Source organism: Tigriopus californicus, chromosome 5 (genome assembly GCF_007210705.1).
Source record: "Tigriopus californicus strain San Diego chromosome 5, Tcal_SD_v2.1, whole genome shotgun sequence".
NCBI classification, from domain to species: domain Eukaryota; kingdom Metazoa; phylum Arthropoda; class Copepoda; order Harpacticoida; family Harpacticidae; genus Tigriopus; species Tigriopus californicus.
The window spans coordinates 6,237,925-6,300,309 of record NC_081444.1 but is presented as its reverse complement, the minus strand read 5'-3'; the positions used below and the strand labels follow the sequence as shown (position 1 = coordinate 6,300,309).

Sequence of the window (62,385 nt, the reverse complement as noted above, 5' to 3'; positions counted from 1 at the left end):
ATAAGTATGTCCTTGCTTTAAATAGAAACCGTCAAAGGTAACGTCATTGGTGTTGGAACTTTGATAGACGCGTATAGACGACCAGATAAAATTCAAGGAACACACAGAGGGTGTTCTTTACAGTTTCGACAACTTTGCCAATTGTGTGTCCCGTGGTAAAATGGCCTCATCGCCCGAGCAAGAATTGGCCGTGCCATCAAGTACCCAACAAAGGACTAATCGAAGTGATAGGACGCGAGTGGCTCTTTTGGTAGCATCACCCGAAAAGTGAACGATATTGATCCCCTCCTCGAAGACCACGCCAATTTTGGATTGGTTCAGCAAGGTTTCAAGGAACTGACGCGATCGCATAAACGCTCTGAAATCGAATATAGAGGAGGAACTCTGTCGCCCCGAGTTGGATCGTGAAGAACGGGTTGGACTCAGTGATTGGTATGAGAGGAAGGCAAATGAGTTTCAGAAGTTTAAAAGAACGGTCTCAGATTGGATGGATCGGGTCAATTATGGAAAGCCCAAACCTTGGATAGTATCTCGGTAGTCTCTTCTAAACGATCTCAAGGCTCACAAAGATCTAAGACGTCGTCCGAAGTGAGATTGCGTTTGGCTGAGAGACAAGCCGAGCTTAGAGCTCAACTTGAGATGGATAAACGTATGACATTCATTGAAGAGCAACGTACGAATTTGGAAAAGATGGAACGAGTGGCCCGAATTGAGATTCAAGAGCAGAAAATCAACGATATCAGTCACTAATTAAGAGAAGAGGAGCAAGACAGGGACGAGAAGGAGATCTTATTTCTCCAGAAATGGGATTTCTCGAGGGGACCACTAATTTCAATGTCTTGACAAGTCTATATTCGCAGATGGGGCCTCTAACCTAAAAAAAAGGGTCGAGAAAAATTAATGAAACTTGCAGCATCAATGCTCGCATTCAGAACAAGAAGATCGAACTACGACAAATGAGGATTCGTTGGCCGGATTGCTGGAAGCCGAGCAGATCATCATCAAACAAGCCCAAGCAGCCGAATTTTCCGCCGTCTTCAAGAGAATTTCATTGAGTCAGGAATTGGAGAAAAAGTGTGTCTTGAGAAGGGTTTCTCCATTTATCGACAATTGAGGCCTTCTTCATGTTGGAGGACGTTTGAACAGAACCAAAGACTTGGAATACAACAGAAAGAATCCTATCATTGTACCAAGGGGGCACGTTGCCACCTTGCTTGTCCATGAAGCTCAAGAGCTTGTGGGACACCTAGGAAAGGAGTCAGTTCTGGCCAAGCTTCGAGATAATTGGTGGGTGATTGGCGCCGTGCCTTTAGTCAAAAAGATATTGCGTGAGTGTGTTCAGTGTAAGAAGTACCACGGGCGGGTGATTGACCAGTTGATGTCTGATCTCCCCGAGGATCGTCTGCGCGCTGATCAACCCCCTTTCACAAATACTGGAGTCGACCATTTTGGACCTTTCCCAGTGGTACGTGGCCGAGGCACAGTGGAACGCCATGGTGTGGTGTTCACCTGTCTGTCGTCGCGAGCAATACATCTAGAAGTGGTCTTCGACAAATCAACAGATTCCTTCATCCAAGCCCTGAAACGGTTTATGGCACGCAGAGGTCAAGTTAAGGTCATGAGGTCTGACAACGGTACCAATTTTGTTGGAGCCGAGCGTGAGCTTCGGGGTGTTTTTCATGACCTTAAACACGATGAAATTCGTGGCGAATTACAAACGAAGCATATCGAGTGGATTTTCAATCCCCCTTACGCACATCACTTCGGTAGCGTGTGGGAGAGAGAGATTCGAACAATGCGTCGAGTGTTGTTAGGATTGATGTGCGAACAACCGAGATCGTTCACGCACGAATCACTCTCCACATTGCTATGTGAAGTGGAGGCAATCATGAATAGCAGACCGTTAACCCCTGTGTCCGATGACCCCTTGGATTTGGAGGCTTTAACGCCGAATCATCTTTTGCTCCTGAAATCTGGGCCCACTTTTCCCCCTGGTCTCTTTGAAAGAAGTGATTGTTACGGAAGAAGACGCTGGAAACAAATCCAGGACTTAGCGGACTTGTTCTGGAACCGTTGGAGGCGTGAATACATGGTTATTCTTCTTCAACGCCAAAAAATGGACCAAGACTCAAAGAAATGTCCAAGTTGGCGATCTCGTCCTGGTGGTGCAAGAAAACGTATCCCGGTACCGATGGCCATTAGCGCGAGTCCTTGAGGTGTTTCCAAGTCCAGATCAAAGGGTTCGACGAGTGCGCCTCAAGACTACATAGGGGGAATACCTTCGACCAATTTCGCAACTCGTCATGGTTCAAGGCAGCACGGACAGGAAGGAAGAACTTGGAAGGAATTCATAATATGTAGCTGGATCCTTGACAATTGACTCTGAGAATCCAACTAAAGAGGTCGGTGTAAAGGCAGATAATTGCCGATTTATGCGATCTGTTTTAGCTACCCATTGGTACACTCCTGAGCAAAGAGCTTGGAGTTATGTGTAGCCAGTTGGATTGTGAATGGAGATTGGAGAGGGGCCATTTTAACTCTTGACTTGATTGTAGCTCTGGATCTGTCGGTATGTTTATTTTATGATGATTATTAATTCTGTCCTTGCTTATAAGTATGTCCTTGCTTTAAGTAGAAACCGTCAAAAGGTAACGTCATTGGTGTTGGAACTTTGATAGACGCGTATAGACGACCAGATAAAATTCAAGGAACACACAGAGGGTGTTCTTTACAAAAGGAATGGTTCATGTAGGTAGGTATTTTTATAAACTGTCTAACTTTCACTCATTAACATGCATAAAAACTAATTTGGGAAGAAAAAGGCCGTTTTGAGGCTGATTTCTTTGTTTTTAGAATTTTGTATTTTTGACCAAAACATTTAGAACTTCTTAGACAAGTTTTTCAAGCTCTTCAAGATGTTGGGGTGGTCATTCAGAAAGGCAAGATGCCTTACCTTGATGCTAGCGACACAGGTAATACAATGGTGAAACAATGAACCCAAAGAAACCTCAAGAAGCAGTGTTTCTTCTTCAACAAACCAAGTTTTCAATATGATTTATACCAAATCAGACAAACACTATATTCAAAATGACAAAAGATGTCTCAATTGAATTCTACGCCATTAGACACTCCACTATTAGATGATGAAGGTAAGGACATTGAGCAGGTCTCATCCATGAAGGATTTAGGTGTAATCCTCCAAGATAATGGAAAGTTCGAAAACAAGCCCTATGGCTTAAGGGCTTTATTGGGTCTCACTTTTCTCATCCATATATATATTAACCTCCACTCTCTTGTAATTTACAAACTATAACTGAGCCCAATACATACATACATACATACATACATATACAGTTGAAAGTTCGTAAGGCTTTTCAAACATGTAGTTGGATATATCGCACATCGCACATTTAAGTCCAGAGATAGTATCACGATACTAACTCTGTACATGTCGATTGTTCAGCCGCATCTTGAATATGCCTCTCCCATTTGGGCTCCAAATAGTTCAGCAGGTTTGCCAAAGCTCGAGCAGGTCCAAAGATGTTTTATTAGGAACATTGAAGATATGAGAGAGCTCTCGTATTGGAGAGAGGTTAGAACGGTTGGGATTGTAGAGTGTTCAGAGAAGGTGCGAAAGGTATCTGATATTGTACGTTTTCAAAAGCATTCATGAGCTTTGTACCAACCCAAGATTTAGGGTCAATTGTAGTGACCGCAGAGGCTTAACGTGCGTTTTGANTTTAGGGTCAATTGTAGTGACCGCAGAGGCTTAACGTGCGTTTTGAGAGCACCTTCAAGCCCTCGAGAATCCAGGCTAGTTAAAACAATGAAGTCTACCTCTCTTCTTTATCGGGCTCCATTGTTCAATTTGCTGCCCTCAAATATTCGTAGGGCTTATGTAGACATTGATCCAGTAGCAGAATTTAAGTCAGACTTGGACAAGTTTTTGACTAAAATTCCGGATCAACCAGATCAGCCAGATCAGCCAACTCCAATTCGTTGATTGATCTAATAATATATATAAATAAAAGTCAAGTAAAATGAATAATCTTCTCGTCTTGAACTGCTGGGATTCCAATCCCGGTAGCGGTAAGGAAGTCCGCAAAAAAACCTCAATTTTATTTGTGTTTTAACCAATCAAATGGTGGTCAAAAAGTATTTTAAAGCAATTGAAATCATATTGACAATCCCTCACTGCACCCACTTGTACTCAGTGGCTAACACTTGTCTACCCAAGACTTTATGCCCAAGAGCAATCAACTCTGCCACATCCAATAAGGATTTTGTTGGCTGAAAGACCACCCCATCATCTTAGACAGCTTGAAAAACTTGAAAAGGTTCTAAATGTTTTGGTGCAGGAGAGCTGGCTATCCGGGAGTAGCGTCCAAGAACACAAATAAGAAAGGCAATCTATGAAGCAAGCCATCCACTGCAAGTTCGAAAATTACAAAAGGGCATCCTTGTTCTTTTTGTGCTTTAATCTCGAGAGCCCATTGGCCTGCTCTTGGTCATAGCCACCCTGAGCCGCTTTTCAAATCAAAGTAAAAAAATAAGAAACATAGATCATTTCAATTTAAGGTAGGTCGTTTTCATATCATTTATTAGTAAAGTGAATTGTTTCAAATTTTTGTTGTCAAAAGCTCATGTAGCAGACCAAGAGCAGGCCAAAAATTCGAATTTTATGTAGGGTTTACAACATAACTTTGACCATGTCTTCTGAGTTCCCTAAGCATAAGGTTGGGCTCAAATTTGGCCCAGTTCATCTTTACTACAAGATCTTGTGGTCGTATTAAGTGCTTATTTGAAATAACATGTACGGTTTAGGAGATACAATTTTTTTGCTTCCGTTCACAGTCCACATCTCTAGAAGTCCGTATTGAGCGAAGAGAGTGAGAGCAGTGAGATAGTCAGACAAGATAACCACCACAGACCATATAATGTCTAGGCCTCGCCATATATTTCTAGACGCTGGATATCGGACGACCAACCACTCGGTTGGCTAAACAGTACAATAAACCGGTTTGTAATCAATTCCCAGGAGACCATCCATTGTACTGTTTTACCAGCCGAGTGGTCGGTCGTCCGACATCCAGTGTCTAGAAATCTATGGCCTCGCATAGCGCGGGGAAAATGCGATCACTTGCCTTCATCAGTTGGTAAATACATTTTGGTGTCTAGTGCCTCATGCTTTTTGATCGGCCAGCGTGGCCGGATTCTGAGTGAGTGTGTCACTGACTGCCTTCGTTGAAGACCTGGCAATTGTAGGTCGTTACTACTGATGATTGCAATCTCTAGTGAATGGGATCAAATAAATTTTGAAAATCAGAGTTGCTATAAAGCTGGGACAGTCGAAGCACCAGGCAATTCCAATGCAACATAAAATGTTAGTTTTGAGAAAAAAGGCGACCCTAGCTTGAGCGAAGAAAAATCGGGGTTACTTTTTGAGACTAATTAACAGGTTGCAGATATTCCACTAGTGGTGCAATATGGGACTGAAAATGTAAATTGGTAGCCCTGGTCGCAACCTCGCGTGATTATTTGTTTGGTCCCATTAGTAGCAGTCACCCTTCTCTTTTAAACGTGTACAGATCGTACAGATCTTCTGACCAAAATCCTATAGTCCTTAATGGTAACCGAATGACAACAAACAGAGATTCTGCTTCACCTGATATTTAGAAATGACGCCAGTGTTGCCGCTTGCCAATTGCGTGTTGCTTCATGACCGATGCCTGACCACCCCCAGGCCCTTACAACCAAGCAGCCACAAGCTTGCGCTGTTGCTTAGGCTCCCCAGGCTCTTACAACCGAGCTGCCGCTGGCTAGCGCCGCTGCCTAGGCACCCCCAGGTCCGTGGCACGGAAAGTTTATGTTAGGTCAGTTTAAAAGCATAATGGATTTTATTGGATATTGTTAATTTTAGGTGCTGTCCAAAATCTGGTGTCAAGATCTAGTTATCCCTCAAGCTACAGCAAGACATTAATAAATATCCAGTAGGGCAACACAAACGTCATCACTTGATGTCAGCTGACGCAGAATCTCTGTATATTGTCATTTGGTTACCATTGACTGTACCAAAATTCATTGTCTTCTGCACTGAGGTCGAGCCAATGCGAGATCTAGTCATCATATGATCTGTGATAACTGAACACTAGTCGGAGTAACGGGTGGGTTGGCATTGGCTTGCCGCCTCGATTCTTCCTTTTTGACGCAGCACATCCAATTCTCGACTTAACATTGCAGAGTTGAATTTATCTGTCTGGTACAGAAACTACTTGCATGTATACTTTCGTCGCAATGGCAGGTTCCAAATAGGTCTTGTCAGAGAAAAGTCACTCCAACCAAGCCACTTGAGACCTTGCTTTGAACACATGTTGGTAGTCGGTCAGCAGGGTGTTGGGCTGATCGGCTTTGCTTGAGTTACGCAGTTTCAACCAAAGGAGACAAACGAGCCATCAACTCACTGGCTCCCTGAATTCGGAACTTGATTTTGAGAATCACGTAACTAAATGTGTTCAAAGCCGATCCCCATCGCACATACCAGGCAGCCGCGAGGCAGGCGAAAAAATCTCGAAATCTCTTGAATGTCGCTTCTCTGACTTGCCCTCTAGTAACGCCCCTTATCAAAACACTTCTGGATACACAGACAATCCAAATCCAAGCCTTTTGGATGACGTGTTCCTTTGTTAATTGCGCATGGGAAAAAGTAAACATGGTGGATTGCGCACGCCAATGGGGACGTTTAGGCATGGAGTACTCCATGGTTTAGGCAAGCTTTGGCAGGTTCGTTTGTTTGCTGCTACCATAGTCAGTGAAGCAAGTTTGGGGCTTCAAACACGTTTTTGTGAAGCTGACCCTTTTTTCACATTGCTATTTGAGGGAAGGTCAGCTGCGTTAAAACTAGTTTGATACGCCAATTTTGCATCACTGACTTTGGCAGGCACGTTTGTTTGCTGGTACCAGAGCTTGCCTAAATGTCCGAATAGAAGTCTCTTAGAAGGGTCGGTGATGCATTTATGGTGTTTGAGTAGATCAGCAATGAGTTATTTAGCGAAAAACAGCTTGTTAAAGCGTTTTTCGACAAGAATAAGGTGAACAAGGTCTGCCTTACTCCTTTAGATAATTCTAAAACATGACCCTTCCAGGATATCTTAACATCAATAACGACCCCAAGAAATTTTATAAACTCTTCTTTGCGCCCAGTCCCGATCTGCTTGACTATATGACCGTTATGCCAAAGCTCAAAATCGTGATTGACACCTCTTCTGGAAGTGTTTAGCAACATCAGCTTTGTCTTTTTCAGATTCAATTCCAGTCCATTACATTCAAACCATTTCGCCAAGTTACCAAACCAATGATTACACTTCACCCCCATCTCCTTAAGGTCGTTACCGAAGTATTGACGGGTTGTATCGTTGGCAAACATAGTTGTTTTAAACAATGTGGCCACAGGAAGATCGTTAATATGGATGAGAAATAACAGTGGGCCTAGTATACTTCCCTGAGGAACGCCATTGGTGAGTGGAACAAACCCAGAAACATGACCGTCCACTTCGACACACTGTTTCTGCCCCGTCAAGTAATTTCGTAACCAAGACAAAATATCGTGGCTGAACCCATAGTGCTCTATTTTTGCAAGTAAAATTTCGTGGTCTACAGTGTCAAACGCTTTCTTCAGATCAATGAAAATCGCCAAAGAAAACTTAAAGCTATTGCTGTTTTCAAAGATTAGTCTCAAAAAATGGTGTAAGGCAAGCAAGGTTGAGTGATTGGGTCGGAAGCCAAATTGGTTTGTGGTCATGTGAACTTTGTTAAAAGGCGTGAAAATCTGCTGGTACACCACTTTCTCCAGAATTTTAGAGATCGTTGAAAGAATACAAATCGGTCTGTAGTTTGACATGTCTTGGCAATCCCCAGCTTTATGTAGTGGAATGACGTCGTGAAGATGCAACAGATGGGTTTGACTAGAGTCTAGGTTTGACAATCAACGTACATTTGAACATTGACCTTTGCCCCAGAAATTTGACCAGGAATAAAGGATAACCCAATGTGAGACCGCAACTGAGACCCAAACTGAACATTTGGTGGTGGAGCATTTGGTTGTGGAGCAGTTGGTTGGGAAGCAATTGGCGGTAGAGCATTTGGTGGTAGAGTATTTGACGATAGAACAGTTGGTAGTGAAGCACACATTTCATCTTGCATAGGACGAGAGAGTTTAGGTGGACACTGACATTCATTTGATATTGAAAGCAAGGTCTCTGAGGACTTCTGGTTCATCCCAATTCTAGGTACAATTGCTGAAAATGAAAAATTTCAATCAGTGCAAATAAGTGAATATTATCTAAAAATATTTACCTTTATGACCTGAAATCTCCACAATTATGAAATGAGCTACCCTCTTCCTTGAGGGCTTGGAATCGTCCAAGTACTTTTGCGCCATCTTTGGATTGCGCCATCCAAAATGGCAAGACATCTGACATCCACTGACATCTAAAACATGTCCGGCATAAGTTTCTGGAGATTTGGGCTAAAACCATCTACTTACGACCTTGCCAAAATCTGCCAATGTGTTCTTGCCAATTGGTATTCAAATAAAATTATTGAAATCTTAAAGTCCATTAAGAAAACGGCTTTAATTATTCTCATTGGTAAGCGTACAATTACCGCATAGTTGCTGTTGATTAGATGTTTATTGCTTGTTTGTGGAGGTATATGTATGCAGGGAGATCTGAACTATGGCGAGTGAAATGGTGGGAGCACAAGTAACCAGTGAATGTAAATGATGATGGATGACTAGAAATGAGCAGTAAGTATTCATTCGATATCTTTTACTATGCCCCCAAAACATGGCTTTCCTCCATCAGAACGAAAGGTGATGAAAAATCTGGAAATTCCAAATCACATTGGGTAGTTTGCCGCATTAAATGAATGAAAATAGCTTGTTAATTCTTATCCACCAGATGCTACATTTTTTCTTTCCAGTTCCGTATTTTTGCTTCATGTAGAACCATAATTATTTTCCGGTTCGAAAACCATCACTACTCATGATAAGTTTTCACCTGGTTCATGTCCAAATTTCTCAGCGCTTCCATCGGAAAACCGTCGAAAACAGCCACAAAGGGCCACAACAGTGATCGGTTTTTCTGCCCAGTCAGAATGTATCTGGATCATTTGCATTTTGAAAAAACCTAACGATGACCTTTTCCTCGAATGTTGCCGCCATCTTGATTTCTAGTTTCTTTTTGAGTTCACTAGTGCAAGAGCACGATCATCAGATGACCTTAACTTTATCATCAAAATTGATTTCAAATGTCATAGGATCCCAAATTAACCATGGGCCTCTTTGAAATCCGTCATATTCAGTCTCCTCCTGAGTGTCTGTCAACAATTGCTTGGACGTCTATTTTCCAGATGTGTTCATACAAACGGCGCAAATAACTAACAATGCATTCAATAATTAGGTAATTGTGTTTGGCAACCAAAGGATCTGTTGAAGAATCTTTAGCCCATGGCCTCCTCGTCTGTCAACCGTTACTCCTACAAGAAAGAAAGAACAAGTTTAAGAAATAATACATAATAAGAATCAAGGCCCAAGCCAAGTTACATCTAGGTCATTACATGGGCCACGGCGATGCCTTGATGATTCGATTCTGAGACCATTTGGAACAATTGGCGTCATTCACCCACCACTTTTGCATACTTTGATATGTTTTGGGTGGATCCCTGGGATCATTGAGTTTCTGGCAGAGTTGGCAAAAGTTGTTCACTTTATTGCCCTTTTCGATTCGATAGAAGCTCTTCCACCAATGATATTCTGCGTAAAGCGCATCGTTGGCATCAATCTCCTTCAGATAGGACGCCAAATCTTGGGGGCTGAATTTGGTGGCATCAATAATTGAATGCTTGGGCAAAGGCAAACGTTGGTTACTAGCCAGAGTCACGGGAATGACGTTCTTATCCATCACTTTGAACATCTTTTCGGTGACATAATCCAAACTTAGCGAGTTCTCGAAAGCTAGATAGAACTTGTAATCGTTGTCAACGATATTGAGGCAATTGTCAGGCTGCTTTTGTTGGCATTTAAGATGTCCACATCGACCATAAATGTCCACAGATATGTACTTTTTCAGCTCTTCCACGTATCCTTCACGGTTGACAGCTGTGTTACAATTGGAGACAAACCAAGCCGCCAGTTTTGTCTTGTTTTTCGCAAAAAATGTGTGATCACGTCCAAATTGGGCAATATAAGAATCGAGAGCAGCTTTTTGAGGGAGAGGGCGGATTTCCTTGAATGTTCCATACGGTTGAAGAATGTCCGAGTCCAATCGATAGGACATGGTCCAATTGAAAAAGTTGTCGAATTTAGCTGGAAGGGTTCAAAATTGAATAAGTCATATCCTATTACAAGTGATTCGCTTTTAGCTGTGAAGCCGTTAAGCCCCATTGTTTTTTGGCCTTTTACCTTCTTCCACATCTACTTCAAATTCTGGCTTTTTTATTAAAAAACAAAAAATCTTTGTTTAAATGAATTGCATCAAATTGATTCTGTAAGTAGCAGCTGAATGATAATATCAGCACAAATTTGGGGAGGTCACTGGTTTATTTTTCAAAACAGTAGAGGTACCAAAACCCCAAGATGCAAAGCTCAATACTGTGCAAAAAAAAGTGAGGTTTCGAAATTGCTTTTGTAAAAATAGGAAGTTCTAGAGGAGAAAAAATAGGTTCAGAAATAGCTTTTTCAGCTAAAAAGTTATTTTTAGGCATGTTAATAAGTAATGCTGTGACAGTTTATCAAAATACAATCCTAAATTGACCATTTTTTTATGGAAATATGATTTGGAACTCCGATTTAAGGTAAACGTTATTCTCCACCGATTAGTTGGCGGTGCTACTTTTTTAAATCTTAACTTGACCTAATCAAACCTAATCTAACCTTACCTAACCTAACCCAACCTAACTTAACACGATATTAATAACCCTTAAAGTCTCTATCTAAACCTTTTAACATTTTTCCACAAATTTAAAAATGAGCATCGCCAACTAATCGGTGGAGAATAACGTTTATCCCAATTTAATCTCTGAACAAAAAAAAATTGAAGCCTCAAAAGAGCAAGTAACTTTCCAAAATTTGACGATGACGTCATCTTCCTTTGAACTTCATGTGAATCATGTTCAAATTGAGAATGATAGAAAATGGCATCACGATTGATGGCAAGAATTACTCATAACTAACATTTTTACGTTTGGCCTTACCGCTAATGGTTGAACCCTGAGGAAATTCCTTGTCCGTACCTAGGTCAATAATTCCATATCTTGCTCGTTCCCTCAAATTTTGGCGGTTTTTACCTTGAACACTCTGAAGGCATGACCCAGGTGATGCCATTTTTGAGCAAAATGGCAGATACTTAACGCCAATGCCGTCTCCAACTTGGCGTGGCAGCTTTTCCCGTTAACTTCATTTTTCATAGATTCCTCCTTTATTTTTACCGATTTTCTTTTTAACCAATGCTTGGGAATGAGTTCCAAAGAAGTCAAATTGTTTGAGGAAATTACGAAAATTTCTTTTTCCATTTCTGCCCTTGGCTTCAGATCTTTATTTTGAAACACATTTTTAATACCTTTTGTGAATATGGAAAAAAAAGCATAGCTACTTCAAGAACAAGTGGCTTTAGCAATCTAAGACGAAGTGTTTGACATGCATAAGTATTTGAAAAAGTTTATTTGCCACTTGAGTTACCTCAAGTGAATGATAGTGCGAGCTCTAAATGTCTAAAGTTTTTTTCGACACAAATCGATGTTCCTCTAGCGGTGGTGTCCGACAACAGGACTCTGCGATTATATGTTTCGGTAATGGCGCCATCTATTAATATCTTAAGTAAGCTATAACAAGGAGCTCAAATAATGGCTCGAGTTCTGAAGGAGCCGTACGCGTCACTCCTGTCCTTTGGTGCTGCTTCCCCACGATGTCATTCCAAAGCTCATCTCATTCAAAATCCACCATTCTGTCGACCCCCGAGACAATTCCATCGGTCCCTGAGACCACTATGTCGACCTCCGAGACCACTCCATCGGTCCCTGAGACCACTCTGACCACTCTGTGTACCTCCGAGACCACTCCGTTGACCCCCCAGACCCTTCTTCCAGTCGCCAAGGCCACTCCGTCGACCCTGGGGACCACTCTATTGCCCACCCAAGATCATATTTCGCGCACATTGGTGGACCTATCCATCAAATTTCATTGTCATGACTGTAGAAGAACTTTTGCCCAAATTCAAATATTTAACAATATCTTGTGGCCGCATGAAGAGCTTATTTGGAATAAAAGTAAAGGAGATAAATAGAGCATTGTTTAAAGATCTTCAAAGTTAAAAGCCCTGGAAGCTGTCTCCTAACTTGGACCCCCAAATTAATACCCCAAATCATGCAGGTTTCTTGATCAAATTGGGTTCCTCTGGCTGCTTTATTTCAGCTGTCTTGTCAGTGTGAAGGCTACAATGTAAATATTTCTATATTTGCTCTTTTGTGTGTAAAGTTTTGAGATTCTAGTTGCAGTTTTAGGAAAAAACTTGAACTTTTGCCAGAAAGACAAGCAGAAATAATGTGAGGATTAGACAACAACTACCTTATTGCAACAAACCTAGAAGATTGGGACAATACAGTATTTAAAGGAGGTGCAAAAGGTATCTTTTACAATAAATCCTCAAAAGTATCCATGAGCTTTTTCCTCAACCAGGTTTTAGAGTCAATTGCAAGGTTAACAATTTTGAGCCCTCCAAAATCCAAAATATCCAGGCTAATCAAAACCATAAAGTATTTGCTTCTCTTACGGGTTCCTTCAATGTTCTATTCGCAGTCCACATCTCTAGAAGTCCGTGCTGAGGCTCATTGGTTGTCGGATGGCAACTGATTGGTTTAATGAACAAAGTTATAATGAACGCAAACTGTGTTAAGATATCGTTCCAATGAAAGGCGTTGGTTCAGTGATCGCTCTAACTTCAATCTGAATAGCGGTGTTGTAATACTTTCAACGGCTTAATTTTGGTGTATATTCCATTTCTGAGATGACCGCGGAGACGGAACTCCAGTATACCAGTGCCTCGTCGAGACGGAAAATCAGGCAGTGTTTTCGTGGCTTTGCGCGTCTTAAATGACATTGCCCCTGAACCTTGTGCATCAGTTAAAACCTTGCTGAGCGATACCAGCCATGTATTTGTCAATTCGTGGCGGGAAGTAGTCAATCCACACGTCGTTTGGAACGTGTGCCACTGGCATCTCAAAAAAAGCTTGACGAAGAACATCAAGACGCCTGAGATGTTACAAGATATCAAAAAGTTGAGACTCCTTACAAAGAAGCAAGATTTTTTTTTGGATTTGACAAGCATTCATAAAAAATAGGTATGATCAAGTTGAAATTTAATTTGAAAGTGAAAAAGAATGTCAGGGAATAGGACCCTCTAAAGTGGGGTTCTTGTAAATCGGAATATGCAAAATATTTGCCGCCTGATTAATTCAATTATTTATCAACATTTAAACCAGTTTGGTTGGCCTTTGCTCATTGTCCATTGTTCAGACGTTTCCGCATGGCAATCCGACCCAGAAAGCACTATCTACATCTCACCTCTTGAAGCACATTTCGTTTAAACATTGATTCTCTTTGTTTTAGGGAAATTAAGACCATTCTGAAGCCACACTTTTCCATTACCAGATTTTTTTTCGGGCTCCAAGAAATTGCAAGGTTTTTTGAACGCAAGCACTTGTTGGTGAAGGACAATATTCGAGGCATTGGAAACTCGAAGAGTCAGACTACAATAACTGTCATTCAGAGCCATTGAATGATTATGTGGTGGAGAAGTCAGAGCAATCGTTCAAGGTGGCTAAGAGACTAGATGGAGGAGAAATAAAAGACATACGTCTTGGAGAAAAATCGATACCCTTGCAACTCTGCCCGGTGTCTGGTGCGATGTGATAAATGCCCTGGGAAGGCATTATGTGCTCACATATTCACTTGCGAATGCAAAAAGTATGCTTACTGGTAAGTCCAGTCTTTATTGCGACTCTTTTTTTTCAATGAGAAATGAAAATATAAATCTATCGTGCTTTTTTAATCAATTGATTTCTAGTCGATTAGGAGCACCGTCATTGGAAATGATTGCATGCTTCACTTTGAAGATTCCAAAGGTCATATGCACCTCTAAAAGTTCAAGCTAGCCTTGTTATTCTCGGCTTATGTTTAAATTTGCTGATTAACCAATCAAAAAAATCTTTATTGGGAGAATGTGTCATTGGATCCGTTGTTACAATATTCTTGTTAGCATGAATTATGTCTTGTCCCATTCTGGGTTCAAGGCGATGATCCATTAGAAAGGGAGGGAGGGTTGACCTGGGATCGAATCCATGAACCAGAGCTTAACTCGGTTACGCGTTGACCAACTGTGTTACAACCATCTCCCCTTTAAAATTCCTAATCTCCCTTAACCTAAGTTGATTAAAGCATTGCTAACAAAGATTAAGTTCAAAGAAACATTCATTGTATTACCAATCTGGCGCTGAAATAACTTTGATTTCCTTTTCAGCAATATGTGCAAACATTCGCATATCTTGGCCATATCCGAAAACACATGGATTTCATCCACTGGTCAACACGACAATTAGACGATAACACCTACTCTTATGTTTGCCAGCCCACAACAGCGGATGCTCATGGGGCTCTTGATGCCCTCTCTCAAGATGATCCTAAGGTACTGCGAGTCCTCATATCCAACTAAGATATTTGCACCAATACTATGGCGAGAGGACTTTTTTAAATTTGTAATCTGTTTATTTAGGGTGTTTAAAGATGAAAGGCTTAGCTTCAACAGATTGAAAAAGCCAACAAATCCAGGATCATATAATCCGTTAGAAGTCGGCCTTATTCATAGACACGAAATCAATCTAATATCTAACAAAAGGATTTCGGTTTTAAATGTTATGAGGAGCAGGATCGGAGAATTTACTCCTTTGTACAAAAAAGTGGGCTCAGAGGTCTCGAACTATTCCCACTCTTAAGACCTTTCTTTGTCTGACAGATTGTCCATCCTTTGTTAACGCCAAACTTGCAATTTTCATACAAATTTCCAATTTCAGCAATGCCATGTGCCAAAACTGATGCCCAACCCTGTGCCCAACCCTCCGCCCAATCCTCCGCCCAATCCTCCACCAGAATTTGAACCTTATGTGAAGAAATTTGAGATGATCGCCAAATTTATGAGCTCCACACAAATTAGTAATGAGGCTAAGACAACTTTGGTCCAACAGCTTGGAAACCTTCCATTGGATATGATTGAGGTCAAGAGCAACCCCGATATGTTTCCCAAAATCGTTCGAAAACGAAATCATGATCCTCAGAGCCGCAGTTTTTTCCCTGTCACCAAAAAACGAAGCCTGAAGGAGAAACCTAACTTTTGATACTGTCCTTGAAATTTCCCCGAATTCCGTCGTTCTTTATATGTAGTTTAGATATGTACGTATCCATTCGAATTGTAATATAGAATTGAAATTGCTACTTGTTAGAGATGTCATTTTGTTTGGCAGTTTTTCCTCTGAAGCCAAGCACAGAACATGTATTTACAGTCAAGGGCACCCGACAACAGAAGAATGAGACTGGCCTTGAAAGCACATCGTGCGGAAGCAACACCCACGGGTGAGACCTTCACATTCGGCTCTGGTATCCAAACTGTTTTCTGAGCTTCTTGTTATGCTTACTTAAGATATTGATAGATGACGCCACTACCGAAGGATCTCATCGCCGAGTCCTGTTGTCGGACACCCCCGCTAGAGAGACATCGATTTGTGTCGAAAAAAACTTTAGAGCTCTACATGCCACAGCTTTGTCGAAATAATTGGTGTATAAAATAGTAGTTTTATCTGAATGAGTAAGAAATGGCTTCAAAATAAGGTTGATGTTGCACAAGTTTACTGAGGGGAACAAATAATTTTTTTCATGCTTGTTCTCAAAAGAACTCGTTCAGGACACAGGTGCTATTGACTGAGAAAAACCTAAAATATGCTACAAGAATTGTAATAATTTTTTTGGGTTTGGTTTTTCACGGGCTTTTCTATCCGCTACAGGGAATGTAATCCCCATTACTATTAAAGTAAAAGGTTATAATTCGTCTATTTATTACCTTTCAATTTTTATAAACAATGCTTGGTCTACCAACGAGTTTGAGTTGCTAGACTGAGCTAGTCCTTGAATGTAGGGTTGATCTGGCATGCTATCTAAAAGTTTGTCCAAGACTGACAAGAAAGATGCAACCGGATCGACAAGGCCTACGTATTCCCTACGAATATTAGAGGGAAGCAAATTAAACAATGAAGGAGCCCTGGAAAGAAGAGATGTGGACTTTTGGACTTTTTCAACCTTTGGCAAACCTACTGAACTAATTGAAGCCCAGGTGGGCGAGGCATATTCGAGATGCGCCTGGACAATCGACTTGTACAGAGTTAGCATCGTGATACTATCTGTGGACTTAAACGTGTGATATAACGAACCACATGTTTGAAAGGCTTTACTCACCTTCAACTGGATATGCTCATCGAACTTTCCATTATTTTGGAGGACTGCACCTTGATCTTTCATAGACGAGACCTACTCAATATATTTACCTCCATTATCTACGAGTGGAGTGGCAAAGGAGTTGACCCGAAGATCATTAACCGGAATTTTATACCGTTGAGGGCCATATTACTCACAGTAACCCAAGAGTAGATTTGGTCAAGGTCCTTTGCAAGGCTAGTGCAATCTTGGCCATTCCAACCAGAAACTAACTTTTCATCGTCAGCATAAGAAAAGAGACTGGCAGTAATAGTCCCTTACGCAGCACGAAATATGTTTTACGTTCTGCACTTCAGAGGGCGCTTTGTCACTCAGCCTTTACCAAATAAGGGCCGATTGAGCCGATTCCTTTTTGTTGAATTATAATGAGTTTGCGTTGCTTTTGGCTAATTCTATTAATTTCTTATGAATAATTCGTGACCCGGGTCACATAATGTCCGGAAAAGAAATCGCTTTCCAGGTAAGGCAGTAGTAGTTCACTTAGTAATCTAGCGTACCTGTTCCTGTTTTGTTTCGGCTGTCTGACGTTGCAAGTAACCGCCCTTATACTAAGCTTTTGAAGCGGTGCAACGAATATTATAAAAAGGAGGGGTCCTAAGAAACACCTGACTTGACATCATGTGTGTCACTAAGAGATCCCTCAGCCTTAACCAATTGCTTTCTACCACAAATGAAACTTCTTAACCAATTGAGACCCTTGCCTTGGATCCCAATCTCATGGAGACTGTTGACTAAAAGACCATTATCTACCTTGTCAAAGGCCTTGGCAAAGTCGAGATAAACTACATCAACTGATTCATGGCTCTCTAGTCCCTCAATAACTTGTTCTATATGTTCAATCAGTTGGGTAACTGTGCTAAAATGTGTTCGGAACCTATGGTGACCAGGAGGAAGGACTTCATGGAGATCAAGAAATTCAGCAAGTTTGAACTTCATGATCTTCTGAAACACGTTCGCAATATTCGAAATGAGAGAAATTGGCCTATAGTTATTGGGGAGCGACTTGTCTCCCCCTTTAAAGATTGGAACAACGTGAGCTAATTTCAGTGAAGATGGAAATATACCCTGATCCAAGATGCAACGCATCAAGTACGAGAAAACAGGAGCAAGAACCAGTGAGCATCTCATCAGAAACTGAGATGTCACACCATCAGGATCAGGAGAGCTCGAACGCCTCAAGTCCCTGATGGCCGCTAAAGCATCTTGATCTGTGACTACAAGATCATCTAAGTGCTCAAATTCAGAGATTGCCAGACTGGAGCAAACTTCCTCAAAAATTGGAACTAATTTATCAATGGCTGCAGCTATGAACGATTCCTGTTTCAGAATTGAAACCAGATCCAGTTCTTCAAATATTTCTATAATCAACGGCCAATGATCATCTTTAAACTTGAACTTAGCCAGATTGACCTTTTTGGCACGGCTTACTCTAGAGCACGCCGGCTTATTAGTTATGGTCGACCCTTTCTCAAGAACATGATGATCTGACAGATTACTAGGTGTCACATGGACATATTGGATCAGATCAGGGTCATTGGAAAAGACCAAGTCGAGAACGCTATTCTCTCTAGTGGCTACACCTACATGCTGAGAAAAATTGCTCAAGATCGCGAATTCCTCCAACTTTTCGAACGATGGAGATGTCGATTTCGAAATGGGAATATACCCATTGGGACTAGCCTCCCACTCTACAACGCTAGCTGGAAAATTAAAGTCCCCTACAAAGAAAACCTTCGAGCAAACTGCCTGATACAACTCATTTCCAGTGAATTGGAGAGCGGACATAAAAGAGCATACTGAACAAGAAGGGGGCCTAAACATAGTTACAATGGACAGATCAAGCCCTTGGATATGACAAACTAAGACCTCTACTTCTCCATTCGACATTTGTGCATGATTAATTTGCAGACCATTTGTAACAACAAAACCAACTATGGTTTGCTCTTCATCTAAGATCCCTGGTCGAAGCCAGGTTTCTGTAGCGATGAATCTCTCTCAATGGTTAATTCTTCTAAGATCTTAACCTATGTGAATATTTAAAGGAAGGGGAGGGAAGTGGGAGAGAGAGTGGAAAGTACGAGAAGATGGAGGGAAGAAGCTAAATAGGTTAAGGTAGGGGAGTGGGGCGGGATTAGGTTTCGGAATAGGGTCAGCTCTATGTTCTTCAAGGCCAACTTTAGGAGCTTTTGACACCATTTAGGGTGGTCAAACTGACAGCCTTTTCCTTCTTCAGGACAATGCTGACTCAGGTAAACAGGACAGGCTGTTTTCTCTACAACTGTCTTTTCCTTTTCTATTTCAAGAGGAGATACTACTTTAACCTCTACATTGGTCAAATCAGTCCACTTCTCAACTACTGGGTGAGCCTGTTGTTTAAGCAGTACCCTGGTCTGATTGATCCAGACAGCTGAAGTCTCGAAGATAAAGGGATTATTGACTACGGAAGGATTCTTCCCTGCTAAGATCAAGTCGAAACATTGTCTAGCCTAGAGCCACTATAATAAAAGAGTACGTGCATGAGATTTTTGGTCCCAAAACGTCGTTTCCATTGTACTGTGGTTCTTCAGTTCACCCCCAAGGCGGCTTTTCCTGTGTTATGTATTTACTTCATTGTTGTAAAACGTAGCAAGAAAATGAATTGTGTGCATTTTTTTAAAAAATCTATAATCTTTAAGGCCTTTAACATGACAAATTAGTCGGGCCGGAAGGTTGACAATCTCTGATAACGCAACCCTGCTTCCGGCTGTGTTCACAGGGATGCCAAAGTATGCGCCTACAACATTTGTCATAACAAATGCCAAGACTTAGTTTCTAATTCTAGGATGGAGTAAGAAACTCATTTTTTCTCCGAAATATTTTTGTGTGCGTGTTGTTGAGTGAATGGGATGATACTAGTTTCATCGCCTTTTTCAGAGATGAATTGGGCCATGTTTGAAGTTCACTTTGGTAATCCTGAAGGCAAGTCAAAGGTTTCTAAGTTCAATGCACATGAGCCGGAAACGGCGATACTGAAGGGTGACTGTATATAGTTTTGTAAATTGTTTATAATGATGATGGTGAAAGATTATAGGTACAAGTGGAGCCTATTTTGATTACATTTGTGTTATTCTTTTCAGGGTTACTTGTCTACATTTATTCATCAAACAGATGTTTCGAGTATTGATTCAAACGTGTAATCAAACTCGACCTGATTTTACCTAATGTTACCTCCCGGTCTGACGCATAATGCAGGGATGTATGCCTGAAGGCGCGTTGGAATGTAGTAAAGAAGTTTGTGTCCGCCCATTCAGGAATGCCAAGTTCGTATCGGTGCATGTTTTTGAATGCCAACATTCTTGTTATTTGATGTTTTCAACAACACTTTCAATTTTTACTCCACCATCAATTCCATTAAACTTGACATTTTTAAACGAAGGAAATGAATATGAATGAAATTATACTTACGTTTGTCGAATAAAACAACAGTTCACCAACTCTCTCTGTCACATCAACTTGCCCTCCTAGCTAGCTAGCTCAATTTCTAACAGGTTATGGGCCCAGCACCGCCAGCACTGCAATTGTGAAAAGTGTTTGGCGAGTTGTGTCTAGGAGGGTGGGGCAGCAATGCCCATGGAAAAGAGAGTTACTTGGGTGCCGAAAGGGATCGGCGGTTCGTGGTGGGCCTGTTTGGCCCGGTTCGTGGTGGGCTAGTGTGCCTGGTTCGTGGTTAGCTTGTTGTGCCCGGTTCATGCAGGGGCTGTGTTTCCCCTGGAACCCGAATGGAGGGGCTGTGTTTCCCTGGAGCCCGGATGGTGCGGCCATGAGAGCCCTGGAGCCTGGATGGTGGGCCATGAGAGCCCTGGAGCCTGGATGGTGGGCCATGAGAGCCTGGAGCCTGGATGGTGGGCCATGAGAGCCCTGGAGCCTGGATGGTGGGCCATGAGAGCCCTGGAGCCTGGATGGTGGGCCATGAGAGCCCTGGAACCTGGATGGTGGGCCATGTGCCTCTGCATGCTATTGACTGTGATATTCCCTATCATAAAATGAGGGGAAGTGTTGGGATTTGCACTTTATGCTCTTACTCGCATCTAGTCATCACTCTAGTCAATTATAAAAACCATGCGTTTGTCGAATAAAACAACAGTTCTCCAACTCTCTCTGTCATACCAACTTGCCCTCCTAGCTAGCTCAATTTCTAACATTAACTACCTCACATCAAACTAAACATACAATTCTAAGATGGAGCTAGTAAACGAGAAATAAGGGACAGAAAAGCAAGGAATCAAGAAACCTTGGAAACTGAAAAAATGAGAGATTGGAGGATGCGCGGTTGCACCGAAATATTTTGAAGTCGTAGAAGGAAGGTTTGGCTAATTTGTGCCGAAAGAAAGATCGATTTTGCCGCTTGTGAACCCTCTATCCTGTTTAGTAAACGAAATAGGATTGAGAGTAAGTAAGAGCTACTGATGCGAATCGCAACACATTTTGAGGTGGCATGGCAGCTTTTGGGTAAACAAGATCTAAACTGCAATCCGACAAGGGAATCGTTGAGTTTGTTGCAGGTAGACTAGACTCAGACACTCAGGAAGGACAATGGTGGTGGCTAGTCAACGTAGGATGTGAAACATCGGGTTACCTGAGTGGTGAAAATCTACATTGAACGAGTCCAAGCACCAAGTCTTGGCAATCATCTAATGAATGAATGAGGGGGTTGACTTGTGATTTTTACGCACTGCTATGTTTTCATGATCATGGATCTAAAGCACCAAAATCGGACTCGAAAAATCCGTTAGAAGAGAAAAGAGAGATTGACTTAATTCACCTTGCCTGGATTCACGAGGGCTCTCAAAACGCCCTCATAACGCACACACTGTGGTCAAAAATCCCTATCAAATATCCAGAGAAGTACCCAAATATATTTTGCCATTTTCTTTGCTCGGAAAATCATAAGAAACATCTTTGAATTTATTGCTTTATCGATTTTTTTTTCATGCCTAAAAACAATATAAAAGCTTTCTGTTTTCTTTTAAAAACCTAATTTATGAAAATTTAGTTAGCACTTGCTTCGAAATTATGATACAATCTATTCAACTGCTACATTGTTATATGAGAGTTAATGGTCAAATATTAATTGTCTGTAGCTCCAAATTACCATTTATTTCTCAACTTAAATTGCTACAAACGATACTGATTTTGAATATTACCAAAGCAAAAGATTATTTTTTTTTCTTGCAAAATAGCTCAAAATAGTGTATATCTTTACTCAAAACCCTCCCAAAATAAAAAAATTAAAAAAATGAATAAATTATTCATTGAAAGCCCACAGAGTTTAATAATCATTGCAAATCTCACAAAAATCAATTAAACCTCACAGAAGCAGCTTTTAATCAACTTCATCAAAATCTTCAAAAAAAGTCCAAATCTATGAGATTGCGTCTTGGATGTATTGTCTTCAGAATTCAAGCGAATGTATTACTAAGTGTATTTTTGATGGTTATAAAACAAATTTTCAATAATTACCTTTTAGTCTGCTTTAAATAACATGACAAAGCACCTTGATATTCTTTAGATTTTGCAAGAAAAAGATAGATAATCTTTTCGATTTTTGATATTGAAAATTTGTATCAATTCTTTGAGAATTTAATCTAAGCCACAATTTCGAAGTGCTTGCTGAGTGCGTTTCCAATTTCCATTACTTTGTTTTCGGAAAATTTTAGTTTTATATTGTTTTTAGGCATGCAAGTCTTTTTTAAGTGGGCTAGAATTCCATGAAGCAATAAAATCAAAGTTTTTCCTTAGAATTTGCAAGTTAGAAAATGCCAGGATCTGCTTGGGTATTTCCGTCAAAATTTTGAAGAGCAATTTAACCACTGTCCGCTCTAAGCCTCTGCAGTTGATACATTGACCCAAAAACTTGGGTTGGAACGAAGCTCATGAATGCTTTTGAAAACGTACAGTATCAGATACCGTTTAAGCCTTTTTGAATACTGTACAGTCTCAACTTCTCTTATCTCTCCCAAAAACAAGAGCTCTCTCATTCTCTCAATGTTCTTAATAAGACATCTTAGGACTTGTTCGACTTTTTGCAAATGTAGTGAATTAGTTTCAGCCCAAATGGGCCGAGCATGTTCAAGATTTGTCTGAACAGCCGTCTGGTACAGATTTAGCATGGTGACACTTACACTGGACCCCGTTCGATAGATGTGATTTCAGAACATTTCAAAAAAACTCCAACACAAACTATATGCCAGCGAATAATTGTTTCTGTCGAGCCCAATCGAGTACAATTCACACTTAAGAGTGGCATTTGAGCTAAACATGACCCCTCATAGTTGTCTAAAATGTGCTCTACTCATCAAGGTTTTCCTTTTAAGTAGCGTAGGAATGTCAATAAAACCTTCGAGATGTTCTTAGGTGGCAAGAATCCAGTTCAAAATAAGTGATAAATTCGGGATTATTTAGTTTAAAATGGTCAATACATATATTGATAAAGACTCGATATAGGGTGAGGAAGGTCGAGAACGATCTCCATGCCAAACCCCTCAACGTTGTCGAAGAGACCTGAGTCTCAGAGTTACCACGTGCAGGGTGTATCATTGAGTAAACTAATGTTTTTGTATTTATGATCTCTAATGGTGATGGACGATCATGATATCAAAATTGAAACAAGCTTTTTCATTGCATAAAGCTCATTATGCCATCACGCGCAAACAGTCGTAATCAGCCATATCTTTGCACAGGCGAGCTTAAAGGATTAAAATGCAGGGCTTAATTCTTTACTACCTTTTCTTTTGTCTTTTATTATTCCTGGGCATTGAGTAGATACAAATGGCTCGTGAATGATTCCAAAACACTGGCGTTGCAATCATCAGGGAGAAATCATCAAACAAGGGGAGCCGTAATTCCTCAAAACCCTTCCCTAGTTTAATGGAGCAAATGGATAATTCTAGATATTATCCTGCCAGTAGCTCTTTCAATTTTTTTCATGGAACTTCTTAGTCCTAATGCGAAAGGCACATTTCAATATCGATGTATGTAACAATACACTATCATCTGAACGAGGAGCAAAGGATATTGATGAAGTTCTTAAGATTGTGTGTGCCTTACCATTATGTTTATATTAAGCATTGTTTTTAATTTTGAATGTGGTTCTATTTCATGTCATGGATCTCTTTAAAGTTTAAAATGATGAACATGCTTGTGCTTGTCTCACATAAAATGGAAAAAGTGTGACACCTTTACAATTGTTGACTTCAATTAGCTATCAGAATTGGTGAGAAAAACGCTTACATGACCTCTAAAGAGTATTGAAGCGAGTGAAGACAATGGTGAGTTGATAAGTCTTTATTCTCCCAAATTTCTGAAACTAATCTCTTTATTTGAATGGTTATAGTAAATAGGAAATCTTTGTCAAGAATGCAGAACGTTGAGCCAACGCGTCCAACACACCCCACACCACCAAAAACCGATTTCAGAAGTGTTCCTCGGCCGGCAGTTTGGGCGGAAAAACTCTTAGCATTTAAGGAATCGCCATTGAACCCTAAAGGACATTGATGAGAGTTGGAAAAGTCGGGCATTCGAACTTTCTCTTTTTTTTTAAGTGACTACTGCACATAAACAACTACATATGGAATTCGCGTGATCGCCCATTCTTCCTTTCTGTAAGTGTAATTACAATTTCGATAAGACAATGCACCCGTTCATTTAGACTAACCGCCAACTCAACAAATTGAATCGGAAATTTGAAGCACACTGTCACGAAAACTTTGGTATGAATTATGTGGGGAGTTACGCGTTCAATATGTGTTCTGATGGCCAACAGCCATGCGGGACTCAGATGCTCCATTCGTTCTGGTGAGGACGTATCCCCCTGCCCATTCACTTCCATTGGCCTTCCGCAGGGGAATCCACTATCGCCGATTCTATTGAATCTGTATATATCCGACCTGCCCCACGCCTTCACACAGCAAGGCCCCACCATCAAGCATTTTATGGTATGATATCTTCAATATGCAGACGACCTGGTTCTCTTGGCTGATTCAGTCGCGGAATTGCAAAATGTCATCAAGACACTCCACGGTTATGCCACGAGTACGGCCTTCAAGCCAATACCATCAAGACGAAGGCCATGGTTTTCCATAGATGTTGTCTGCCTCCTACCTCCTTCCATATCGACAACAGTTCGATTGAAATCGTCCAGCATTTTAACTATGTCGGTTTCTCCTTCTCCAGTCATAGAATACTTAATGATCATTAAGTACTCTATGCTCCAGCCAACTCTCCTTCACCAATAACCTCAAATCCAAAATAAACAAGGCGCTAGGTCCAGGATCCACCCTCAAATCCGCCGATGCCACCTTCACCAAGTTCCTCAAGGAATATCTATGCGTGCCCCAGTATGCCAATAAGGCTTGGACGTATTTTGTATGCCAAACCAAGCCCCTCACCATTGGCCTGGCAAGGTTAGTGTCCAACAGTGTTGGGAACCTAACCTTTCCGAAGGTCAGGTCCGGACATAAGTTGTCCTTCCCGGTCAAGGACTTATCAACATCTTAATGTCCTTGGCCCGACATTTCTTCATCACGCACCTTTGTCCGGCTCTGAGCCAAATGCCACCAACGTCGGGAGCTGACAAAGGATAAGCTCAATCTGACCCACCTACTCTACTGCAATAACCAAAAGTTTCTTTCATCTTTACCTCTACCCTCCTATTTATGTACTGTCTGTCATTCCCCTCTTCACTTTTTTCCTGTACATTGAACCAACTCTAGTCAACTATTTGATCCTATTGACCATTCACTCTTTTATTCTTGTTTTAAGCTGTATACACGACATTCATATTTACACTTTTATGAAACATTTTTACAAACTGACATGGCCAAGTGTCGCAATAAAGTACTACTTAAATTGCCCGACCCAACGCTGTTCAAGACAAGTGAAGAAACCGGAAGTAGGCGAGCACGTAGTTATAAGCCTTGCTTTTCTTTTGTCCCAACGGTACCTTTTTGGTGTGCCATCTCGAAAGTCAATATTTCGCAAGCCCTCTATGCCCTCTGCCTTCGCCAAATATACCTTGGACTTGTTTCAAAAAGCGTTAAGCATACATTATGGGCCTCTTCCGCCCAACACACCGTCATTAGTTGTATCTCACATCGTCATGAACCATGAACGAGAAATGCACTACTAGATTTCATTCCTACTTTCAGTGTTCGAAGTACTCGCATAAGGTTCAATCCTGCGGACATGCCTTTTGTTTTGTGAAAATCGGTCTTCATGGGTATGATCTTGACTTTCAACAATGCATAACAAACTAAGTATTGAAGAGAAACTAGTTTTCTATGGACCAATGTTGGCTTTTACTTGCTTTGAGTCAAAACTATACCTTGAGAGCTGCTTATCATGAAAGAAAGGTGCCAATTTAACAACTGTCACTCTCTTCTTGGGAAAAAATAATTACAATCATTACTATTTCAAGTTACACTTTTTGACCTAAACTAGGACTTATGGTATTTATAACAAGAAGTTTATGAAATTGACGGAATCTATTATTCTAAAAATCTTGAAAGAACTTATCAAACTTTGAAAAAAGCAAAAGTATGCCACAAAACTAAATTTTGTGGATTATATGTTTAACGTCTTGATGCGTACTTGAAGAACTTTTGCATATTTCAAGTCCATATTTTTGGAAAAAGGTTTTATATTTCCTGCTTGTCTAGTCGTTGCCAAGAATGTTTGAAGAGAAACTTACACAAGTTCTTTTCCTTTTCTTTGAACGTGAGAGCATGAAAGGCGAACTATTCCTCGTACCTATACCTTATTTATTTTAGGGATTACGTAAGCATAGACCAAGGAACTGTAGTTAGATTGAAGTACAAAAAGCAGCAGAGTCCTTGTTTATCAGTGTATTGATACCTTAACATCCCTATATTTGGGTAAATCATTAAAAACAACCAAGAAAGAAACCACTTTAAATACTTAAAAGCCTTTAAGGTCTATTACATAGACATACTATAATCTAAGGGGCAGATGGGGCGTTCTCTGTCATCTAAAGCTCATGGTCGAAACAAAGCCCAGTTTCTAAAGTGAAGGAGTGAACCTTAAATCGAGAAAAGATAGAGCTTATGTGTTATACTACGATCTTTTGCATCCTTCATTATAGTTGTAAGAATATACCCATCCAAGCGTGGTTCTTTTTAGCAGAAACTTGAACCAACGAATAAATCTTAGATCGAGAAGAGAAAGAGCTTATGTGGTATAGTACGATCTTTTCCCGATCTAAGATTCATTCGTTGGTTCAAGTTTATGCTAAAGAGAACCACGCTTGGATGGGTATATTCTTACAACTATAATGAAGGATGCAGTTGGCCAAGGATCTCCTTGAACTGGCTCAATAACTATATTACTCCGTTGATGTTTAATTCAAAATAGAAACATTAACAAATTTGCGAAGACGTCTTATCCGCAAAATACGCACCATAGATTCATTTTGACAAAGGAAAAAGCAATACCCATGAAGCGGTTTCTATCACCGTAAAATCGTTAATCTTAACATGCTTGACATGCATGAATAGGGCTTGCCAAGTGAACGCGCTCATGAACAACTGACGTTATGCCATGGAGCAAAATCAAAGACAACATGCCCAGCCAAAACGCTCTGTGCATTTTGGCATTTATTCCATTTTACATTCTATTAAAATGAAAGTGCATTCACGGAATTACACCAAACATGTTCATTTTGTTGGTTTTTTTAACACAGCTAACTCAATATCACTCGATTATTAAAAATTCAATGGGCGGATAGTGCGAGTGACTATGATGTTTGTTTTCGTTATCCCTTCCCAAAATGCCCAAAATCAGGGTGCCGGACCACATTTTTCGTTGAATTTCCTTCATTTGACATACTCTATAGTCATCCACATGAGGAATAAATATAAACACCAATAACTGTAATCTGCAGTGAACGAGAATGGGCACCCTGAGAAAACAGGCGGTCATTTCTAAGCTGAGAATCAGACTTGAAAGCACGTGGTATTATGGACCTTGGATGCAGGTATGCGCGAGTTTTGGCAAGTGGCTCTACTTCAAAAAGTAAACAATCAGTAGAAATAAGTAGTTGCCAAATATATTTTTAATTTTTGCATTGCATACATATTTGGAACTTTTATGTCTGTGCTGAAGACCACATTTGTGCCATTGTCCCGTTGTCCCATTGATCCATTGTCGATTTATGTATAACATTCCTTTCTCGATCATTCCAATAATCAAGAGACCCTTTGCGCAACCTTGAAAAGCTATTGAAAAGTCGAACATGAGGTCTCATCAGATCTAGTCCACAAATCTAATTTGTCTTAAAGGTATTGTGTCTTTTGATTTCAGTTATCAGGTTCGCAGGAAACTTATTTTTTCATTGATGTTTTCATTGAATTTGCCCCTGAATTGAGAAATAAAAACATTCCTACTCACGAAGAGCATGACTTGGATAACAGCCCGACTCAATGATCCACATGATGTATCGCTGATGAGGTGATCGAATCTTGGGCATGTTGGCCATAGCAAACGAATTCGCCCGTGGATGAAAGACAAGGGCATCAAATTGGTCCAAAGGCATCAAAGAGCGATTGCTGGTCACGTAACATGGAGCATCTGGACATCCCAACACTCTGAAAGCTTCTCGTCCAGTAGCACCAATGAAGTAATCCCAACCACCATAGCAATCCGTGTAGAAGAGGATCTTTTTTAATTGATCGAATGGCACTTCATTTCCAGTCATAACATTGATGGACACTGAGGGTTGAGAAGTGTTGGAATTGGCCAGCTGCTTCGGATTTCTCGACACCACGTCTTGACACATATCTTGGATCATGGATTTGATATCCAACAATTGAGAGTTGCTCAAAGTGGGAAAGTTCCTTTTCTTTATTACCGAAAAATAGGTCCAACTGAAGAGCACTAAAGTCAAGATGATCAAGAATAAGCGCTTTTTGTGTGCCACCCCTGTGATGAGCAAATTGATGCGAGTATTCATCGTTTTTAGTGCTTGATTTAAGCACTGGCTTCTTGGATCAACGAAGCCGAATCAACTCCAATTCGAATAAGATTGCACTCGTTTTCATTTTAGGTGAAGAGCAAGTGAGTAAAAACAAGTATGGGAAGGGAAAGGCAAGAGTTCGTTCGTCACTACTGTAAGTACGCGTAATTTCGTATTATTCGGCTGAGCGAAGAAAATAATCAATGCCGAGAGCCGTGCTTTCTGAACAAACACGTATGGATTTAGTGGACGAAGCCAATGGGCATAGAGCCGAGCAAGTTCGCTTTGAAACTACTAAGAGCTCGCGTTTTGGGCTCGCTTTTTAGCCATTGATTATCCGATTGACTGAAGCAAAATCACCAATAATTCCAAGGGGGCCGGCAAGTTGGGATTTTACATGAATTGATATTGAATGTAAGATAACAAGATGATTGGCCCTTCGGAACAACAACACACTAAAGAGGTGACTTGCTAACTACATTACCCGGGGCTGAGACCCAACAACGCGCTGGCCAGGATATCTCGTCTACCTTAAGGGCGGGGCGAAATGTGTATGCCTTTTGAAGAATTTGAAAGAACCATATGGGATAAGGGTTCACTGTAGTTATATTTTCTGATTAAGGGTTTGCTCAAATGCCAAAACATCTAGATGTGTTTTTCTTTGTCAAAGGGAATGTAAGGTTGATCGGGAATGATGGGGGAGGACAAACGAAGAAAAGAAAAATATTTGACAGATTCTCAAAAAGTCCAATATGATTTATTATTAGACCAATCACTCGGCCATTGTCATTTCGTGGGCTTGGTTTCAAAGTCATCACTTCCCTGCTTCTTTGGCTACGGCCTCAAGTTTAATACTAAGGTGTACATTGATATTCTAAACAAATCAATGCAACAATGTATGCGCAAGAGGTTTGGCAACATAAGCACAATATTGTCCATTTTTCTGAGGCTTGGATGGCGAATGCCTGCAGAGTTTAAGAATCAGGGTATCAGATCAAACGTGGTTTTGATTTCCAAGCTAGACAGACTGAAGCCAAATTATTTTGTTCACTTGGGCCAATAAGAACTTAAGAAGCTAGAAGGAGTTCTTGCTTGGGCTAAAGGCAACTCCAAACCTCACCGCTCAGTTGAGGCATTCTTGTACCCAATTTGAAGAGCCATGACTAAGTAGTCGCCAAAAAAACCATTATCAAAGTTAATGGTTTGTTTCCCTTGCCTGGAACTCAAAAAGTAAGAAATGATGGTAACCCATATTTAACCGGTTTTAGATATTGCCAAGAAAAAAGCTTTTCGTTCAATGATAGCCCAAAATAGGAATTTCTAGCCACTACAAAGATGTCCATATTATTTATAAAGTCTACCCTGTGGTCCCAACCTCTTTACTTTCTCCCAATACCAGATGTCTTTCAAAAGGCCATGTGAAGCAACGAAAATTCAAGAAAAATGTAGCCTGACAACACTGATTTTCAGCATTTTGAGGATGGAGATTGGGACCGATTGGGACATTGAAGCAGCAAAGGAAGATGCCGTCACCGTCAATTTTTGGGAAGTTACTTGCTCTTTTGAGGCTTCACATTTCTTTGTTAAGAGATTAAATCGAAGTTTCAAATCATCTGTCCATAATGGTATGGTTCATAGAGCATTGTATTTTAATAAACAGTCACAGTATTGCTCATTAACATGCTTAAAAATCACTTTTTAGCTGAAAAAAGCTATTTCTTGACCTATTTTTTTCTCCTCTAGAATTGTCTATTCTACAAAAAACTTTTTCAAACCTAAAAAACTCTTTTGGTATAATATTGATTTTATCTTGGTATTTTAATACCTCTACTGAATTGAAAAGTACCCCAGTGATCTCCCAAATTTTTTTGCTATCATCATTCAGTTGCTTATGGGGGTCAATATGACCAAGAACACTATAGCAAGGAAACGGCACTTTTTGTGACCAAATCTTTCCCGCCATGTTGGACCAAAATCATTGGGGTTGAATTTTTTGATTGTCAACTATTGGCATGTCAGCTATTAAACAAAATGTGAAACCAAAATCATTTTTGTAACCATTGATGGTATGCGCTTCAAACAAGGCATTTAAATATACTTAAAATGACTGCTGACATGTCTCGAAAATATCTCGAAATGCTTAATATTAGGGTGGCCACACTTCATTTCCCTGAATCCTTCACTTAACATGCCCTTGTTTTTAGATTTATTTTAACATTTTAAATATGGCTTTCGTCTTCCAAGGTTCTAATTTCAAAAAGGCATGAGGCATGTTATCCCCATAAAATTGAAGTAGTTCAAATTTTGAGAAGAAAATCTTGACGTCAATGAAGTCCTTCCTCCTAGCAAGCACGGGTTCCGAGCGCATTTTTGCACGGTTACCCAACTGATTGAGCATTTAGAGCAGGTCATTGAGGGACTGGAAATACACAACTCAGTTGATGTTGTCCATCTTGATTTTGCTAAGGTCTTTGATAAAGCAAATAAAGTTTTGTTGGATAGACTTCATGCCATTGGGATCCAAGGCAAGGTTCTCAATTGGATAAGAAGCTTCATTCATGATACGAAGCAAATTGTTAAGGTTGAGAGATCCCTTAGTGACATAAATGATATCAAGTCGTGTGTTTCCCAGGGCTCCATCTTAGGGCCCCTCCTTTTTATAGTTTTCGTTGTTGCCCCGCTTCAAAAGCTTAGTATTACTGCCAGTCTCTCTTCTTATGCTATTCTTTCTTGTAGAAATGGCCAAGATTCCAGTAGCCTTGCAAAGGACTTAGATAGAATTTACTTTTGGATTACTGGGAGTAATATTGCCCTGAAAGTTATAAAATTCCGCTCAATGATCTTCGGGTCAACTCCTTTGAATACTCCACTCATAGATAATGGAGGTAAAGATATTGAGTAGGTCTCATCTATGAAAGATCAAGGTGTAGTCCTCCAAAACAATGGACAGTTCGATGAGCATATCCAGTTGAAGGTGGGTAAAGCTTTTCAAATGTGTGGTTGGATACATCGTACTTTTAAGTCCAGAGATGCGATGCTGACTCTGTACAAGTCGATTGTTCAGCCACATCTTGCATATGCTTCACCCATTTGAGCTCCAATGAATTCAGCAGGTTTCCAAAGGTCGGACAAATCCAATGATTGTAGCGAATACGTAGGCCTTGTTGATCCGGTTGCATCTTTCAAGTCAGACTTTGACAAATATTTAGATAGCATTCCAGATCAACCTTACATTCAAGCACTAGCTCGGTCTGCCAACTCGAATTCGTTGGTAGACCAAATATCATATAAAGATTGAAAGGTAATAAATAGACGAATTATAATCTCTCATTTTAATAGTACTGGGGATTACATTCCCTGTAAAGGTTAGAAAAGCCCGTGAATCCCACCCCCACCCAAAAAAAGTAAAGAAGATTTTCCCATTATGCATTGCAATTGCTTAAGCCAAAAGAACATGACAAGAATAGGTGTCATGTAGCTCCAAGGAAATAAACAACATCATTGCTCATTAGTAAAGCTCGGAAAAATAAATGCAAGTTAACGTAAAGAGTTGCTCCCAACTGTAGGGAAATCTAGTAAGGGTAGCTGTCTGGAATTTACTCTCAACGGCAAAACAAGTTATTTTTCCAACCTTTTCTCAATGGTATAGCATGTTGTTAAGAAAACTTTAGGACTGTTTGGAACAGACATATAACCATTGATTTAGCAAAGTAGGGTCTTGCTGAGGCAAATTACTTGAAATGTAGGTAATCTTAATTTTAGTAAAAGTAATTATTATGAGTACCAGTTGAGTAACGAAGAACTGTTTTTGGCCAAAGTAATTGTAACTGTAATCCGTTCCTTTCTTGAGGAACGCCTCCAATTTGACGCCAATGAACCTTGAGAAGACACAGTTGCAGGATAAAGTCCTGCTTGAGATTCAGGCAGAACAAATTATGGAAGCCCCAAAGATGGCAAGAGAGAAGCCAAAATTGAAAAGTTATTGTCAAATAAATCCAAATATCTCTACATGTCTTCATGGATTTATTTGAATTAGCCAAGTGTAGTTTTCTTCTCAACTCTTTACCTAAGGTGTAGTGGCCATATGAATGGACATATTTTTTGCTCTCTTCTTCATGTTCTTGAACAAAATAGACCTGAAAGCATAGGTTTGCTGATCTGAAGCTCATAGAAAGACTTGAATGTAACATAACTGATAAATTTGAACAACTTATCAAAGTTTATTAACAAATAAAGTACAAACTGGCAAGTAAGAAGTAAAGCCCTTTTGGGTTCTGAAGTCTCCTTTGCTAGATTTCTATACACTTAACCTATTTCTTGATTTTGGTTTCCTTGTTAATATGAATGTTGGCACCAAAAGACCTTGAAGGGGGATTTATTTAGGCTGGTATGGCAAAGGAAATCACAATCCTGAGCGTTTTGAGTTTTTCATTGCAACTTGAAGAATTTTTTTGCCATTCGTTTCCGGCCAAGCTAGTACAATACATGAATAAAAAAATGAAAAAAAACTTCCCAAATTCAAGGAGGACCTAGATAACTTCCTCCAACCACTCCAGATCAACCTTCAATACCTGAGTATCATCAATCAGGAAATTCAAACTCAATTTCTGATAAAATTTTAGTTAAAGTGATTGTGTAATAACATTTTTGTGCCTTGAATCAATCCATTCAAGATATCTGTCTGTGTACAGTGTACATATAAATAATATCTTTCATTGTAATCTAGAAGGAAGCGACAGAATATAATAACCTTACATTTCTACTCTCGACGGATCGTCAAGAAGTTTTTTGAATCATTCAACACTCTAGCAACTTAAATGTTCATTACTTTTTGCCACAATCAATGCAGTTTTTTCAAAATGAGTGGAAAATGTAGTAAGAGTCCCATAGCACAAACAGAAACTAGTTTTGCAATCGAATTTTAATAAAACTGAAGATTATGTGGTCCCACAAGCTACTTTACAGTGCCTATTCGAATTTGGTCGTTGACCTTTGGGGTATTGCCATCTAGTGGTCATTTTCTAGAACATGGTCCTGTAGCTGTTTCTTCTCAAGGTTCATTTGATAGCATTTATTACAGAGTACTTTCTTTCTTTTGTTGGCTAGTTTGAATTCAACATGACTCGGCCTATCATTTGGCCCTAGCTTAGAGCGAGCCGTACCGACAGTCCCATCCCGTGGAGTGAGTGGGCACTGGTTTGACCGAGTTCATAATCAAGGGCGAAAATCGGTCACTACTGGTAGAAAGGTGAGGACACTAGTTTTTGCTTTCATTTCTGAAATAGGAATCACTCATAGACTCGTTCTAAATAATTCAAGGGACTTTCAAGGAAGTTTGTCGGGCTTTACTTATCTCTGAATTAATCTACGTACAAGGTGGAACAATGTTTAGAATTCTTAAGTTGCGAATAAATAGTTCAAAATGAGTGCAAAGTTGGCGAAAGACACAAAGGTATCTTGAACTTGGTTGTTGTGGCCAGCCTCGAAATAAACTTCATATCTCCCTGCATTTTATGGCCAATAGAAAGAGCAAAGGAGTGATCCTGGGGATTAGAACGATTCCGAAAATTTAACACCCTGTAGAGGCCCGCGTGGTCTGTGGGAAATCACCTTAAAAGGTTTACGTTATGGCTAGTGAGCATTCTATTAAGGAACTGCTCCATTGATCGTCGTTAGTTGGTATCAAGGGAGAAATCGATCGTTTGTCAAAGCGCTTATGAGTAATGTAGTTTGAATCACTTCTTTGTGTTATTTTTGACGGGCAAAAGATAAAATAATTTTCTGACTTTTGAAAATGGTCATGAAATTTTTGTTAATGGCCGGGCCTTTACAAGCTAGTTTATAGCAGTTTTCACTGACATCTGGCAGAACCTTGAGATTGGAATGTTCTTTATCATAAAGTTGATCAAAAACCAAGAACAAGTGACAGGAATTTTCTGCACCCTTCCTCCTACAAGACATGGTTAGTGCTCTGGGATATTTTTTAGTTAGGTTTTTCACGGGCTTTCCTAACCGCTACAAGGATTGAACTCCCCTTGAAACATTTTATTTCGTCTACATCTCATTGTTAAGTGTTGTATGATAATTGGTCTACGAACAAATTTGAGTGGGCAGACCTGGCTAGCCCTTGCATGTAAGGTTGGTCTAAAATGTAAGCTAAGATTTTGTCCAAGCTAGACTTGAAAGATGCTACCGGATCAATAAGGCCTACTTATTCCCTACGAATATTAGAGGGAAGCAATTTAAACAATGATGCAACCCGAGATGGAAGAGAGGTGAGGTGGACATCATTTCGAACTAGTCTGGATTCACGAGGGCTTGAAGGTGCTCTTCTACTGTCACTAGAACTGACCCCAAGTCTTGGGTTGGGACATGGGTCATGGATGCTCTTGAAAATGTATAGTACCAGATACCTTTCGTACCTCCTCTGAACACTGTACAGTCCCAACATTTTTAGTCTCTCCCTATACGAGAGCTCTCTCATTCCTGTGATGTTCCTAGTGAAACATCTTTGGCCTTGTTCGACCTTTTGCAAACCTGGTTAACTCATTGGAACTCAAATGGGTGAAGCATATTCAAGACTTCTGACTTCTGTAGAGTTAGCATCGTGATACTACCTTTGGACCTAAACAAGCGATATTTCCAACCACACATTTGAAAAGCTTTACCCACCTTCAACTGGATATGCTCATCGAACTTTCCATTATTTTGGAGGATTTACCTAAATCTTTCATGGGCGAGACCTGCTCAAAATGTTTTTCTGCGTCATTTACAAGTGGAGTATTCAAAAGAGTTGACCCAAAGGTCCTTGAGCGGAATTGCATTCTGCTCAATTCAGGCCATATTACTCGTTACAACCCAAGAGTAGATTATATCTAGGTTCTTTGCAAGGCTACTAGAATTTTAGCCATTTAGCGTCTGGATAGGGTGAGAGAATGGCAATGAAATCAAGCTTTTGAAGTGGGGCAATGAATATTATAACAAAGAAGGGCCCCTGGGAACACCTGACTTGACATCATGTATGTTAGTAAGGAATCCCTCGACCTTAACAATTGTCTTCCTATCCTGAATTGAATGAAGCTTCTTATCCAATTGAGAGCCTTGCCTTGGATCCCAATGTCATGAGTCTATTCGGCAAAAGGACTAATTAACTTTCTCAAGGCCTTGGCAAAATCAAGATGGACAACATGAACTGACTTATGTCTCTCTAGATCCTCAATAATTTTTCCTATATGTTCAATCAGTTGGGTAACCGTGCTAAAATGCGCTCGGAACCCATGCTGACTAGGAGGAAGGACATCATGGACTTCAAGAAACTCTACAAGTTTGAACTTCATGATATTTTCAAACACTTTTGCAATATTCGAAGTGAGACAAATCATTCTACTATAGTTACTGGGGAACAACTTAGGAACTTATATGCCCTTTAAAAATTGGGACAACATGAGCCAACTTTAGAGAAGATGGAAACTTGCCATGATCCAAAATGCAACGCATCAAGCACGAGAAAACAGGAGCAAGAACTAGTGAGCAGGAGTGCGAGTTAACGTTGCTATTAATACTATCATGCACCACATCATGATTTAGAAACAGAGTGAAAACGGTGATGAAAACGCCAGTTTCAAGTTCATAGAGACAAGCTAAGCAAGGGGCAGCCAAAAAACGCATGATAACTACTTTCCTTATTTCCTCCATATCCATTTCTTCTTCATTTTTTTCAAAACTGACCATCATTGTTTCATGATTGGTCGATCATGTACCCCGAGTCCTCTCCTTTTCCACGATTATGTGACTTGATGTTTAGATCGAAGGCAGGGAGTATCGGGCCGAGGAAAAGAGAGGACATCCAATAACCAGGGGTAGTAAATAATAAGGAAAAAGGTGAACTCGCGTTCGCTAGGACTCCTTCTTTCTGCAATCAGCTCGACGGAGGAACGAGTTACCCTTGGATGTGCGAAAAGCTCAAACCGTGCACACTTTCAAGAAACACTTTGCGCAATATGCCTTTAGTGACAACGAGAGTTGAAAACCAAGGCTGTTTCTTCACGGGGACTTGTCTTCTTTTTTTTCTTTTGTTTTTTTCCTCCTTTCATTGCAGTGCTTTTTCTCTTTCGTTTTCATTAGGTTTTTCCTTTACTCTATTTCATCTAATTTGGTGCTTGAGTGGACATACAATAAACAATAGAATGATAAACAAATAGATCGATGGTGCAGATCAATTGAAAGAAAAAGGAATCTAAGCCTGGGGAATTGTTCCATGACTTCATTCAAAACAAATTATGTCAAGTTTGTCAGAGGCGCCTTTAAAATGGTAATGCTAATAAACTTAGATTTGAATATGCCTTCTTTGTTGATTTAATTTGCACCTTTTGTTACACTTTCAGTTTTTGTGCATGTTGTCGTCATTAAGTGTAAAAAACAAAGACTACTCTGTAAAAAAGGATCAACAAAAATTAAAGACAAGTGTCAGGAAAGCCATTGAGTGGAGACCATAATGGTTAAGGAATGAAGTAGGTTGATTCCAATTTTAAGTAGTAGCCAGCCATTGTTTGGGCACAAGGCATTCTTGTCGCACTGAAGTTCATGTTAAAATTTGAGATGTAATTCACCAAACAAGAGGATCTACTGGAAAATAGAGCGTGTTGAATTCCTTCAATTTTCCCTGTATTTCGTACATTGTTGATTTGCGAACATGATATGAAATTATTCACTGTCGCTGGCGCTCGCTTTTTGTGGAGATCCACCACTCGCCTCTGATCCCGAGGGCGAACGGGATCGTGATGGAGATCGGGATTTCGAAGCCGATCTTGAGCGTGACGCTGATTTGGAGCTGCGTGAGTGGGGAGAGCCCGAGCCAGATCGAGAGGCTGGGGAATTAGATCTTGACCTTGATTTGGACTTAGATTTGGAACTTGATCGCGATCTTGATGGAGTCTTAGATCTCGACCGTTTGCTCCCAGTTTCGGATTCTTCGTCAGACTCTCGAATGGGATTTTTCGTCTTAGCCTGTTCCAGGCGTTTGGCTTTGGACGTTTCAACGTCGCTATCCTCATCTCCAGATGAGTACAATTGTCGGTTATCTAAAAAAAAAGGGATATCCCAGATGAGCGTATCGGTCTTGCCTTGTTATGATCAGTTATAAACAACACCAACCTTTTTTGCCTCGTTTGAATCGATTTTTGATGGCATTGAGCGATTCCAAGCCATCTTCATCGGAATCTCCGTCCTCCAAATAACCGCCCGAGAGTCCTCGGTGGGATGCTCGGTCCTTGATGCGTTTCTGTTTGGAATCACGCCGCATTGCAGCCCGAAGTCGTTCCTCTTCCTCTTTGACTCGCTTGTAGCGATTGGCCTCGGGATCTCGCCCAACCTGAGAGATGACCTTGATTCCAGAGGCCTTATTGGTTCGATCTGCCATGTTCCGCGTCAGCTTCTGATGCGTGAAGGATTCCGTGGAATGAGGACGGAATGAGAGCTTGGTACGAAACACTGCTTGACCTTGAAGACCAGTGCCTTGGCGAATGAACAAATGGTTGAAGTCACCCTGCAAGGGCTGCTTGTAAACGTCAAAAACCTCATTTCCAAGATGAAGACTCATGGACCCATCGGACCATCTGTAAACAATCAGGACTTTTCATTAACTTCATCAGGTAATGTCTTCTATTGCTAAAGAAAGTTGAATGTTTTCCATTGAAGTTTATTAACAGCATCAGCGTTGATTGATTCTTACCTGACCATTCTGGCGTTAGATTCCCTGATAGCCTTGCCCTCAGCATCAAATTCCATTCTCCATCTGATCGTGTTTTCCACTTTCAATTTGAGCCGAGCTCGTCCTTCCTCGTCCAGACTGTCCTCATCTTCGATTTCGTCTTCATAGTGTTCGGGTTCAAAAGGACGACACTCCATTGAGAGAAAATTGGGTAACTTGACGAAATGAAGCTCTTTTCCCAGGTCGGTCGTGATTTTGGGAACTTGAACTTCTATTCGGGTTTCTGGGATCTGTTCACAGCAAAGTAGATACTATAAGTCAAATACACTGTTCGTTTCCAACTATAAATACAAATATCAACGGCTCCCGCATAAGAAGCCTGGTCTTTTAAAGAGGGTGAAAAAGATCATACAAGACGCTGACGGAAGGGCTGGGGATGCTTTATGCTATATTTTTATTCATTTAGTCGACGCAGATGTCAGTAGTAGCCACGAGTCTAATGTCCAAACGGCGAGCACGAGCATTATCAAATGAAGACTAGGAGTGACCACACGGGAACTAGAATATCTTCGCTCTACTACTCGGAAGAGTAAGAGTTCAATTTTTGATCTTGATACTATCATTAGGCCATTGAGAGGGATTCTAGTGGTATTGGAAACAGGTCTAATTAAGACTTACCGGCTCTTCCTCTTCTACAGGGATGGTCAATTTTTCTTTTTCGCGTTTTTCTTCACCATCTTCGGGGTCTTTCTCCATGTCTTCATCGTCATCACCGTATCTTTGCACACTTTTGTTATCATCATCGTCATCATCTTCAATCACACGACGTTTGTCCTCTTTGGAAGATTCATCCTCGTCTGAACTGATTGAGAGGTCATCACCAAAAATGTCACCTCGCCCCACGTTTTCGGCTCCTTCTATATTGTTTTTTCCATCTTCGTCACCGTCTTCGTGGATAGCCAATTCCTTGGGACTTTCATCCCCCGAGCTGCCAGAGTTCACCTTCTTACGCTTCCGACTGCCAATCTCGCTCCCACTGCTACTAGCACGGCTTTTGGCACCCGAGGAATGTCGAGAACGACTAAAATGAACGAGAAACACATATTTCACTTAAATATTGAACCGACCGCTAGTTTCATTCACAAACGCTCTGAACCAACTAATTATGACACTCAAATCATAATAAAATACACCTAATTGGCCTTGATGCGTATAAACCGATATCCCTTGATTAGTCTTCAATAATCTATGAGAGCCCCCCACATCCTGTCTGAACTCATCCCAAACCAGGATCTCAACTCACGGCGATCCACTTTCCACCTGGGCTTGAGACTCGACCGGGGTTTTGACCCGAGGCCCTTCGTCCTCATTTTCCGAGGCCGATGCATCCACATCCTGGCGCTCAGTCGGAGCCTCTTCCTCGGAACCCGATCCACTACGACTGCCGCTTCGACTACGGCTTCGCGAGCCCGAACCCGATCGCGACCGACTTCGACGTGCGGGTGAGCCTGAGGCCTCCGAACTGGCCCTGTCCTCAGCCGGTGGATCGGCCCTCGGGGAGCCGGTCGGGGAGCCGGAGGGAGAGCGCGAGCGAGACACGGCTGATCCGGATGCTTGGGAGCCAGATGCCCGGGAGGAAGCCGGCGAACCAGCGGGTGAACCCGCTGGGGATCCGGATGGCGAGCGAGGGCCGGATGGACTGCCCTCGTCGTCGGATGGATCTTGATGCCGGATGGCTAGATGAAACAAGAGGATTACAACTAGAAGAGGGATCAATCCGAATGAATGAGAGTTTTTGAGATTACCACAATGGACCATAGCGGTGGCGAAGTAACCCCGAATAAGGGCGCGGGCCTTGGAAAGTAGGGATTGCCTGCGGAAGATTCAAAGCGGTTGATAGACGGGCAGTCAGTTCGTTTTGGAAGAGAGGGATGTAGGTAAGTAAACAAAACCAACGTGTCAGGGTGTCGAAGACTTTTTGCTAAACCCTTTCATTGTGGATTCGGGCCCGCGATTGTGGTTATTAAATGGAAGGAAAATGAGAATAGATTGTGAATTGAAAGTAACATATGTAGTTGCTTGTGGATTCGGTTTGGTGCTTAGTTGGTATATTTCATTTTTGTGTACGTATTGACTAGAAACGAAGTAAGATTGTTGCAGAACCCTGAACATTGCTGGCAGTCGCTGATAAATAGAGCTGGGAAGAAATGTTAGTCAACACAAAAAATGGCTGTTGGCAAGTTGGTAAAAATAAAAAATAAATCTTTGCATCCAATGTGTAACATTGATCGTCCAATAAACTGTATTGAAGTATGAATTGAAGAAATATGCATTTGTTTGCTGTTTAACCGTTTGCCTTGACAAGTTTAAACATTCATTCATTACTGTTCTTTCCTTATTTCCTGAAGTGCTGGAGAATTAATTTTCATGATTGAATCTCCACATGAAATTCAACATGTCAAATGTTTCTATAATGGAAGAAAAATGTCTGCAATTGTAGAAAGCTTCAAAATATTTCCGCCTTAAAAGTTTACAGATTCTGCACTTACGGTTGGTTCTTATAACTGTGCTTAACAAAAGAAGTCTAAATAAAAAAGATAAACTTCAATATTAATGATATTTGGATTCTTATAAAAAGATTTTAACCCTGGTTTTAAAAGGTATTTGTGAAAATGATTCAACTTATATAGAACATATAGGGCCAGAAAGTAGATATCAAGACACCCACTAATCTTGATTTGTTTCGCAAATTTTCTGTGACTTGAATTTCGTTCAATGGAGACAAAAATATTGTTTTTGAAGGCACAAGAAGTTGGGAATTGATAGGATGAAAAAGAAAAGAAAACCAGTCTATTGGCAAAAAAATGTAAGGAAAAGTGTTTTTGACAAACATATTGTTGCTTTTGCCAAAAGCATTCAAAAATACGATTTTTGGATATTCTTGTTAGATGATGAGGGAAGATTTGTACGGGTTAAGGCTCCATGGTCAGGAAAACCAACTATCGTAGTAATCTTTTGCAAATACCCCAAGGGCTCTCTCTTTGTGGGCGTGATTAGCGTCTAAGAATTTAAGAGCAAACCCAGGAAGAGAATCAAACAGAGAAACTCATTCATGTTAGAAAACTGCGCTAATTACTTTGGCACATCTCACCTTAAAGATTCACGTCCGGTAAAGAACCGGTACTTTGAACCAACAGCAGCTAAGGATAAGCTTTTTTACTTCGTTCCCACTGTCTCTCAAACCCTTGCATCCAATGCTACGTCTCTCCAAAACGTATAAAAAGTTAGATTGTATTTGAATCTAAGCTATTTTTCCTAGCTCTACTGATGACTGATCCAGCCGATCGTCCGAAGTAAATGAAGACATAGGGCCAGCTAGCTTCGCCCTTGGTGACGCAGGGTCGCTGAAAGGAATCAAATAACTAGTCGCATCACAAGTGAGGGTCCATTTGCTAGCTGAATAAGCTTGCTAGCATTTCTCTTTTCATTTGAAAGTTTTGGGTAGAAAAGTAAAAAAACAGACAAAATATTAAGTGTTTTGGGTTAAATTCAGCGTTTTGGAATTTCAACAAGAGTGGAAACCGATTGCTTGTAATAAGTAAATTGATTCTTATTTAGGTGATGAAGAGTAAAGAGTTATGCTATCAGATCATTATAATCACGGCTGTGTAAAAAATGCAAATGTATGTTTTTTTCCTATCTTCTTGCTTTATTTTTGTTTTTGATTTTCATCTTGTTGCATTTTTTACCATTTGGCAAAAAAAAAGTTTTTCCCAATGGTTTTACCACTTTTTCGTGAAATCATAGAGAAAATTAAGACAAATTCCGCCATTCTATTTGAAATATTATCATTTGATAATATTTCCTTTTTCTGTTTCAGACCTCTCTTTTCCGAAGGACGTGACTGACTTGCTTTTTAGACAAAACAACCAGAACAACCATCTAGTGAAAGAGAGATCTGTTTCTGTTCCTATGGTATGTTTACTTGTATGCAAGCACAACACATTTGAAGTAAGACTTAAACACAAATGTTTCGCCATGGTGCAAGCTGCTTTTGTTCAAAGCACACACAGCATCAAGCATTTAATTACGTATGCTTTGGCTGTATGGCTCACTTTAAGTGAGAATGAGGTCTGCTATAATCATTCATCAAAGTAGAGTGCTCATGGAGAAAGTTTGTGCATCCTTTTTTGACATGCTTTTGAATTTTAGCTTACCATAGCATTGCTGTTTCATTATTTCGCAACTGGCTTCATTAAAAAGAGTAAACAGAGCTGGATAATAAGACCCAGGACTACTCAATCCAGCACTCAACTCAGCTAATGGACAACTCAGCCAACTTACAACTTTGGTAACAGGCTTTCGCCAACAGGCAACTTGATCAAAGACAAAGCAACCCCAGACAGCTAGAGACAAGGAACTTCAGCAATTCAAAAAACCTATACGCATTAAAAAAAAGGAGCAAATGTCACTACAAAATGACGTTAACTCAAGGCCGTCTGTTTTAAATTTTTCATGTAAATGTAATTTGCATTGTAAATAGTTTCAAGCAAATATGTCATTGTTAGTATTGTTTGTAAAGTAAAAATCGGATATAAGAGCATTGGATGTAAGAGCAGGATTATGAATCCCCGAATCAAATCATATATCAAAGTATCGTAAATTAGCATTGGATATAAGAGCAGAATTGAAGGCGGCAAAATATATTTTCATTTCCCACGCTCCACAATGAAGTTTTCGATGGAAATTGGCTAAGCCATTTTATAAAAGCAAGTTTTCAGCCGCTTTCTCCTAAAACAAACAATCATACATGATGGCTTCTGCCAAGAGAACCACTTTTTCTATCAAGGAGAAGCAAAAGCTCCTTGCTGATTTTGACAAGCTGTCCAAGATAAGCCTGGCCAAAGCTGGCACAAAGTTAGGAGTCAAGCGTTCTTCCTTTGGAAAACTCTTGGTTGGTTTTTTTTAAACTTCATAGCCAGTATGTAATTCTGTGACAAACTAACTACGTATTTGGTGCGTAAACATACAGCCAACAGACTGCCCTCCTTGCATTTCGTTTCATTTTTTCTCGATTTTTATGGCTGCATTTTGTTTGGACCGTAAAACTACATCAAATTATACCATAGAAATGTGTATGAAAAATTGTCCTCTGGGTCATTGTGTCTTGGGTTGGGCTGTCTAGGATCAAGTGGTCCGTTGGGTCGTGTTGTCCGGTCACCAATAAAAAGGTACGAGCTTTAACCTAAACTGGCAATGTACCACTGTGGCCTCTCATCAGGGCCTATTACGAAGAGCATTGACAATCGCGCGAGACTGAGTTTAGCCGGTATCCATTCCTCTAGTCTTAGGATTCCAGGACTATAAATCAAGAACTTTTCACATCTCTTATAGCCAATAACGATTCCCAGGCCATTGGTTGTTACAGGTTAATGTTAATATTCCAAACTCATTATTGTCCTCCAACTAACTCGAACTATCGAACTATGGAAATAAAGATGATTGAGCTTCATGCCTAATTAAATTCTTTTTTGAATATCATGGATTGGGCCATTCAATCTCGACATTTTCCGCTGGAAGGGAACAACTACTTCATAACGGTTTGCCAACGCCCAGCTCTGACATGGCTTGGCAGCCATCTCAATTTCTGACCCATTTTCCCATATATTTTAGCTACCCTGTTTGAAAATCGTCGTAGTTGATCAGCTCAAGTGTCAAGCCAGATCAGTGGAGCATCTCCAGTATCTCCAGCATCTTCAGCATCTGTCGTATCGGGGATTGCACTTCAATCTCAAGGCCGTGTAACGGATTGGCCACAACTTCATCTTGTGATCGCCATTCTTGAACCCGGAGTGGTCCCCGGGTTCAGCCGTCAATATGGGGCAAACCTGGAGTCGAAGCGGTCGTGATCATCGACGCGAAGGGGATCCGGACCCCAGTGGCGTGTCGGGCGGTGGGCAGCACTACCGTTACCCGGGCAAACACGGCCATCCCTTCTTCGCTTCACATTTTATCATGGGCGGTGAGAAATTCGATTCGCCCCAACCCGAGTCGTTTCTCTTCGGCGAGAACCAGGATCTCAATCTCTTGGGTGGGCGGGCTGTGTCGTTTCCGTACCCGCCCCCGGCGGCCAACGAGGCCACCAAAACGCTGAAAAGTCAGATCAATATCCGAAAAGACTCGGTTCACTTGGTTTTGGTGCCTTCGAGTGGGGACACGAGTCAGACCGAAGCCACGCCCCTGCCGCCCTTGCCGGAAACGCCCAGTGAGTCGGAGACCGATGCCGAGAATCCGCCCTTACGGCTGATGGTGGAGTCGGCGGCCGCGAGTAAGAAGCGATATCGCGTTCAGTTCACGTTCGATTCGGACGTGCGATGCGAGATCACCATCTATTATTTTTGTCGGGAGGAGAATCACGCCCAGGGCGTGACTTACGTACCCAAAAGGAGCACGCTTCGCTCGCCCACTTATACTTACAATCGAGGGGCGGCTCAAGTTTTCAATCAGGCCGATCATTTGTTTTGTCCGGCCGATTGCCAAGACGAGCTTTTTTTGGCCGCTGAAGATCCCGAACTCTTGGGTGTGGCCATCCAGTGCGTCTCATTAGAGGGTGAGACGCCTCGTACCTCTCATGCCACTGTGGCTTCCATTGAGGCTAATGCCGATGCCACGCACTTCATCATCAAGAATCTCAAGCAAAAGTTGTTCGTGGACGGATTGAGCTACTTGCTCCAAGAGATCTACGGGTTGGAGAATAAGAGTCTGGATGTGAATCAGCATTCGGATGACGACGATGACGATTGTGGGGCGGAATGCGTGGTTTGCATGTGCGACTTGCGTGACACGATCATTTTGCCCTGTCGTCACTTGTGTTTGTGCAATGCGTGTGCTGATAGCTTGCGTTATCAGGCCAACAACTGCCCGATTTGTCGGGCTCCTTTTCGCGCTTTGCTCCAGATCCGAGCCGTCCAGAAGATCGGTCAAGTCACTCATCCAGCCTTGCCCGATCCAGATCAATCTCAGGAGGGCGTGCCACCCGGTTACCAATGTGTGAGTCTCGTTGAAGCCCTGAATGGACCGGTCAATATGTCATCGGCCCCGTCTTCCCAGACAGCCGTAACAGCCACCACGGGCAAGTCCCCCGACAAGGCTGTGACCTCGAAATCACGGAAGGGCAGTCGAACGGGGCGACGGTCTTCCGCTCCACGGTCTGCCTCGGGGGAAGGTCGAGCCCACTCACCACCCAGGATTGAATCTGAGGCTATGACCGCTGAAGGTGAGGCTGAAACTCTGTCTTCCGGCGAAACAGCCGCGACGACAAAGATACCACCCAAACTTTGCATTGAAAGTGAGGTCACGCTTCGAAAGTCTCCTTCCAAACGGAGCTTCAAGGGTGATGCCTCTAATCCATCCTTGGATCTAGTGGATGAAGAGCTGGCTAACATGAGCCTGGGACAAAGTTCACTGCAAACCAAAGACAACGCAGGTCCTCAGCCTTTGATCCAAGATATTGAAGATGAAGAAATCGAGGAGGGGGAGGAGGAGGAGGAAGACGTACATCAAAAGATGTTGGCCCAACCGGAAGACGTGGACGACGACGATGAGGATGATGATTTTGACGACGCCGAAGACGATGTCCAAGTCGAAGGTCTGGATAATTACGTGGACAATGACGATGCGGTGGTCGTGAATATTGCCTCCACCAAGCCTATACGATTGTCAGCACCTGGAACACCAACGTCCTCGGTCAGTTTCAGGTCCTCTCAGGACAGTTCGTCCTCGTCCTCATCTTCCTCCACGAAACAACTACTTCCCACGACTACAACTATCGCAGTTGCTGGACCCACACCATCTTCAGGAGTTACTCGAAGTCGCCCGAATGTTGTCGTGAAGTTGAGCCGGGGACAGAATCCCGAAGAGGATAGGGAAGGTGATGAAGAGGACGAATTTGTTTAAAAGAGGCATGTGGAATGAATCCAGCACATACATAACATTGTACCGGTATTATTTTCAGTTTATCTCGTCTAAAGTGATAACTTTGGCGAAGGCATTGGGAGCATTAAAAGTCATGTCTTGAAATCAATTAAGACATACGGTAGTTGCAACTGGCCAAGGTGCATCGATTCCGCGGTGGTTGCGCACACTTTGCATTATTAGAAATCTGTCCTAAATGTAGTTTGTTTATTCAGAGATTTGATAAACTCATCGTATGTAAGGTACGCCATGAGATGTCAATTATTTTTACCCTTTATCATTGATGTAATGTTTTCTCAAATAAAGATTCCTATCAATTGTCTCGACCAATGCATATGAAATACCCTAAAATCGAAAAAAAAAATCCGTGCTTTTATTCGATAGGTGGTGTATTTCAAAGTAAAAGAACCACACGCACAGGGTGGTGAATACACAGGCATTTACCATTGATCAAGAGGTACAGCACTCTTTCGGAAAATAACATAACTTACAAAATACTTTGGAGTCTCCTTAAACAGATTCCAAACACAAGGAGAGGAGAAGCTTGCTTCGATCCTCAGCTTCAACATTCTTTACTAGTCCGACTCGCTCTCCGAATCTGAATCGGACTCGCTGGAACTTTCAGAATCCTCCGAATCAGAGGATTCGTTGGCTCGTTTTGCCTCTTCCTCCTGATCGCGTTTGGCTTTGAGTTCAGTGTAGAGCTCGAGCTCTTCCTTGTCTAGAGCACGGACGAATACGGTGTACGCTTCGATATATTTTTGTCTTTGGGGCTCGAGTTTTTCTGCCCAAGATTTCTTGTCCTTGCGATCTAGTGCCTTCCAAGCCAACTTAGCATCGGGCAGCTTTTTCTTTTTGTGTTTAAGCAGCCAATCAGTGATGAACAACTGCTTCGGAGATCGAGCGGGTTCGACTGGCTCTCGACTAAGAATCTCTCTCTTGAGGGTTTCTGGATCCCTCATTGGTTGAGGAGCCGTGTGGATTTGAATGGGCTGGGTCATGATAGGTGTTTGCATGATTTGAGGCTGTCCACCCAAGGGTTGAATTGTAACACTGATTTGTTGAGGGGCATGTTGTTGTTGCTGTTGAAAGTGATGAGTTTGTTGTTGATGGAATTGTTGTTGTTGTTGTTGCTGCTGTTGTTGTTGTTGTTGCTGAAGTTGATGTTGTTGCTGAAGCTGCTGTTGTTGCTGTTGAATTTGCTGCTGTTGCTGCTGTTGTTGTTGTTGTTGCTGCTTGATTTTGTTTTGGGCAGCAGGTTTAGCTTTGTGTTTGGTTGTGTTGATCCTCGAGGTTTCGGCCTTTCTCTCTTCCTCCGACAGGGCATTGAACCAGTTTTCGTACTGTTGTCGGTAGATCGACATGGAGTCATTCACTTGGGCTTGGTACCTAAAAAGGTGATAAAACGACCGATGAAATCAATGCTTCGCTTTATATGTTGTTCACAGACTTTCTGAAAAAAAATACTTACCGATCTTTTTGCTCTTGGCTGATCAATTTCCAGCGATGCGAGATCTGAGCCATACGCTCTTTGGAAGGGTACATCTTGATCTCTTCATTGTTCAACATCTCTTTGGAGAACAACGAGTAGGCGGAGCTTGGAGGTTTTTCCGGCCTTCCCATGAACTTGTCCAAGATCTTCTGATCCTCCTGGGTAAGGAAGTTCTTCTTCTCAGGAGGAATGTAGCCTGGATTGTCCTTGATGAAATTTGACACTAGCTCCTCGTATTCACGATACTTGTCGGCGGCCTTTCGGATCCATTTGGCCTTTTTCTTGAGTTTCATGACCTTCCATTCGGCTCGACACTTCTCGGACACTGAGGAACGGTCAAAGCTCTGGTCGTTGAGATGTTCGTCCACGACGGACTTGAAGTAGAGATCAAACGGTTTGCTAGGCCTTTCAGGTGCATGCGGATAGGCCGCAGCCATATGGGCTTTGTCCTCGGACTTGACCATCGGAGGCTGGCCTTGAGAAGGTTGGGTTTGCCCCACAATCCCTGGGGGCATGGCTTGTTGGGGCTGTTGTTGTTGTTGCAGTGTGATTTGTTGCGGATGATGAGGTTGAAGTTGCATCGTATCTATGGTAGTGGTCATCCCGGCAGGGTTTGGGTTCAAGTTCAAGGGCGGAGCCATCATCTGCGGTTGGGGTTGATATTGATGTGGGTTGGTTTGTTGATACAGCAGATTATTGGCGTTACTCTGCTGCATATTTAAGTTTTGAGCCGCCACCTGGGCAGCGGCATGGGCGGCATGTGCCGCAGCAGCAGCGGCCGCCTTTTTGCTCTTTTCACTCTTTATGGGCCGCATGTCTGGGTAGTCGGTGTAGAATCGCTCGAGCTTCTCTTCATATTCCTTGCGCATGATATCACACCGGCTTTTGTATTTGTTCTTCTTCTTCTCACTTAACTTTTGATACTTCTCCGAGCAGGCTTTGGCCACCTCCGGCATGGACATGCTCGGATTGGTCTTGAGGATTTCCTCACGCTGCTCGCTGTAGAACAGCATGTACATGCTGAGAGGTTTCTTGGGCATATTAGGATGACGGTTATGGTCCTTGCTCTTATAGAAATTAGTCCAAGGATGCGATACCCAGGTACGTGCATCCGGAATCATCTCGGATAAGATGCGGAAGCGACGAATTCGCTCTTGAATATAGTACCATATCTGTTCACACTGAAATGCGTCCAACCCGTCGCCGGCCAGGCTCTCCCAATTCAATTTCTTGGCTCGAGAGTCATACTTGACATTATCCTCTTTGGGCAGAGCATGCTCAATGCGGTCAATCAAGCGGTTCATAACCTCGGAGGGCGGCAAAGCGGCCGGATTGACCTCATACATGTTCTCGATTTTGACCTCAGACTTCTTGGCCACAATGGGCGAATCGGGGCGCTCATCGTCCGACGACTCGGCCTCCTCTTTTTTCATCTTTTTCTTCTTCTTGACCGAGGCCGGCTTTTTGGCCGGGGGTGGCTTTTCAGCGGCTTCCCCGCCTCCGGTCGTCACGGACTTGCGTTTCTTACCCATGGTTCAATTCTGCAAACAAACCAACCCACCGATATCAATCAAGGCCCGTAGTAATTGAGGCTGCGACCCCCACACGCTTACCCAAGTCTGGTGATTGGTTAGACGGAGCTCGCCCTTGGATTTCTCGGATCGAGGCTGAAGGCTCGATGGCTGGCCAAATCTAGTCAACACGCTTCAAAGCTCGGTCGGCTGTCGGTGTGTCTCCTTCTACGTTCGTTCGTCCGTTGTTCGGGGGTTCGATCAAGGGGATGCCAACGAAGAAGCAAGGGATTGGATGGAGGGAAGAAATCTCTGGGGCTAGACGGGGCCACTCACTCTAGCACGCACTCACCCACTGACTAAGTCCATCGATCGGTCGTTACTCGCTGGTGGTTGGGGTTCGTCCCTCGAGGAATCGATGATTGTTGGCCCGCCGTCGGATGGATCAGCTTCGTTTCCTGTCATCCACTGCAGGGCTCCCTTCCCTCTCTCCTTCCTTCATTCTTTGCTTGCTTCCCTCGCTTCGCTCGCAGTCTCACCGGGCAGTCGCTCCAGCAGTAGCACTTTTTCCTTTTCAGCCCGCTACTTGGCCGTTCCAAGCCTGATTCACCCTCAACGACGATGACGAGGAGCCCAGAGCACGCACACCAGCAGCAGGCGACCAGCGGGGTAGAAGGCGGCCTTCCTCCATCGTTGTTCGCCTCTTCAATTCGGGTTTGAAGAAGGCTAGCGAGGCGACGTCAGGAGGAGCTCGAGCACGACGCCCCATCAAACTCCAGTTCGTACGTATGTAATAGAATCATGGCGAAATCAGGGTGGCCGTGCTGGGGAAGAGCATCCATGTGCTTTGGCTCCCTTGACTTCAGACTTTCCTTTTTTAATGTCCGGCTTAGCCCATGCATGGTTTTTGAGACTGTGTTTTGGGTGGGGAAAAACTTTCATGCGAAAATAAAAGTCGTTTGATATGAATGTTCGTCCCAGGACTGTGACATATGTTTTTTCATATCGATCTGAATTAATAGATCATGACTATTTCGTCTCGTTGGGGGTCTGACTCCTTCACCTGGAAAGAAACAATACACTGGTAGAAATATTTAATTTTGAAAGACTTGGTCACCCTGAGATAAGCCCCACGTTGGAGCAGCAGGGCGAAGACTGAGGCTAACCGACCGATCACCGTTGGTTCGACCCGTTCGACCGCTTCCCATGAAAGACGAGGGCCGCCAAGCTACTGATCTAGGCACCCTCGGCCGATGGTGATTTGCCAGTGTGTCGGCGTTCATTCTTCCCTTGGCCGTTTTGAGAACGCAGGCGCCAAGCCTTGGCGTCTGCGATTACGTAGTTTCTGTCCCAACGGTTGTGTCGTCCTCGTGGCATGGAAGGCAGGGTGTCTGGCAGATGTTGGGTTGCTGAGGGGGTTTTAGCCGTTAAAAGCAGGGCATTCTCCTTTCCCTTTGAGAGGCTCTGGTCCCCGGTCAGAGCTCGCCTTTCTCGGGAGAGTGGCTCTCGTCACGAACGCCATCGCTCCTCCAAAGGGAGGGGAGGTAGTTCTGCACCCAGGATGGAATTATGGCGCGAGTGACGGAGTCACGAGATACTGTGACCGGTTAACCGGTAGAGGGCGCACACTTCGGTTGCAATTAGGAGAGCATTTTTGTTTCTTGAAAGCGCCCTCTGGCGAGTAAAACTGACCTCTGGATCTACTGGTCGATCAGATGAGTCTCTCAATTGGGTTGAAACTTGGAAGAGATACGAGGGTCTTAATCAAGTGTTGAGGGCAGTGGTGTCTGATGGGTCTTTGCGGTCTTTGCACGACTCTTGTTGCTCAACCATTGTTCCAGATGCAAGGATCACAAGCTTGTTTAAGCTTGTCCTTCTCCCGTCTCACGTTAACTCCCAGAAACTGTTTTATTGGAGGAAATGTGAAAATGTGACACCAAGGCAATTTTGTTAAAATTGGAGGTTTTTGTCCCAGATTGGAATTATAAACAGTATATAACAGCTGGCAATTAGAAACTGCCCAAATTTTTTACCATCAAAACATCTGGTACCATTGGTTGAGGGAACCACTATTTCGAATGCCAATATAACAAATATTACAAACGATACACGCCATCAAGCCGATGTATGAGATATGAAGCGATTCAAAACGTGCATCTCTTGGGAATCAATGGAATTTAGACAAGATGCCCAGACAAAATGCGCCATGCTTTGATAAAATCATCAACTTGTTTGAGCAGACAGTATTTAGAGTTTGAGCCGCAATTGTAACACAAAAAAATATAATTGTTTGGATTACGTAGTACGGCTCTTTCGGTCGTCGAAAAAAAAGTTTTCTCATGGTGGGCGTTGGTCCCAATATTTGTCTTTTGCTCTTCCTGTGCAGGATACAATAAAGCCCAAAACGAGGAAGTCAAATTTGATGGTTTTGCGCTTTTCTTCACCCTAAATAAAACATCATCATCATCATCATAAGTGGGTCGATTTCATACATTTTTTGACTAAAAATGCGCCTATTATATATGACCTCTAATTTCCAGCTCAATATTAATTTTCAATTCCGCAGAGATAAGAGAATAGTTTCGATCTTTTTGTATAATCTCAAAATATCTTAAAACGTTATTAACCATTACTTAGAACCCTGAATGGTGGTTGTTAATTGTAGTCTTAAAAATTACATATAGATGACACCTCAACAAGGGCAAAATAGGGCGAAGATTATTTTGATTTGCTTTTACATTAATACTCTGATCATTGGACTCTCCATTTTATTTGCTCTTAATCTTGAGTTGACTGACGTCTAGGTGTCATCTAATGGAGTTTCGAAGTGAGGGCAAACATTGGAACAAATTGTGAGATGATCATCGACCATATGCACAAGATAGTTTGCCAAGGCTTAGATAAAGGCCTTTTAGTTCAAATGTTCCATGAGATTGGGATCCAAGGCAAGGTTCTCAATTGGTTAAGAAGTTTCATTTGTGGTAGGAAGCAATTAGTAAAGGTTGAAGGATCCCTTTGTGAGATACATGATGTCAAATTGGGTGTTCCTCGGGGCTCCATTTTAGGTTCTCTCCTTTTCATAATTTTCATTGCTTCACTTCATATGCTTAGTAGAGTTACTCGTATGTGAGGGTCTCTTCCTGTACTGATTTGGTAGGAATGGTCAGAACTCTGGCTTTCTGGTAGAGGTCTTAGATCAAATCTACTCTTGGGTTGCTAAGAGTAATATGGCCTTGAATGGAATGAAGTTCCGCTCAATTGCATTCGGGTCGACTTCATTAGACTCTCCAGTATTAGATGAAGAAGGTAAAGGCATTCAGCAGGTCTCGTCCATGAAGGATTTAGGTGTAGTCCCCCAAAACAACGGAAAGTTTGATGAGCATATCTAGAGGGTGTTTCAGATAAAATTGGACTGAACTGAAAAAGGTTAAAGAAAGAAATTATTTTTAAATATGCCACTTTGTTTCAAGCTGAAGGCTTTGAGGTCATTTAAAACAAACATTTGAAAGATAGTAAGCACTTCTGAGAGCTATCCGGGATCATGAGTCTAATGTCTGAGCAATCCGACGTGAGATGATTTTGGGCCTTTTTTCAAAAAGTGCAACTGCCACGAACATTGTGGCGAAGTTGAAGGGTGTTGTTGGCCGATCCACGGTTTTCAAGAACATAAAGGACTTTTAAGAGAAAGACAAGACCTAGAGGAAGCCCAGCACTCGCCAGGCGTCCATCAGGACCCAGCCTATGATCAAGAGAATCCAAGAGAAGGTTCGCCGTGATCCAAGGACAAGCATCAGAAAGATGGCCAAGGAGGACTCCATATCCGTGTCAACCATATGGAGATTGTGTCGGAAGGACCTGGGAATGATTCCCTACAAAAAGCAACGCAGACAAACTCTCTCTAATGCCACCAAGGTCGCCAAATTTTGAAAATTTTGAGAAATGGCAAAAATGCCAATTCTTTGGACGGACGAGAAGTTGTTCACCATGGAGGCCATGCACAATGTTCAAAATGTCTGGGACTTGGGAACCAGCAAAGAGTACCTTGGGATTGATGTTTTGAGCCATTTTCGACGTCAAAAACCGACTTCTGTTATGGTCTGGGCTGGGGTCACCAGTGACCGCAAGAAAACACCTCTTATCTTCATTGAAGAGGGGGTAAAGATCAACACAGGGAGTGTATCTACATTTGCTGCATCTTTAATATGCCTTGCTCATGTGAGCTTCAAATTTAAGGACAAAAATACTTTGCAATGTAGAAATCAAGGTGTACTCTAACGCAGTGAACTAAATTGAAACCAGCTAAATAGACGTCATGACATTGGGATCCAAGGCAAGGTTCCCAATTGAATAAGACGTTTCATTCATGATAGGATGTGAATTGTTAAGGTCGAGGGATCCCTTGGTGACATATTTGATGTCAAGTCGGCTGTTCCCCAGGGCTCCATCTTAGGCCCCGTCCTTCTTACAATATTCGTTGCCACGCTTCAAAAACTTAGTATTAATGCCAGTCTCTCTTCTTATGCTGACGTTACAAAGTTAGTTTCTGGTAGAAATGGCCAAGATTTCACTAGCCTGGCAAAGTATCTAGATAGAATCTACTCTTGGATTACATTACTGACAGTAATATTGCCCTGAACGGAATGAAATTCCGCTCAATGACCTTTGGGTCCACTCCTTTGAATACTCCACTCGTAGATGATAGAGGTAAAGATATTGAGCAGGTCTCATCTATGAAAGATCTGGGTGTGGTCCTCCAAAACAATGGAAAGTTCGATGAGCATATCCAGTTGAAGGTGAGTAAAGCTTTTCAAATGTGTGGTTGGATATATTGCACGTTTAAGTCCAGAGATAGCATCACAATGCTAACTCTATACAAGTCGATTGTTCTGCCACATCTGGAATCTGCTTCACTCATTTGGGCTCCAATGAGGTCAGCAGGTTTGCAAAAGGTCGAACAAGTCCGAAGATGTTTACCCAGGAACGTCACAGGAATGAGAGAGCTCTCGTATTGGGAGGGACTAAACGAGTTGGGACTGTATAGTGTTCAGAGAAGGTTCGAAAGGTATCTGATACTGTCCAGGTTTTAGGGTCAATAACAGTGACTGTAGATGCTTAATGTGCGTTTTGAGAGCACCTTCAAGCCCTCGAGAATCCAGGCTAGTTCGAACAATGAAATCCACTTCTCGTCTTTCTCGGGATCCTTCATTGTTTAATTTGCTTCCCTCTAATGTTTGTAGGGAAAACGTAGGCCTTATTGATCCAGTAACATCTTTCAAGTCAGACTTGGACAAATTTTTAGATAGCATTCCAGATCAACCGTACATTCAAGGACTAGCTCGGTCTGCCAACTCAAATTCGTTGGAAGACCAAATCTCATTTGAAGATTAGAAGGCAGTAAAGAGACGAATTATAACCTTTCATTTCAATAGCACTGGGGATTACATTTCCTGTAGCGGTTAGAAAAGCCCCTGAAAAACCAAACCAAAGCAAACAAATGCCATGAGTAGCTCTAAGGTATATCTAAGACCCTTAGCCAAAGCCAAGTTTCTATCATGGAACTAAAATATGGAATTGACACGGTGCCCAGTAGTAACAAAATTGCACTAATTCGTTCTCTTTTTGTGAAAAAGGGATTGTAATTCCATTACATTTTAAAAACTTGTTATTGTAACAACCCAAGAAGCAAGAATCACCTAAAATGTCGTTCTAGGGAAAATACTCCTTTTTTGTACCTTTTTAGCATTTTTTATGCTTACTTGTTAAAAAAAACCTTGAAAAAGCAGAAAACAAACTTGGAATATGGTTGTATAAATATGGGCAACCCTTTACTTTAACCTTTTGATAAATGGTCGCTGCATACCAAATCCAAAACTGACTTAATGGGGCAACCCCTTATGGTTTCGTCAGTGCATATTTTGAAATGCGATTTGTACCCAGTTGCACATACTGCGAGTATCAGATAGTTTCGTGAACGCACATTTTGAAATGCGACTGGGTAAAAATTAGTACTATCGCGTTTCAAAATTTGCATTCACGAAACCACGTGGGGGTACCCCATTGACAAAAAATCTCACGACACCTAAATTCTTGTTTATTTTACAAAAAACATACATTTGTTTTATTGATTTGATTTTTTTCCAGCAATTTAGAAAATATCACATCATCTTTTGGGCACGTTTTTACCAAACTTAACATCTTTTTTTAACCTATTTTGGGAATAAAGTTGTCTTTTCACCTTTAAAGGAACCATGGTAGCTGAGTGTAGCCCGATGGTAGCCCGATAGAGGCATGATGACAAATACCTTTTGCTACTGGTTTTGCTAATTTTTTTCTCATTGCATAACGCATATCTTGCCCGTCTTTACTGATCATCAAAGACTCGAGCTTTCTTATTGGAGTCCATGGGTGTAAATACGGGCCAACATTAAAATAGCATAGGCATGTTGAGGACTCAGGAGCTAGTGAGAATTGACTGGTGTCGACTAATGCCAGGTAGATAGTGTCCAATAGATTTATAATCAAAGGGCTTTTTGCGAGGCAAAATCCCCCCAAAATGGCCTTGCGGGAAGTCAGACAAGGACTGAAGATATATCCAGATTTCGAGGGTTCTAGAGAATTTGAAACTCGGGTCGACATGAGGTGAGGAAGGGTATATTTCCTAATCAGCAACCCAATTCCTGTATCGGTAGATCACTAACCATTTCGAAAAAGTTACTATCGAAACCATTTCTTTTAATTTCCTCATACTTACTCCCATTTTCAATAGCATAACTCGAAGTTCTTCTTTGCCTGCTCAACCATAGATGTCTAGCTGTGCTTTGCTCAATTTATGTTTTGAAATCTAGACTATTTCACGATACTAATGAAGACATTTGAATCATTTATTTCATTTTCACTTTACTGCCTTCCAAGCTATGAGCTATACAAGAGAATCCAATACACAGTATTGATAGGTAATTTTGTATGAGTAACACGTGGTTGCAATTGAGTGCACAATAATGGGTATACATGCAGTTTGTCAGCAGTAAAGGAAAAAACGACGACAATGGCTGTTATCACTTCCATCTCTACGTAAAGAAGCTTTTAAAACTGCGGTTAGAGAAAAATATATTGATGTCTTGTTCCTTCGAAAAGTACCATGCCATATCTAATGATTATTCAAGAGACAATTGCAAATAACACCTCGAGATGGGTGAGTAGGTAGGTGAGTGAGTGAGTCAGTGAGTGAGTGAGCGAGTGAGCGGGTGAGTGAGGGAATGAATGAATGAATGATTAAGGACTTCAAAGACGGGAAAGAAACTTTGAGAAAGCTGACTGAGACATGGAACAACAAAACAACCGAGACAGAGTAAGTTAAGAACGAAGGGACGTCGGTGGTAAACCACTACGACCTTCGAACAACACACATTACCATACAAAAACAGGATGAATATCTTCAGGACATACACTCATGCTACAATTACCGTAATGGTGTGTGATAATCAAGTAGTACATGGATAACGTAAGCATGGGTTTTTGAGACGGAATGACTTTCCATCACTGATTCAGTCGAGTGGATCGCGTCACCAAAATGTGACTTCCAACTCAAACTAGGACTTGGAATTAAAGGGTCGTTTGACAATTACGACGGCTTCTTGTTGTTATTGTTGTTGAATAGAATGTAAGCACATATCTTTTGGACATTGGTTTCCTCGGGGAGGGCACTCATAGCCATGATGACCTGGTCTTCAGGAAAGAGCTGGGCCAGATGGTAATACAATTTGGAGCGAGCAGTATCGGCATCACCCGAGGCATTGCTCATCGTTGTCATGGAGGAAGCCTCCCAAACGCCATCGGAAGACCCAATCAGGGGAGAAACAGCCACATTGGTATTGGTGGCCAGGTTACCTTTCTCAGAAGGCTTCCACGTCAACTCGTTAAAACTCTCTGAGAGAGCCTTGTGCAGTTGAGAATCCGACGTGGAATTGTTTCTTTGGAGGCGACCGTGGCCGACCTGTTGGAGGGGGCCACCCTCTCCAATGGGGCTGGGTGTAAGGGTGATTCCCGGACTTTGCTGCTCGTGCATGTTCTTCATGAATGATTGCTCAGGGGCCGAGGCATTTCTCGTGACTGTGGCATGTAGAGAGGGCGGTAATGTGTTGGTGGACGAGTACGTTGGTGGTGGAAGACAAGTAGGTGGAGGGAATGGGATGGTGGGGGGAGTGGGCGGGGGCTGGTGATGTTGATGGTGTCGAATACGGGGGTCATTTAAAGGGTTCAAAGTAAGTTGACGGGCCAATTTTCTATGAGAATTGTTGGCATCCATTTGAGGCTCCTCACCTCTCAATCCCTGAGCTGACCCAGACGATTGATTCCACGGTCCTCTTGGAGGGGGTGGAGGCATGCTTGTATCGGGCATGTTGTAAGTGGGATATTTCATCTGATTCGGCCAATGAGACTGACCCTTCTCGTGTTCAGCAGCAACGTTTTCGTAGCTGAAGCTTCGACTCGGATCTGAGCCATGGAACATTTGTATCATATTAGGCCCCAAACTCACAGTCTGCTGGATCGTGCAATGGGTCGAATTGTGCCAGAACGGCGGCTGGTTGGGCGGTATGTGAGCTTGTGCGCAAGTTTGTTGCGATTGAGTGTGAGCTAATACTTGGGGTTGTTTGGCCACCGCATCATGACCGTGATTCATGGAGAGGCGTGGCATGGTAGATCGTGTGCGACAAAGAGCTTGCTTCTCGTGGGCCAACATGTAACCCCCCGTGTCCGTTCTAAGCGGGAGCATGGATCGAGTTCGGGTAAGAAGTGGATCACCTAAAAGTAACATGATTGGTTTCAGTCACATGTTGGAAAAGCATTTCCATTTCATGTTGCGAGCGCATGGCTTGTCATCATTTAAAAACCAACAATGGATGTCACTTAAAACATTCATTTCAATGCCATGACGCAAATTCAGAGAAGGTTATATTGTGAAGGGACGTGCGCCCACTCGGCGGAAACACGTGTTCATTTTTTGTTTCCACTTAATGAAACGACAAAGTTGGTCAATGCGAATAGGTAAACGAACCCCTGCACTCGTCGACTTCACGTGCTTACATCAAAAAGACATTAAGGACCACTGCACAAGCTCAATTTCTAAGATTATAGTAGGATGATACTCAATCTTCTTACCCGGTGAGGAATCCCTGGAATGAGTTCGAGCTCGAACTTCATTAATTTTTTGGGATGAATGTTCCTTAAGTTTGTCAGTGATGCTCTTTTGAGGCTGGTTTCCTCGCTCAGCATGAAAAAACTTGCACTTATTCCCATAGGTGCATTTTTTCCCGTACGGACACCGTTGAAGGTCGCCATAAGTAGGTTTGCGCTTTAAAAATAAGTCCAAAGTGGGACCATTTCGACCCAAAGGATCATCTGGCGGCATAAACCTGAGAAGAGAGACAAAAATCATTTTAGCTTGAAACTCTGGTTAATTAGCGTAATGCATTCGCAAACCAATCAGCAGGCTAAATTATCGCCCAAGATGATAAGCCGAAAATCGTACCTGTCATTCACAAACGAGTACATGAGAATTTTCTCCTCCACAACCTTCTTGAATTCAGGTTTTTCGTTGATCAGATCTCGGTAGTTGTCATTACTAACAACGACCGCGCCCGTTTCTGCGGCCAAATTCAGAATGTATCGATCGTCATGGCAAACATAACGTTTTCCACTGACTTGACGAGAGGGTGTGAAGGCCAAAAGGCGTTCTTTTTCCAAGTCCAAGAGGACTTGTTGATCTAGAGAGGAAACAATGTTTTTTTAAGAGGCGTTTTCACCATAGCAAAATATCTATCTTTTGACTTATTTGGAAAATAATTCATCAACTAAAGGGGCCACAAATCTCACCTGTTATGGGAGTGTCTGGTCGAGAAGTTTCTTTCCTCCATTTTGGCACAAATACAGTGATGTCCTTATGCCCTCTAGCTTGAAACCAATTCACACAGATTCGAATTCCAACGCAAGAATAAACATCCTTGTTCCCGTGGCTCATGGCAACGTTCGAGCCATCGATCACTATTGGTAGTAGAGGATCTTCTTCGGAAGTGTATAAAAAACTCTTGCCTCCACTCAGGCCAACCACTGAGTCTTCTCGACCAACGACTTTGTGGGTTCCATCGCTAGTATCCTCACTAAACGAAGGCTTTGAAGTCTGGAGTCGAATGAGTTCTTCCAAAAGTTGGTTCAATTGAGCATCTAGGCCTAGTTTGACCAAGGCTTTTTGCAATAGAGATTCTGAATAGCCCAATCGAAGGGCGTACTCCACTTTCGAGTTATAGGTAGGATCGTTGATGATTCGCTCCAACCGATCTTGATCTTCATTAGCATCATGGTTAACCACAACCACCTGGGGTTGACCAGGACTGGGTTCACGGCTTCTGGGTGGACCTTGATACAGATTCACGTGCTCCGCGAACTCAACACCAAGAGTCTCTGAAGGAGTTCGGGAAACGTCATCATGAGACTTGGATATCTGCACCGAGGGTGCTTTCAGAATGATCGCATTGTTTGGCTGGTGATCATGGATATCGTGATCAGAGTCATAGCTCGAGTCTTCTGATTCCAATTTCCGGCGGGATGAGCACAAAGCAGTGTATTGACGTTTTTGTTGACTATAGGAATCGCTCACCGTGCGAGTGATAGGAAGGTGAGAACCTCCCAATCCAGGGGCTAAACTCTTACGGATGGGTTCTTGTGAAGACGACCACTGACCAGGTGGCGGGGTTCCATGCCCAACTTCGAAAGGTAACGATGATCTCGAGTACAATGGAGGATGTCTATGTACTCCTTCACTAACCCAAGACTTCATAGGAACAGGGCCATAACAGGAGGATTCTCTGTCAATCTTCGACGAACTGGGTGACACCTCACTACTGGCTCGAGCCAACTCTTCCAGCCCTAGGGCGGATCGGCTCTTGATTTGACCATGTTTGTCGGACACTTGGACGGGATTGGAGCCCAGATTGTTTTCCATGTGAACCCACTGGCTGAGTAGCTTGGAGCCCAGCTCTAGGGAACTAGTGCAATCGCCAGTAAGAATTATTGTAAGGTTGGCTTTTTCAAAGACACATTTGAGTCCGAGGGATGACAATCGATCTCCCACGAGATCATCATTGAACGCAAGTTCTTCGAAGTTTCTCTTGGTGAAGGACAAACGCGTCGATTGGGAGACAATTGAGGTTGAGCACTTGAGGATGGTTCTTGATTGTTCAGTATCGAGTTCAAACGACCTTTCTTGCGACGGTCTTGCCTCATCTTGGCGCGATTGATCAACGTTCTTCGCAATCTCGCGGTCAGCTATGAAGTTTCCCTGTAAGGACAAAAATAAAGCCGGACGTGAGAAAGGAGAAGCTCTGACTAACATTCAAACACCAAAGGTGTAATAGCAGTCGCAGCCAATGAAGTGAAGGCGGGAGCTCAACAGTTCTCGGAACCGGATGTGTAAAACTGTCAAGAGAATCGGAGAGTGCCAGAGGACGAAAAACATTGAGGCCTTCATGAGGGCCCGCTATGGTGCTGGTGGCCTTTCTCAACCAAGATCCTGCTCCTCTCTGATTCTCGGTGTCTCCATAACGTGTGCTGTGCGCAAGATTGGAACATTCTCCCCGGCCTCGGTTACTACCGCACCAAGGCCTCCATTACCTACTGCTGGCGCACCACCCATTGCCGAATTTTGTTGCGCGTTCAAACAAGCACAAATTCGACACCAGCACTCCCTTCAGCGAGGTGCAAGGAAGGGTATAAGGCAGTCATGAAGCAAATCTACCGCAGCGGTGCCAAGTCTTTGCAGCCTATCCAACGTTGAATAACTTGCTTGTAATGGAGAGCTATGAATACGTTTCGACTAGAAACCCAGCCTTGCCAGGTGGTTTAGCTTTTTTGGGTGGTCTTTCTTTCGAGTTGATCGCAAAAAAGTCACTGAGATACTATTAAAGGGGAGATGATCGTGTTAATTGTCAAAACCCGTGATGGATTATTCTTAGATGTTGAACCAAGAAAGAAACAGGATATGAAAGTATCGGTCTTTTCAATGAAAGTACTAACGGGTAAGTTATGAAAAGGCACCGAGGATTGAATGAATAAATCATGCCACCATTTTGAATGGCCTTTCAATTTCTTTGCAACTTCCGAGTATGCTGATGGATGAATAAAAACAGTAGGAATGTTAAAAAACTTTGTTCCGTAAATGCCAATTGGGGAATCATTACAACCATCATCAAAATGATTCCAGTCATGCTTATTTATTCAAGAACGTACTCTCAAAATGGAAATGGCTTCAAAAGATGACAAGATGAGCTCCTGTCTCTGTCGGAAGGATCTTTTCCAAAACGTTCCATTCTCGCATGGAAACTAAAAGCACTCCGAGTGTTTTTAAGTTCTTCCGTAAACATTCACTCACTCACTCACTCACACACACATTCATTGCAACAATCTGTTGCCACTTCCCTCCTAGTTCCGAGAGTGGTTGGTTGTTTGCAATCGAGGTACAAGGCCATATCATTATCGTCCCCTTCCCCCGTATAGACCCATGAAGTTCGGCGGGCGGAAGGAAACTATAGAAGAAGTACTTCGACTTGGGGAGGAAGCGTAAAACTAGTGTACGATTTCAGGAAACAAAAGTTCTTTGTTGACGAACCTCATGTTCCTAACATTGGTACCAAATCTTACAAGGAAGAGCATCTCTTAGAATTATTCCACTATCAAACTTGAATCCCTCGTTGTCCACTGAAATGGCTACTACCAAGAGCAATACACCATGAACCAATGAACCAACCAACCAAGCATCTCCCCCTCTACCTTTCTTCTTCCATTCCATTCCTTCAAGTTGGATGTCTTTCAGGATCTTGCGTAACACGAATAACTAGAAGGCCTTGTACCTTGTACTGCCTGCATTGGCATTGACGTTATGCTTTTGTTCACGTAGGACTTGTTGCAATTTACTGACCACTTTTAACAGTTTGCATATGCAAATGTAAACATACAATGATATGTCTCACACGTGCAATACAGTCTAAAAATAACGCTTCATGATTCGTTTACGTAGGCTCTGAATGAATGTAGCGCAATCATTAAAGG

General features: G+C 42.0%; 5 protein-coding genes across 5 annotated transcripts in view; 2 read left to right on the top strand and 3 right to left on the bottom strand.

The window, feature by feature from the left end:
- Nucleotides 1-7,601: 7,601 nt before the first annotated feature.
- On the bottom strand, nucleotides 7,602-28,962 carry LOC131881001 (alpha-(1,3)-fucosyltransferase C-like). The gene is made up of 4 exons (XM_059227745.1): nucleotides 28,034-28,962; nucleotides 9,616-10,363; nucleotides 8,353-9,534; nucleotides 7,602-8,294 (listed from the first exon to the last, which is right to left on the bottom strand). The coding sequence occupies exons 1-3, from the start codon at nucleotides 28,593-28,595 to the stop codon at nucleotides 9,522-9,524; spliced, it is 1,323 nt and encodes a 440-aa protein (XP_059083728.1). The 5' UTR covers nucleotides 28,596-28,962; the 3' UTR covers nucleotides 7,602-8,294; nucleotides 8,353-9,521.
- Nucleotides 12,845-15,699, top strand: LOC131881002 (uncharacterized). Its single transcript, XM_059227746.1, has 4 exons — nucleotides 12,845-13,392; nucleotides 13,661-14,029; nucleotides 14,571-14,735; nucleotides 15,121-15,699. Exons 2-4 carry the CDS (start codon nucleotides 13,967-13,969, stop codon nucleotides 15,439-15,441), a joined length of 549 nt encoding a protein of 182 aa, XP_059083729.1. The 5' UTR covers nucleotides 12,845-13,392; nucleotides 13,661-13,966; the 3' UTR covers nucleotides 15,442-15,699.
- Nucleotides 28,963-37,245: 8,283 nt separating the features above from the next.
- On the bottom strand, nucleotides 37,246-49,719 carry LOC131880747 (uncharacterized). Its single transcript, XM_059227441.1, has 11 exons — nucleotides 49,387-49,719; nucleotides 47,753-49,314; nucleotides 46,858-47,670; nucleotides 45,352-45,771; nucleotides 44,281-44,457; nucleotides 40,113-40,180; nucleotides 39,611-40,067; nucleotides 38,986-39,388; nucleotides 38,329-38,597; nucleotides 37,752-38,212; nucleotides 37,246-37,678 (listed from the first exon to the last, which is right to left on the bottom strand). The coding sequence occupies exons 2-11, from the start codon at nucleotides 49,303-49,305 to the stop codon at nucleotides 37,302-37,304; spliced, it is 4,998 nt and encodes a 1,665-aa protein (XP_059083424.1). The 5' UTR covers nucleotides 49,306-49,314; nucleotides 49,387-49,719; the 3' UTR covers nucleotides 37,246-37,301.
- LOC131881366 (E3 ubiquitin-protein ligase MGRN1-like) lies at nucleotides 44,015-46,607 on the top strand. Its single transcript, XM_059228209.1, has one exon. It carries the CDS (start codon nucleotides 44,185-44,187, stop codon nucleotides 46,261-46,263), a length of 2,079 nt encoding a protein of 692 aa, XP_059084192.1. The 5' UTR covers nucleotides 44,015-44,184; the 3' UTR covers nucleotides 46,264-46,607.
- Nucleotides 49,720-56,149: 6,430 nt separating the features above from the next.
- Nucleotides 56,150-62,385, bottom strand: part of LOC131879998 (probable ribonuclease ZC3H12C) — a 7,365-nt gene continuing 1,129 nt past the window's right edge. The window contains exons 2-5 of the mRNA XM_059226498.1: nucleotides 59,158-60,619; nucleotides 58,814-59,048; nucleotides 58,444-58,697; nucleotides 56,150-58,086 (exon numbers count right to left, since the gene is read on the bottom strand). Of these exons, the coding sequence (XP_059082481.1) occupies nucleotides 56,906-58,086; nucleotides 58,444-58,697; nucleotides 58,814-59,048; nucleotides 59,158-60,619 (3,132 nt within the window). The 3' untranslated portion in view covers nucleotides 56,150-56,905. The remainder of the gene's footprint in view (nucleotides 58,087-58,443; nucleotides 58,698-58,813; nucleotides 59,049-59,157; nucleotides 60,620-62,385) is intronic.

Coding starts and splice junctions, on each gene's coding strand:
- LOC131881002 (XM_059227746.1), top strand. CDS start 13,967: ATGCCCTGGGAAGGCATTATGTGCTCACATATTCACTTGCGAATGCAA. Junction 14,030..14,570: donor TGCAAAAAGTATGCTTACTG/GTAAGTCCAGTC, acceptor TTTCCTTTTCAG/CAATATGTGCAAACATTCGC. Junction 14,736..15,120: donor TCTCTCAAGATGATCCTAAG/GTACTGCGAGTC, acceptor TTCCAATTTCAG/CAATGCCATGTGCCAAAACT.
- LOC131881001 (XM_059227745.1), bottom strand. CDS start 28,595: ATGAATACTCGCATCAATTTGCTCATCACAGGGGTGGCACACAAAAAG. Junction 10,364..28,033: donor TTATCCAAGTCATGCTCTTC/GTGAGTAGGAAT, acceptor GAACCCTTCCAG/CTAAATTCGACAACTTTTTC.
- LOC131881366 (XM_059228209.1), top strand. CDS start 44,185: ATGGGGCAAACCTGGAGTCGAAGCGGTCGTGATCATCGACGCGAAGGG.
- LOC131880747 (XM_059227441.1), bottom strand. CDS start 49,305: ATGGGTAAGAAACGCAAGTCCGTGACGACCGGAGGCGGGGAAGCCGCT. Junction 44,458..45,351: donor TCAACGAGACTCACACATTG/GTAACCGGGTGG, acceptor CTGACTTTTCAG/CGTTTTGGTGGCCTCGTTGG. Junction 40,181..44,280: donor GGATGGCCGTGTTTGCCCGG/GTAACGGTAGTG, acceptor AATCTTCCGCAG/GCAATCCCTACTTTCCAAGG.